The 72089-nt window shown below is 39.6% G+C and overlaps 1 long non-coding RNA gene across 2 annotated transcripts; it reads left to right on the top strand.

Annotated features, from left to right (window-relative positions):
- The first annotated feature begins 30047 nt into the window (after nt 1–30047).
- On the top strand, nt 30048–58400 carry LOC131424960 (uncharacterized). Of its 2 annotated transcripts, XR_009228664.1 has the most exons (4): nt 30048–30196; nt 31223–31318; nt 53816–54435; nt 56993–58400. It is a non-coding gene; the product is annotated as an uncharacterized LOC131424960 (long non-coding RNA). The 2 variants fall into 2 exon arrangements; XR_009228665.1 differs by having other exon boundaries at nt 53816–58400.
- The last annotated feature ends 13689 nt before the right edge of the window (nt 58401–72089 follow it).

Here is a 72089-nt window from a genome sequence, read left to right as displayed (position 1 = left end):
CTTTTTTGCAGTTTTCAAGGATCCAAATGTGTTATTAGCTATATCACAATACTTACTTACTTCAAAGTTACTTCTCTTGAGTAACTGGAATTGTGTCTTTTGACTGACATCTTAATCCCTTTTCCCACCCCAAGCCTTTGGCAACCACTATTCTACACTCTGTTTCTGTGAGTTCAATATTTTTAGATTCCACATATAAGTGACATTTGTGTGTCTGTACCAAGCTTATTTCCCTTAACAGAAGTCCCTCCAGGTCCACACATATTATCAAAAATAATAGAATTTTTTTTCTTACAGGCCGTATTCCATTGTGTGTTTGTGTGTGTGTGTGTGTGTGTGTGTGTGTGTTTCTTTATTCACTCATCTATTAATGGACAGTTTTAATTTTATAATTACTTTCAATGGACTGTTATTCTAATGGCAGCTAGCCTTAGCTTAGTCAGTCACTGTTCTTAGAGATCCATCCTCTGGAGGGCACTAAATAGCCCAAACCTCCTTATTCACAATTGTGTAGACCTGTGCTAGAAGCAGAGGAAGGCAGTGGATTAGTGGGCCAGCAACCAGTGGGATTCCTCCTTCAGGTTATTTCAACAAAGGAGCTCAGGAGTTTGATTGTCCATTGACCAGGGAGTCACCCAAAACCCATAAGGGGTTCTGGTGCACTGAAACAGAAAAGGTGATCTATGACAAAAAGAAAGTAGGTAAACAAAGAGAAGCAGACATGGAGGACATGTGACTCCAGAATAAAACAGATTTCTGATTTTTACTTTTCCAATTCCTTTTCTAGATTCTTTTGAGACCCGGATCAACTTTCTGCCTTTAGGATCTGCTCAATACTCTGGTGTCCTTAAAATGAGTTCCTCCTCTCTCTTTAACTAGTTTAAGAGGAGTTCTGTTTATGGTAAGCAAATAAGCTCAGACAAAGACAGCTATGAAGACCAGGCAGAGTTGTGGCTACCTTATCTTCACTCCAAATAGAATGGAATTCTTGCCATTTAGTTCTTATTAGGCATGGGTAAAGAACAATCTTAATGAAAACCAAGCTACTAATAAAATTATTTAGATTTTCAGAGAAAACACCTAACTTTTAAAGAAAAATGTGCCTTAATTATTAAATTATTTTGTGTTTTCCATGTAGAGCTAGATATCTTTAAAACTCTAAAAGAAAAATAGAATAGATACTTCTGTGAATGATATTGTGTTAATACTGGGAACACCTACAAGCTAATATTGGAATTTGTTTCATTGAACAATTTCTTCAAGAAAGATCTAAAAGACAAAGTACACAAATATCCAGTTGTGAAAATGTTACTACATTCTTTCATCTAATGAAATGAGAAACAGGTAGGATGATCATGCCTAGGAGAGTTGTTAGGTAACCAATATGTTAAGGATACAGAATGCAGGCTCAGCCACCTGCTGTTAGGGGAGGTTGGCAGGCTATGCCTTACAGTGGTTAAAACCTCAGGCTTTGGCAACAGATGGGGGTGGGGGGCACGTTGAATCCCAGTTCTACCTTGTATTGTGTCCTTAGGGGCCTTGACACCTGAGCAGGTCTCTAAACCTCAGTTTCCTCATCTGTAGATTAGATATATTAGGTTTAATATGTGGTGTCCATGAGCTAATAACACAAATTATTTAGCAAGTTACTTTGTACATGGTGAACTTTCCATGAATGTCAATTGTTATAAATGAAAGTTGTGATTATGAGTACTTCCTCATAACAAATGTCAATAGTTAAAGCCAGTCTGGTTAGTGTTTCCTCTGCCTGGAATAACCCATCTCAACTTCTCTTTTCCTGATTCCTACTTGCTCCTGAGTGTCAGTTTAGAAGTATCCCCATTAGCAAATGCCTGAATGCCTAGTATGTGTCACACACTTCCAGGAAGCAGCTCTCCCCGCAAGATAGAGAACGGACCTTTCAAATAATTAATTCTCACCTATTAGTTATAATCTAGAATAGAATATTTGAGTAACTGTAAAATTTGCTCTTAGAAACATATTTTGTTTGACCAAAAGCATAAACAACTAAACAGTATTAGGAAGGGCATGAGAAATGACAGTACATCCCATTCTATCTTTCTAAACAAAAGCACCATAGCATTCATGGAGTTAGAACTCAGATGACTACTTTCTGTTATTTTTTCCCATGGCTGTTAGTAATAAGTGCCAAAGGATGGGTGGTTCTCTATAGATTTTTTCCAGCCCTCCCCAACCCCAAGTCCAGCTCCCCACAGACACACCCAACACCCCAAGGTAACCAATATAAATAGCCCTGAATGAATCATCCCCCTTCCAGCTACTCATGTAACCCTACATGGATAGGCACACACATGAGATTTTTTTTTGCATCTTTTTTTTCTAGTTTCACAAAAAAATGGTATCCATTAAAACACCTTTTTCATCTGTCTAAATCCCTCTAAGTCACCTGTAGAACTTTCATTCATGTTCTTCAATGGTGTCTAGCACTCCTTAGCATTGGTGTTTCACACTCAACCCAGCCACTTCTCTATAATAAGCATCCTTTCTGCTTCTAGTTGTGCACCTCCCCCCAATCCAAACAGTATCACAGGAAATACCTTTGCATAGTTCCTTAAGTACTGCTGATTTTCTTTCTGTGGGCTAGATTCCCAAGAGTGGGATCATTGGGTTGAAAGGTATAAATATTTTAAAAATTTGAGATGCTGCTTGACAGTTTTACAACAACAACAAAAAGTTCTCACACTCCCACCAGAGATGTGAGAGTACCCTTTTCCTTTCCCCACATCCCAGCCAGCAATAAATGTTAGCTTTCTTCCCAGCCAATCTGGAAAGGATGAAGTGACAGCTCCCTACTCTTGTTATGTGAAGTTTCCCGACTACTTGTGCTTTAGAGTCTCTTTTCACGGGTTTGTTGTGTTTGGAACTATGATTTGTCTGTTCAAATCCTTTCTCTTTCTACATGGGAATATGCCTTTTTCTTGGAAAAACTTTTATATGGTTGCTATTAATATTACAGGGCTATTAACCCATCTGATATCATTCCTATATAAACCAGGATCATTTCCAATTCTGTATTCTTCCCACTGATCTTTGTCTATTCCCATGTCATAGCTTATTCACTTGATTACCACAATTGCAGAGTACCCTAACCACATGGTTGTTTGGTGGGTGGTTGTTGGGGGCTTTTTGTTGCTGTTGTTGTTGTTTGTTTTTTTCATGATTTTCTTAGATATTTTGGGGCATTCTTTCATTCATGTAAATTCTAAAGATGTTTTAGATAACTAAAGTAACCCATTTAGGGATTCCATTTGGAATTGAACTAAGTTTATGCATTGGTTTTGGAACAATTAACAATTTTATGATATTAACCCCTCTCAAACCAGAAAATATTATATTCAGTTCAGATCTTTTGTAAATATCTGTTCATAAGATAGTTTTGTTTTCCTATAGATCCTGTGAACTTTTTGTTAAATAAGTTCCTATTAATTATATATAGTGTGTCACTATTAGTATTTCTCCCATTTTCCTTTAGTAACTTACTGGTAGAGAAAAACTATCTATCTTTTAATATTTATTTTGTATACCAAATTCCTTAATGAAACTAGTATATTTTTTACTAGAGTCTCATGGATTTCTAGGTATGCAATTATACCATCAGCAAAAAAATGCGATTTTAATCTTTTCTAATGTCTACAGAAGTTTTAATAACTAGTTCCTAGTTTGAATAAAAATGGCTTAATGTGTTGTGTTTTCTAATTTAGAACAAGAGTTGTGGTTGATTTGGGGACTGTGTTTAGTAAATCAAAAAAGTTTCATTATTTGTTTTGAGTTTTTATTAGAATTGGTTGCTGAATTTTACCAAAGCACTTTTAAGATCTTTTGATAGAACTCTACAGATTTTAGCTTTTAGTTCGTTGATGTTGATTGTGTTGATGTTCCCTAAGGATTTTCTGATAACAAGTCACTCCCATATTCCTTAAATAAAACTTTTTATACTTCAGCACACCATTTACTGAGAACTTATTAATGTCCATTTGTTAATAATTCATTAAGAAGTTTTTGCATCTTAGTTCAAAGTGATACATATATATATATTTTCATTCCAACTTCTACTAGGTGTGGCATTAATGTTGTACTGGCTATGGAAAAATGAATTGGGGAGTTTTCTCTATTTCCCCCGTCCTAGACTAATTTGAGTAGCATTGAAATTTCAAGTAGCATTGAAAGGTTCCATTCTTTAAAAATAAGACAGCTATTTACGTAGGAACCCATTTGGTGTTGGTGCCTATTTAAATGATAGCCCTCTTACTCTTCTTTATGTTATAATTGGTTTATCCAACTTTACTATTTCTTTTTGGGTCAATTTTAGTCATTTATGTTTTGCCACAAAATCATTATTATCATGTAGATTTTAAATTTTATTGTAAAAGATTTGCCTTTAGAGAGATAAGCATTCTCTAGTGATTTAAAAATTTCTCCAACATCTTTTTCTCATTCTTTAGCTTGTCTCTTTGGCTTTATTTATTTATTTTCTTCTTTCTCATCAAGTTCCTGAGGGATGCTTTCTTCTATTATTAACCTTTTTTTAAAAAAAGATTTTACATTTACCTATCCTTACTTTTATTGTGTTTCTTGTCTTTCTTTTTTTACCTTTGTTAATTCTTTCCTTTGTCTGTATTTAAATCCATCTCTTTCCAATTTCTTTTAAAAAAATTCTTTATTTTTCCCTTCTGCATTTCCCCCAGGTAACTTGTTCTTTCTGCTTAGGAACTCATACTATTTCCCAACTACTCTTAGAATTTAGGAGTTTTACTGCAATAGGTCTTTGTGCTTATGATTTCTCTTCAATGGATCTGTCAGGTCTTTATCCTTAAGTAAAATGTCATTTGTTTGTTTAGTTTGTTTTTTTAAATTGCTTTCTCTAGTTTAGTTTCCCTCTTTCTTTTTTCTAATATATTTTTTATTTGTTGTTTTAGACATATATGCCAGTAGGGTATATTTTGTTATATTATACATACATGGGCTGCAATCCATTACAATTTTGATCCCATTCTGTGCTTGAACATGAGGTGGAGTTACAGTGGTCATTTATTCATACATAAGCTTAGGAAAGTTATGTCCCATTCATTCTACTGTCTTTCCTATTCCCATCCCTCACTCTTCCCTTTAATCTTTTGTCTAATCCAATGAGCTTCTATACTTTCCCTCCCTTGTTATGGGTTAGTATCCACATATCAGAAAGAATATTTGACCTTTGGTTTTGGAGGGATTGGCTTATTTCACTTAGCATGATAGTCTCCATGTCCATTCATTTACCTGAAAATGCTATAATTTCATTCTTCATTATGACTAACAGTCCATTGTGCATATATACTGCATTTTCTTTATCCATTCATCTGTTGAAGGGCACCAAGGCTGGTTCCAGAGCATGACTATTGTAAACTGAGCTGCTATAAATATTGATGTAGTGGCATCACTGTAGTATGCTGATTTTAAGTCCTTTGGGTATATACAGAGGAATAGAATAACTGGGTCAAATGGTGGTTCTATTCCAAGTTTTCTAAGGAATCTCCACACTTCTTTCTAGAGTGGTTATACCAGTTTACAGTCTCACCAGCAATGTGTAAGTGAACCTTTTTCTCCCACATCCTTACCAACATTTATTATTACTAGTAATCTTGAAAATTGCTATTCTGACAGGGATGGGATGGAATCTCAGTGTAATTTTGATTTGCATTTCTCTAATTGCTAGGGATGTTGAACATTTTTTATATATTTTTTGACTATTTGTATTTCTTCTTCTGTGAAGTACCTGTTCAATTTCTCTGCCCATTTATTGATTTCGTTATTTGTTTTATTGTTTGTTTGTTTTTAAGTGTTAAGTTTTTTGAGTTGTTTATATATCCTGGAAATTAATGCTCTATCTGAAGTGCAGATGGTAAAGATTTTCTCCCGTTCTGTAAGCTCTTGGTCCATGTTCTTGATTTTTTATTTTTTTCTGTGAAGAAGCTTTTTAATTTAAGGCCAACCATTTATTGATTCTTGATTTTAATTCTTGTGCTTTAGGAGTCTTATTGAACCAATTAGTTTTATTGAGCCAGTTCCTGGATCAATGTGATGGAGAGTTGGGCCTGCTTTTTATTCTAGTATGCACAAGGTCTCTGGTCTAATGCCAAGGCCCTTGAGTTGAGTTTTGTGCAGGGTGAGATATAGGGGTTCAATTTCAATCTACTACATATGGATTTCCTATTTTCCCAGCAACATTTTTAAAGAGGCTATCCTTTCTCCAATGTATGTTTATGATGCCTTTGTCTAGTATGACTTAACTGTATTTATATGGGTATGTCGCTGTGTCTTCTCTTTGGTTTCTTTGGTCTGCAGTTCTATTTTTGTGCTAATACTACGTTGTTTTTGTTACATTAGCTCTGTAGTATAATTTAAGTTCTGGTATTGTGATGTCTCCTGTTTCACTTGTCTCACTGAGAATTGCTTTGGCTATTCTGGGCCACTTATTTTTCCCAATGAATTTCATGACTGCGTTTTCTATTTCTGTGAAGAACATTATTGGAATTTTAAAGGGAATTGCATTAAATCTGTATAGTACTTTTGCTAGTGTGGCAATTTTGCCAATTTGCCTATCCAACACCATGGGAGGTCTTTCCATTTTCTAAAGTCTTCTTCATTTTCTTTCTTTAGTGTTCTGTAGTTTTCATCAAAAGCCTATTAACAAAGAAAAGACCAGGACCAGATGGATTCTCAGCTGAGTTCTATCAGACCTTCAAAGAAACTTATACCAATACTCTTCAAATTATTCCATGAAATAGAAAAGGAGAGAACCCTTCCGCATTCATTCTATGAGGTTAGTATCACCCTGATACCAAAACCAAAGACACATCAAGGAAAGAAAAGTTCAGACCAATATCCCTCATGAACACAGATGCAAAAATTCTTAATACAATCCTGGCAAATCATCTACAAAAACATATTAAAAAGATAGTGCACCATGATCAAGTGGGGTTCACTCCAGGGATGCAAGGTTGGTTCATGTGCAAATCAGTAAATGTAATTCACCACATCAATAGACTTAAAGATGACTTCACATGATTATCTCAATAGATGCAGAAAAAGCATTTGACAAAATTCAGTATCCATTCATGTTTACAATGCTAGAAAAATTAGGGGTAGTAGGAACATACCTCAACATTATAAAAGCTATATATGCTAAACCTAAGGCCAACATCATTCTAAATGGAGAAAAATTGGAAGCATTTCCTCTAAAATCTGGAACAAGACAGGGATGCCCTCTTTCACCATTTCTATTGAACGTAGTCCTTGAAACCCTAGACAGAGAAATCAGCCAAAAGAAAAAATTAAAGAGATATAAATAGGAAAAGAGGAGTCAAACTATCCCTATTTGCTGACAACATGATTCTATATTTAGAAAACCCAAAAAACTCCACCAAAACGCTTACTGAACTCATAAGTGAATTCAGCAAAGTAGCAAGATATAAAATTAACACCCATAAATCAATTGCATTCCTGTACGCCAATGAAAAATCAGCTGAAAGAGAAATCAGGAAAAATATTCCATTCACAAAACTAGCCTCAAAGAAAAAACATAATTGGGGGCTGGGGATATAGCTCAGTCGGTAAGTGCTTGCCTCTCATGCACAAGGCCCTGGGTTCATTCAATCCCCAACACCACACACACACACACACACAAAAAAAAAACATAATTGGGATCAATCTAACAAAAGAGGTGAAAACCCTTTACATGAAAACTAGTTTCCCTCTTCCTTGAACTGTTATTGCTTGTCTGTTAAATATCCTGAATAAATATCCTCCGAATTTTTTCTTTCACAATTTCCAACTCTTCATTTTGGCTTGATCATGTTCATGGTCTTCCAGACCATTCATTCAGATCTCAAGAGGTACCTACTCTTGTTTCCTCTGATAAGTGGATGCTGATGCATAGTGAGGCATAGGGATAGGGAAGACTGAAGGAACTTTAGTGTAGAGGGGAGCGAAGGGAGGAGTGGGGCTGTGAGGCTGGGAAGGACAGTAGAATGAGACAGACATTATTACCCTATTTACATGTATGATTACACTACTGGAGTAACTCAGCACCATGTACAGCCAGAGGAATGAGAAGTTGTGCTCTATTTGTGCACAATATGTCAAAATGCATTCTACTACTGTAAAATTTTTAAAAATGTGAAAAAATGTATCATGAATAGGTTGTATATAAGAAAGCTGGTTCAAGATGAATGGATAAGAAAAATGTGGTACATACAGACAATGGAATGTTACTCAGCCGTAAAGAAGAATGAAATTATGACATTCACCTATAAATGGGTGGAACTGGAGACTACCATGCTAAATGAAATAAGCCAATCCCCCAAAACCAAACGCCAAATGTTCTCTCTGATATGCAGTTGCTAACTCACAATAAGCGGGGAGGAGGAAAGAATAGAAGTTCATTAGAGTAAACAAAGGGGAATGTAGGAAAGGGAGGTGAGATGGGACTAAGAAAGACAGTAGAATGAATAAGACATAACTTTCCTATGTTCTTATATGAATATGTGACGAGTGTAACTCCATATCATGTACAAACGCAAAAATGGAAAGTTTTACCCCATGTATGTATAATATGTTAAAATATATCCTACTGTCATATATAACTAAAGGAGCAAATTTAAAAATTTAAAAAATACGTACCTATTCTCTCCTTTAATTCACCTTCCGAATTTTTATTGGGAAATATATATTTTTATTATTTTATTTTGAAATGTTAATTTATTATTATCATGATTATTATTTTACAAGTGAATTTGGGCTCTTTCAGTGCTTATATATTTTTTAAATGTACACATTTTTCTGCCTCCTCTAGCAGTTTTAATTCCTTAGGTACGTGTTCTAATTTTTCTCCATGTTTTTCTCTATCTGCCTGCTACCGTCAGATGGGTATTATTGTTGGCTGGTTGGAATAATATTCCATTGTCTGCATGTACCACAGTTTATTATCTGATCATCTGCCGAAGAACATCTTGGTTGTTTTCAAAGCCTGGCAATTATGAATAAAGCTGATATACATACCTATGTGCAGGTTTTTGTGTGGAGATTGGGTTTCATCTCCTTGGGAAATACCAAGGAGTGTGATTTTCAGATCTCATGGTAAGAGTATATTTAGTTTTATAAGAAACAATCCACAGTGGTTGTTTCTTTTTGTATTTATACCAGCAGTGAGTGAAAGTTCCTTTTGCTTCACATTCTCACCAGCATTTGGTATTGTCTTGCTCTAAATGTAAGGTATTCTAATAGATTCACAATGGTGTTTCAGTGTTTTTTAGTGTTCTGATAACATATGATGTGGAACATCTTTATATGCTTTTTTTTTTTTTTGGTACCAGGAATTGAACCACATCCCCAGCCCGTTTTTTAATATATATTTAGAGACAGGGTCTTGCTAAGTTGTTTAGGGCCTCACTGAATTGCTGAGGCTGGCTTTGAACTCTCAATCTTCCTGCCTCAGCCTCCTGAGCTGCTGGGATTACAAGAGTACACCAACATGCCTGGCCTCTTTGACCCGTTTTTAACTGGGGTTGTTTGTTTTCTCATTGGTGATTTTTAAGACATCTTCATATATTTTAGATAATAGTTTTTTGTCAGATAAGTCTTTTGCAAATATTTTATACCATCTGTTGGAATGGTGCTTTAGACTGAAAGTGTATTGTTGAAACCCAATCCACAGGATGATGGCATTTTGTGGTAGCGCCTTTAGGAGATAGTTGGGTCATAAGGGCAGAGCCCTCACAAGTAGGTTGAGTGCCCTTATCAAATTGCCCTGCCCCTCCTGCCATGGGAGGATCCCAAGTGAAGACAGCTGTCTATGAACCAGAAAGGGAACCCTCATCAGACACCAGATCTGCTAACACCTAGATCTTAGATTCCCAGCCTGCAGAACTCTGAGAAATATGTTTCTGTTATTTATCAGCCACCCAGTCTACGATATTTATTACAGAATTCCAAACAGACTCAGACAACCAGGGACATAGCATTAAGGTTCAACTTCATTAATCGTTAGGGAAATGCAAAGTACAACCACAATGAGATCCCTTAAGGCTCCCCAGGGTTGGCTGTAATCAAAAAGGCGGACAATAACAAGTGCTGGTGAGGATGCCGACATTGGAACTCTTTCACACTGTTGTTCAGAATGCTGTTACACTGAATATATGATGGCAGCAAATTAGCTTTTCCTGCCCTTTGATACTGAGAATCTATTTTCCTAAGAAAAAAATGAGGTATATGTCACAAAGTGACTCCTGACAACATAATGTTTAGATCAACCATAGGCATGAGCCAGCATGGCATTTTCTGGTTTTTGCTGTTCCCTAACTTGCCTGCTTCCATCTTTCTCTCTTCCCTTCCCTTTCAACATATAATAGCCTCTGCTCAGAAGTATTTAAAGAAGGTACAAAACTAGCTGCTGATCAAGGTCTGTACCATGTTGGTAGGCATTCATGGCAAAGAGAAGTAGAAAAATGCACTTCACCTTAAAACAGCAGGAGTTTTGTTAATATCAGTCTCAGTTCTGTGCCTTTAATGTAAACTGACTCATTCCCACATTTTAGGGTATTTTAGCCCTTTTCCTTGATTGTTCAGGATTCTAATTTTATTTCCAATCTGGAAGCCACTGTGTTCTAGTTCTATTTGTTTTCCAACCTATCGGCTTTGTCCCCTTCTCCTCTCCCTCCCCCTTCCTCTCCCCGGCTCCTTCCTCTTCTCCTTCTTCTTTTGGCACCATTTACCTCTTGGATTTGGTGTCTGAACTCAGTTTGCTGGTCTTGGTTGCCTAGGACACTCTAAAACTTGGCTCCCACTCACCTCTTGTCTTACCTACTTCAGATTCCTTCAGGTAAAATACTCACCTGTCTTTGGAGCCTGAGTCTGGTGCCTTACTGGGAGGGAGTAGATCAGTCATTGGGGTTCAAAAGGTACCATTTTGCCTTGTCTAAGCTCTCTAAGTCTTAGTAATGCCCTGTTCAAGTCCCAGTAGCTCCTCGGTTACCAACAACATTCAAAGACCTCTTTGATTTGAAGTGGTAATGTAAATGTTAGAGGTTAGAGAAATAAGCTAAAATCTAAATAGCCCTATAGGCAAATAAATAAATAAATAAATAAAAACTGAAGAGAGAGGGGGAAAAAAACAAAAAAACAAAAACGAAATCCTCTGCATGTCCTTTGTGTCCACCTAGCAGGGCAAACTGTGCACTGGGGAACTTGGAGGTACAGAGGTCAAAGACTAGGAAGTCATTTTTCTAGGTTCACCCCTGATTTTTGAGAAATGAATTTAAGCATTTTCTTTTTTGGCTTCTCTCTCAAACTAGAAGGCCAAATGAAAGAATTGAGAGCAGACAAACTGTGTGTGGAGGAGACTTTAAGTATCATGGACATATATGAATTGAAACTTGTGAGATAGTTTATAATCTTTGAAATACCAAAAAACACAAATAAACCAATTATGAATTGACCGGTTTTATTTTTATTTATCTTTTGGGGGTATAAGAGGACCTCACATACACAAAATTGAATTAACGATAATCAATTTTTAATTCACAAATTCTATTATCGTTTTATTTATTTATTTATCTGGGTTTTTAAAGTATAAAATAAAAACCTCTGAACCAGCCATACAATATCAGAGCTGCAGTTCTCCCAAAACTTAAATCCTATGTGTGCTGTCTTCCTCAACTTCACAACCAACCACCATGCTGAGTTTTGTGCTGATCATTTTTTTTATATACACTTAAACAATGAGGTGCTTAATTTTGCTTATTTTGCATCTCAGACTTGCAGTTCTCACTCCCTGTTGTGTTATAAGTCACCCAGGTCGTGGTGGGTAGAGCTATAGTTCATGTATTCTATTGAATAAATGTACCAGAGACTAATTTATCTCTTCAGCTGGGTGAGCATCCAGCCGAATGAATCTTAGGTGATGCAGAGGAAACACCTAGAAGCAGAATCACTGGGTCATGAGAGATGCAAATGTTCCACTTTACTAGATAATGCCAAAATGTGCCCCCCAATCCATGTGGTGATTCATATTCCTACTGGATGTACAAGTGATTTTGTTGATTTGCATTCTTTCTAGTATTTGATGTCAGATTTCTTTTTGCCAATTGAAAGAGTATAAATGGATGTCTCATTAAGGTCTTGATTTGCATTTCCGTGTTTGAGCATCTCCACAAATGTTTTTTTGGACATTTATATTACCTTTTTCTGTGAAATGCCTGTGTTTGTTTTTGCCAATTTTTCTATTAGGTTGTCTTTTTTCTTACTGACTTGAAGGTGTTCTTCATATATGCTAATAATATTATTGTCTATTACATGTGTTACAAATACTTTCTCTTGGTACATGGTGTGTCTCTTCACTTTTGAAAGGTCACTTGATGAGCACCAATTCTTTTTTTTTTTAACATACATTTATCAGTCTTTTATTTTATGGGCAGCACATTTGGATGGATGGTTTTAAAAATCCATGATTAGAATGACAGTCATTTATAGAGCTCTCAGGTTTTATGTTTGACATAAATGCTTAACCTACTTAGAACTAATTTTCAAGTTTGGTATGAGGTAGGGATCTGATTTCATTTATTGTTGTTGTTATAAAATAACAACAATAATTGTATCCAACTTCATTGCCTTCAGGTAGAAAGAAGGACAGTCTCAGAAAAAAAAAACTGTTAGTGTGTATTTTTCTCAGTAGAGTCAAAGGGGAGAGAAGACTACATCACCCATTTGTGAGAATACAGATCTAAAGTACTGCCCTGGGATTAATCATCAGATTGTAGGAAGAGCAAGAGCCTTCAGAGTTACAGAATTCATCACTCAGACACCAAAGAAGCTTCAACTAAATCACCCAGGACAAAAAAATATCTGACTCATTTTAAGATATCTCTGGGAAAAGATTTCTTATTCCAATCCTTGATTATTTGTCTTACAAAGTTTTCCCTCTGCCTAGTCATAGAGTCATGCTCATTTCCTTTACCCTGACCCTTATAGGAAAATAATTTTTATACTATAATAATAATTTGCATATGTATCACAAATGTCTCCCCAAACTATCAGCCCAAATTCGTTTAAATTAGCATTGCAGATAAAGATTTTGAAACTGACTCCATAAAAACTTTTAGTGGCCTATTAACATTTGCCTCTCTTTTGAAACATGTCATAGCACTGATGTGCAGACTGCAGGGCTCATTAATAGAGGAGAGAATACTGGTGGTGCTCTTTTTATTTTTCAATTGTAAAATATGGCATTCAGTTCAATATTATTTAAGCCTAACATGATTTACCTTTGCCCTGTTGAAGCTACAGGAAGGAATAAACAAATTGATAGAGTAATTATTTTAAACACTACCAACAGCAAGAACAATAAAAAACTAAATTGCAAACTGTGAATTTAAATGTTATTCTTGGATTTTTAGAAAACAAGAGAACAAAAGGCAAAAATATCCAAATGGGCTTTGGTTCCATTTTGGCCAATTACACACTGAAATAAAACAATAAGAAAACCCTTCTTCCAACTCAAATATGTATTAAGATAAAAATAAGACAGAAAACTTACCTAAGCCAGATAAATTTTTAAAAGATCATAAATTCTTTCATTCCTTCCTACTGTATTCTGATGTTCTTCCCTGGTAGAATGTTCTTGGACCTCTCAGTGTGCTTGTCTTTAATGTTCTTGCTGAAGATTCCCTGTCACAGGCTAGAGGATACTTTTTTAAAGAGCAGAGTGCAAGTTCCAGTCTTCTGCACCTCTTCAGTGGTCTCAGGTAATTATTCAAGAGGTAAGTCAAAAAAGATTCAGCAGGTAGCTGGATGCTGTCTATGATGGTTCTATTGCTTCTATGTACAATGGGACCTGGGAATATGCATTTAGGGGTAAGAGAGACAGATAATATGTAAGATTTAATTTCTGTTGTTAGCAAATCTACATTGCAATAACATTGCTAATAGTGACCTAAATTAAGGTTTAACTGAAGCTTAAAATTGCTGAAATAGACCTTAAAACTGAAGACTGCATTCTCTGAATATTAGTCAATGGACTAGAAGATGTATTTCTGTTTTCATTTGATGTCCAGAGATGTGTATTCACAACTTATTTCCTCCATAAAATTGGAAGCTAACCAAGCTCTTTGGGGTTCAGATTAAAGAGTTCTTAGACTCCTGTCTTGCCTATGCAATGAATGTGACGAGTTTTGAACAAATCATTCTATTTTTCATCTGTTTTGGTTAATATATTAAGTGGGGATTATCAACACATTTTACAAGAATTTGTTAGAAATAAAAATATTTCCATATGATTAAGTACTGTGTGCTACGTTTACTAGCACGATTCCTCATTTCCCCTTGAAGTAATTTATAAGGCATCTGGGCTCTGGTCTACCATCATTCTTTGTTTAGATTTAAAAAGAGTAATGCAAAGAATTACAGGGAAAAAAACACTCAGCAAATGAAAGTCTCAAAGCATATCTTACTACATGTTTTTAAGAGAGGAAATGGAAGGGGGAAAAGTATCTTATCTGTCTTCTTTCCAAGTTTCAACTTTATACTTCAAAAAGGCAAATTTCAAAGAATTACATTACAGATGATCATTGTGAAAGTGTAAAAACACATATGCCAGTGTGTTCCAAGAGGCAGGTGACAGAGGTAAGGAATTGCTTCTCTCTCCTCCCTCCTCTGTCCCACCTTTTATTATTATTATTATTTCTTTCTCAAGGTGCTGGGGATCAGACCCAGGGGAGGTAAGCACTCTGTCACTGAGCTACATCCCCAGCCCCTCTGTCCAACTTTGATGCATGAGCACCTCTGGTCCACAGAGGATTTGCAGACTCTCAGCTGGCCATGGCTACAGCAGTCTCTCCAGCAGGGCTGTCATGCCTGGTCCCCAGCAGGGATGGAGGAGCCTACTTCCCTCACTGAATCAGCTCAGGGGCAGTTCCCACCATTCAGTTTGGTTTGTGTTTGGTTCCCGGCAACTGTTCAGAAAACTCAGAAAGGCCGTGGGTAAAAAGAAAGGGGATAAAGAAGCAAATGGGTGGTGGAGAGTCACTAAGGACCATTTTTCTTGTCCTCTTTGGGGGCAAGTGATTGGTCATTGTTGGCTGCTCCTTTCATTGAACACTTTTATGTCCTGGGGCGGATGCTGTCCTTTAGATTTATTACCTGGAGCCCAATAGAACATATAGTCAGTGTCTTTTTCAGTGAATCTGTCCAATTTTTCAGTGAATCTAAGAAATGATGTTCTTACAGCTCCCAGAGTTCTTTCCAGTGGCTAGTTCTTTTGGTTTTTAAAGGTATATGGGGGTGGGGCTGACAGCATTTGTATGGATCATGTGAGAAAAAAAGAGTTTAAAAGGGGGTCGCAGTTGTCTTGGATATTGGGCAAAGTCAGAAGCAATATAAGCATGTAAACTACGGAAAACATAATGAAGTAAAATCATACAGTACTGAGATACTACAGCCAATAAATGCTTATATATTAAGCAGTATATCACCTAAAGGGAAAAATAAAACAGAAAGATAGTAGTATGAATTGCTGAGTGCCTCAAAATTTAATGATTTATTTTCTTTCTCTCCTCTTTTTTTTTCTCTCTCATCTCTTCAGGAAAAAACTACAAATATAATTTTACTTTCTTAGAAAGTTTTTATTAAGTTTCTATGTGTGCCAAAAATATGAGCTTTTAAGTTTTACTTTTAAGATCTAGGACATAAGGAAGCCTTAAGGGGTAGAAATGTTATTGCTTCATTTTTTTTTTAAAGGAAGAATGGACTTTGTGACAACAGAGGTTGGGTTGAAAACAGCATTATGCACTCTGTGTGCACAGAACACAATGACATCTGAAGGTGGCCGAGGAACAGAGCCTGGCAGAAATGCATGCTCTTCAGTATGTGTATGTGCAGGCCAGATGTTGGCTCAGCCCATCATCCTGTGCTACATTCCGTGCTCTGTCAGCCCCATCTCTCCTTCCTCTGCTGCAATCCACAGTTTATCTTGGTTCCTGGGCCACCACCCATGTGCCCTAAACAGCCCTCATTGTGTGTCTTCAGGTGTTAGACTACATTTGGGGTCGTGTTCCCTAGAAAAAGAACCCGGGACAGGACTTGCTTCGTGTGTGATGCTTGGAGATCTCAGGAAGCACTGCAGGGTAGTGAGGGCAGCAGGAGACTTAAGGGGAAGCAGGTGGCTTCCACCAGATGTCCTCAGTTCTGGAGCATAAATCATTCAGGGGAGTCTGTCCTGCTCAGAGACAAGAGGCAGAACTGTTCTAGCCTCCCTCAGGGACTCCTGATGCTGGAAGAAAGCATCTCAACTCTGGAGCAGGTGGCTTCCACTGCTCAAAGACACTCCTCTGGACACTGGTGCAAGGGTTAGCCTTCAGCCACAGCATCTGCAGAATGTGATGGGGGCTGGGGGAGCAGGGAAAGCCAACCAACCAATAGGTCAAAGGGATGCCAAGGGTTCTGGGTGGGGCATCAACATTTTCTGCCTCAGATTGGCATGAGAATTGGCCTCCAGAATGAACTGAAATACAAGAATACCTGGTATAGCCTGTGCTCTGGAGTGAGGGCCCACTTAGCATAAACCTGTCAAGGGTGGATGATGCAGGGATTACGCTGAGGAACAGAGTTTGCCAGCATGGGCTAATCAAGGAATAGGATAAGATAATAACACTAGGAATAACCACATAATTAAAATAACTAATAGTGTTTACTGTATGCCAGGCACTGTTTAAAAGTGCTTTACTTAAAGGAATGTATTTAATCTTCACAATAACCTGATGAGATAGATAGTTGTTCTTATTCCTACTTTACAGATGAGGAAATTAATGCACAGAAAAGTTACATAACTTCACTATGGTTGGACGCCAAGCAGGTGACTGAGCTGAATCCAGGTAGTCTCTGTTCTGGGTCCTTGTAGACAATGGCCTCCCTGAACCCCCATTGCCTCACTGCCAGTGGAGTGGGCGTGGAGTACATATGGTTTCCTATGGCTCCTGTAACTAAGTACCACAAACTTCAAGGCTTAAAACAATATAGATTTATCATCCTACAGTTCTGGAAATGAGAAGTCCTTAGTGGGCTTCACCAGGTTAAACTCAGGGCAGCATCTCTTCTAGAGCTCTATTTTCTTGCTTTTTCCAACTTCTAGAAGCGTCTAGAATTCTTTGGCTTATGGCCCTTTCCTCCTCCTTTAAGACCAGAAATGCAGCATCTTCAAATCTATTTATGTTTTCACATTTTATTCTTCTTTTCTCTTCCTCCATTTATGAGGCCATTTGTGATTTATGTTGGGGCCACCTGGATTATCTAGGATCATCATCCCATCTCAAAGTCTTTAACTATTGCATCTGCAAAGTCTATTTTGCCATGTGAGATAACATATTCACAGTTCTGGGAATTAGAATATGGATATCTTTGGGGAGTCAATCCTATGCCCACCATTGTATGACAAGGAATTGCCTTGGATTTAATTTTGGCTACATAATCCAGCAGAGAGAAGGTTCAAAATATGCGATAAATTCAATTATAGAAGAATAAAGATGCATTTCTTTCACATCTGAGCCGGTAACCTGAGATTCATATCTGACACTATGACTTGTCTATATGTCTTACACGCCACATTTATTAAGTTGATTATTCATTCATTTATTTAACAAATTTTTACTTGCCACATGACTATTATATGAGAGAGGAATTATCTTCTATTGTCTTTGAGCCATTTTACATCTTGGGGTCCACTTGCTACTGGGACTAAGCCACCCCAACCAATGAAACTAAGTTTGAGAATGTAATTTGCAATGTGAGCACCCAGAGGTCAGGTCCTCAAGTGTCAAGGTGTTTCCTGTCCAGAGGCTCCTTTTTTGTTGAGATCATGTGTCATTTTTAAAAATTGTGGTAAAACATACATAAAAGTTACCCTCTTCACCATTTTTAAGGGTACAGTTAAGTAGTGTTAAGTATACACATATCAGTGTGCGACCAATCTCCAGGATGTTTTCATCTGCAAAACTGAAATTCTATACCCCTTGAAAAACAACCTCCCACTTCCCCTTCCTTGTAGTCCCTGGAAACCATCCTTTTACTCTTTGCCTTTATGAATTTAACTACTCCAGCTACCTCATATAAATGGAATCATACAGTATATATATATATATATAATTTTATGACTGGCTTGTTTCGCTTAGCATAATGTCCTCCAGGTTTGTCCAGGCTGCAGGGTGTGTCAGAGTTTCCCTCCTTTGTAAGGCTGAACACTATTCCATATGCATATGCCACATTCTGTTTATGTAGCCATCCATATGAGGACCTTTGGTTTATTTATCTGTATTTCTTTCAGTGTCTTGAAGCCCTCTCTCCAAGAGGAGGGCCCAAAGGCATGGAGTCTTTATTTCTCCCCCTTTTATTGACTCTCCCCAGCAATTAAATTCTATTAGAAAATGATGAATCCAAATGCTTAGAAGATAGTAGAATCAAGGGATAAACAGATGCAAAGTAAGTTCTTAAAAAGCACTTGAGGATTCACGAGGGCATTTCCCCTATGTGTTAGTGTGCTGTGTAAAAAACTAAATCTACCAAAAAAAAATCCAACTGAAAATATGAGTAATGAAGGGCATTACTATAAGATATAAAGCCTGAAGTTGACATCAAAACACCCAAAATTATATTCATTAGTCTGAAAATTTTTATTTGCCTCATGCTGAAGAACAGAATAGAATTTTATAGCTGTGTTATGATTACACACAGCTTTCTGGTCTATTATCTCAGAGAAGCCCTATAATTTATACCTCCTATCTTTTTTATTAAAAAAAAGAGTTTTTTTCAGCTTTATGTTAGAACAGAAAAATGATGTTTCTAAAGCCAATTTAGCTCAGAAGTTAAGAGTTTGTTTTATCAACTTAGTAATTAAGAAAACTTGGATTTTTTTGAAAGAACTATAACACTTAACTTTTGATATCTATCCTACAGAAATGTTAGCAAATGTACATAAGGTTACATGAGCAAAGATGTTCACTGGATTATTGTTTGTATGAAGAAAATAGAAATTCTCTGAACACTTAACTGTAATGGTTATATAAATCATGGTATATTCATATTACAGGATAATGTATGACCATTTAAGAGAACATGGCACATCACCATATCCTCACCTGGAAATAGCTCCAAACATAATGTTATATTAAATAAATAAAAAGCAAGCCACAACTAACAGCATTCATTTGTTCAACCCACATTTGTTGAGAGAGAATTAACTAAAAGATAATGGTGAGGATTTACTGAGATATATAATTCACATGAAGCATACTTCAAATGCATCCTAGCACATATATTAAGTGCTCCAAAAAGATTAGTTATTTATTAGATGATGATCTTCTGCTTATCAAATAATAAAATAAGCAGAATAACATCCAAGAATAAGTGTGTCCAAGACCCATTCCTTTAAGCAGGGCCAGTGCTGGTGAAATCTTTGGCTTGGTCTCCATTATTCTCTTACGCAGTTTGAAGACAGTCTTCTAGGGTCCTGAGCTCAAGTGCCCCCATTCTTATCATGTCCCATCACTCCATCTACTCGGGATGCCTCATGTGGCCCTTGTATGGATCTACTATCTTTGGCAGAAGACAAAATATTTATTGGTCCTTTGTCCCATTCCTGTAAGATTCTGACTGAATTACTAGCTAATCTGAAAAAGTTAGTCTAACCAGATATACCAGTCTCTGCCGTGGATCCTGGTACATCTTCATAGAGATGTCGCCACTGAGCAGTATGTTTTGGAGACACCCTCCTCCTATGGTATCATTTCCAGAGTTCTACCAGGCCTTCTGCTTCCGAGTGCAGGGAGGATGGAGTGAGGTCCGGATTGTGCAATCATGTGACATGTCTTGGGAGCCCAAAGGTACCACTTGTTCTCAGCTGTGTGATCTAAGGAAGTTACTCATTTTTTCCAATTTCAATTTCTTCATTTGTAAATTGAGAATAATATGTACTGTGCTTTTTAGAGGCCATTGGAAAGATTATTATGATAATAGCTATAAAGCACTTAGCATAGTGTGGGTACATAAGGTACACTCACCAACTGGTAGAGGTGTGGCTGTTTAATTAATGAGTAGATATCTAGATAGTGAGGTTCATGTTCACTCTCATTAATGTGTGTGCTGGTCTTCTTTCCTCATTACAGCTGTGAGCTCCTAGAACTTGGCACTCTGCCTTCTACTTAAAAATTTTCCCCCATGGCTGAAGTGACTTGGTTCCAAGATTTCCCAGGATCTGTTAAGTTAATTGACAGAGGTGGTGGAGAGGAGGTAGAAGGGAATCAGTAAATTTACTGGATAAATTGAACAGGCATAGATGTGTTCTTACAGATCATGAGAGTGTATTTTGCCCAGGCCTGGGGAAAGCACTCTACTGCCTATTAGCATAGACTTTCTGACCCAGGGTGTTCAGGGCAAGTAGGGGGAATGTAACGTCATGATGCAGGAGGAAGTGTCCTGGAACTACCCGTGGCTATGCTCTGAGCCCCTGTGCTGCCCTTGGCTGCTTTCTCCAAGTCTGGGGCAGATCCTCATGCATTCATTCTTCTCTTAGAATGAACTGCCTCTCAGTCACTCTCTTTACTGTGGGTGGTTGGGCTCGTACAAAAACACATCTAAGCCTAGCATGGTCCATGTTCACAAACACTCAAAACCTTCTGTCAACTACTTCCTTTTTCAAGGGTTTGTGGATCTTCTGTGTTTACACACAATGGTGCTATATATTGAATTTCATGTGCAGAGAAGAAAGCACATGATTTGAGTCACAAAACTTAAACTTTCATCACAGCTTTGCTTTGGATGCCCCTAAACTTTCGGGGCCACGCTTCTCTCATCTGTAAAACGAGAGGTGATGACACTGGTCTTTCCTCCCTCCCAGATCCATTTGAGGATTAAAAGAAGGAAGCATATTCCAAAATAAAAATGCATTGCTTTCTTTTCTTAAAGAATAGAAAGATCAGTAAAAGAAGAGGTTCTTAATTTGTTGCTTGTCACTATATGTGTTTAGAACACACTGGAAACATCTTGCACAGATTGAGATGCTCTAAAATGTTCCATGGGGTTGCACCTAGAGTACTAGAGTGTACTGAAACACTTACCAGCTAGTGACAGACATTACAGAGGTCTCTTCTGTGCAATGATGTAGCATTTTATTACAAATGCTAAATGGGAACATCCATTAAAGAGATTCTGAATGTGGTATTTTAATAAAGCAGATGACAGCTGGTCTCTGCTAACCAGACAGGAGAACACAAATTGATGGTGACATTGGTTTTTGAAGAAACGTATAGATAGGGAGAAGAAAGGAGGAACTAGAAGGAGCAACAAGATTAAGGAAAGAAACATCAATTAACAGGAGCCATGGCAGAGCTGGATTCCAAGTCTATCTCCAGGGAAATGGGATCTAAACACCATCACAAACACCCTGAATTCTGTTATATTAACATTTAGTTCTTTATCATGGCAGAAAATGGCTATAAAACTTGTAACTCTATCAACCTTCTCATTTTTGAGAAGGAGAGGGATTCAAATTATTTAAATTTTGTAATATTATACTCAAAATCTTATCATGAGATAATATTTGCATTTGGGGAAATCAGAATAGTTAGACTCACATAGCTCTGGACATTAATTCTTCTGCAGCATTCACATCCAGGCCATTCTCTTGCAGACTGCTTTTCTCCAGTGACCATTAGGTGCAAGAGCCTGGTGATTCCTGCTCAATACAGGACTATTCTACTGGGAAGCTTGCTTGGAGTTTCCCCATAATCTCAGCTGAGCCATTCTCAGGGTTGCATCATATTCTTTTTTTCACTTTTTAATTTTAATTTGTTATTTATGACAGCAGAATGCATTACAATTCATATTACACATATACAGCACAATATTTTCATATCTCTGTACACAAAATAGTCACATCATCCATGTCTTCATACATTGTACTTAGGGTAATGATGTCCATCTCATTCCACCATCTTTCCAACACCCATACCTCTCCCTTCCCCTCCCTCCCCTTTTTCCCTTTGCCTTATCTAGAGTTCATCGAATCCTCCCATGCCCCACTTACCACATTATGAATCAGCATCCTTAAGTCATAGAAAACATTCAGCATTTGTTTTTTTGGGATTGGCTAACTTCACTTAGCATTATATTCTCTAACTCCATCCATTTACCTTCAAATGCCATGATTTTATTCACTTTTAATGCTGAATAATATTCCATTGTGTATGTATATACCACATTTTCTTTATCCATTCATCTATTGAATAGGCCAAAGAACTGAACAGATACTTCTCAGAAGAAGATATACAATCAATCAACAAATATATGAAAAAATGTTCAACATCTCTAGCAATTAGAGAAATGCAAATCAAAACTACTTTAAGATTCCATCTCACTCCAGTCAGAATGGCAGCTATTAAGAATACAAACAACAATAAGTGTTGGCGAGGATGTGGGGGAAAAGGCACACTCATACATTGCTGGTGGGACTGTAAATTGGTGCAGCCAATCTGGAAAGCAGTATGGAGGATCCGTGGAAAACTGGGAATGGAACCACCATTAGACCCAGCTATCCCACTCCTCAGTCTACACCCAAAGGACTTATAAACAGCATACTACAGGGACACAGCCATATCAATGTTAATAGCAGCACAATTCATAATAGCTGAACTGGTTATACCATATTCTAAGTCTCTGCTGAAGCCTTTTTCCTTCCCATTTCCTTTCACTGGTGTCAGACCAGCTTCACAATCTGGAGGCTTTCCCTACTTAGCTCAGTTCCCTCTCCCCTTTATCCTCTACAGTTATTTCCCCAATAAATCCATTATACTTCTAAATCCATCTGGAGACCTGCTTGCTGGTGGACCAGAACTGACATCCCTCAAAGACATATTTGGAAGATTAAGTGAGATCATTCATGTGAAGTGCTTGGAATGGTATTTGATTCATAGCAAAAGCTCTTGGAAAATTCGCTGAAAATTTGAGAAACAAGAATATATTTGGAGGGGCTGAGGTTGTGGCTCAGTAGTAGAGCACTTGCCTAGCATGTGTAAGGCACTGGGTTCGATTCTCAGCACCACATGTAAATTAATAAATAAATAAAGGTCCATCAACAACTAAAACAATTTTTTTTAAAAAAAGAATATATTTGGAGAAATCACACTACTTGATTCTAAGATTTGTTATTAAGCTACATTAATCAAGACAATGTGGGTATTGACAAAGGAATATATACCTAATCAACTAAACAATATGCAGAGTCCAGAAATAGGCCCACACAAATATAGTCAGTTGATTTTTGACAAAAGTACAAAATGAACTCAATGGAGAAAGAACGGTCTTATCAACAAGTGGTGTTAGAATAACTATACATCCGTAGGCAAAAGAAAAAAAAAAAAAACTTGACCTAACATTATACTTTATTCAAGTGACTACTATAAAACTTTTCAAAGGAAACACAGGAGAAAATATTTGCAACCTGATATTAAGTCTTAGACATGACACAAAACTGATTCATAAGAGAAGATAATCATAAATTTGACCTCTTCAAAACTTTTTGCCTGCGAAATACATTGTTAAGAGAATGAAAAGATAAACTAAAGACTGGGAGAAAATAATGGCCAATTAAATATTCCACAAATGACTTATATCCAGAATATCAAAGATTTCTCAAAAGTCAACAGTAAGAAAGCAAACCATCTAAAAATGGGCAAAAGATTTGAGCAGATACTTCACTGAAGAGCATATAACAATAGCAGATAAGCCCATGGAAAGATGTTCAATATCATTAACCATTAGGGAAATGCAAATTGAAATCACAGTGAGGTATCCCTATACATCTAGTAGAATGGTCAAAATGATAATTACTGATAATATGGGCTGCTGGTAAAGATGCAGAGCAACTATAACTCTCATACTTAGCTGATGGAAATAAAAACTACAGCCACTGTGGCACTTCAATATAAAGTTAAATATAGACTTGCCATATGACCTAGAAATCCCACTTCTGAGTATTTACCCAACAGAAATGTGTGTTTACACAAAAATCTGTACACAGATATTTGTAGCAGATCTCTTATCAATTGCCCAAACCTGAAAACTTCAATGGAGTGAATGTATAAACGGTGGTACCCGTAAGAGCAGGAGCCAGAGAGGTGCTGGGCAGTTAGAGCACTGACCTCCATTGCAACAATTCCAAGATTCTTATCCTGGCAGGCCCAACTTCACCTACAAAGTATCTGATGAGCCAGACAGCAGGTGATCAGCACTGTGATCAACATCCTGACTGCAAGGGGTTGGGGATGGGGGGATGAACACATGGTGGCTCATTTTAATTGGATGTAGAAATTCCACCCACCATCCCCAAAAGTCATCAGTAGCTCTAAAGATCACCTCCAGCAGCAATATCCCATAAACCCTAGATAGTAGCAACCAAGTGGCAACCTTCTCTTGGGATCCTTCCCCTTGTATGAGCTGTGCTTCCTTTCTGTCTCAAAAAATAAATTCTTGTTACTTTACTCTCACCCTCTTTTTTTGTCCCTTCTTATCTGCCCTACTATACCTTGTGGATTCTCACATGCATACCATGGAATACTACTGAGTAACAAAAAGGAGCAAAGGTACTTGCAACAACATGGATGAATCTCAAAGCCTTGATGAATGCTCAAAAGATTATGTACTATATGCTCCATTTATATGGCACTCTAAAATATAAAGCTAATGTGATAGAGAACTATGGCCAGGGATAAGATGAGGGGAGGGTATGAATACAAATGGGTAGAATGAAGGAGTGTTCTGGAGTGATGAAATCAATCTATATTCTGACTGGTGGTTGTTGGATGAATCCATATGTGTTAAATTCATAGCACTGTGCACAAAAAAGGTTGGTTTTACTCTATGATGATTTTAAAATAAAATTTAAAAAATTAGTCACTGATATCACTATCAATATTATTCTTAGTTATATAAATAATGGTTGTCAAGGATTATCTAATTATTTTATGTATTCCTAGTTTTCACTTCCCCTACCTTGTAAAGCCTCCCAACAAAACACAAAATGCTGTTGGCATGCTAAAATCTCATTCAATCCTATAGACAGTCTAGCAAGATTTTGTTCAGAAAATTGGTTCAGCAGAGGATAGCTATAAAGTGCTATGAAGATTGCAGCCAATTTACTTGAAGTTAGTAATGATGACAATGATGATGATGATGCCAATTATGATAACAGCATTCTGAAACTCTGAAGCATTTTCTCAATGGCTCATCTGTGTAGGATAAGCCTAACAGATATTAACAGTAATCCTCTCATTAGCATGAAAGTCAGCAAGTCATGGCTCAAAATGTGCTAAGGACTTCCTGGCGGATGCCCAGAGTGATGCACCAGTGTGACTTTAAAGGGCTGAAGGATTCTTTCTTGCCTCCTGGGAAGACTCTCAATGGGTTTGCATGGTAGAGTGGAGCCATAGAAATAACTGTGGGGCATGATTCATCTCCTTGGAGCTTGTCACTTTCTCATCAAGTCCTACTCTTCATAAGTGACTGACTCTGAAAACTAGGCAATCTTATCCACCAGATTCTGCTGGAAGGCAGGTGGCTTGCTCTGGTTGAGTGGTGGAACAGAAAGCTTGGCGTGGCGGTACCAAGGACACCAATTCTATGAGGCAGGTGTAGCCCACTGGCTGTCTTCCTTCCTACACCACCTAAGGATTGCTCTGAGTTTGGGGGTCCTACATCAGGCTAAGGATTGAATCTCTGGTGGAATGACAACGTCCACAAACCTCGTTCATGTGCTCAGTGGAAGTCCACCCACAGTCTTTAAGAAAATCACCAAGGATGAAAAGTATGAGTTTGTGGGTATAAAGAGGACATTGTGGGCCCCCCACTTAATGATTATGCGCTACAGCAGACGCCTGAAGTACCTTCTCACTTTTCTAAAGAGAAAGGTCCAACAACATTGGTATTAAGAATTAAATAACACCGAATTATTATCTTTTTTTAGTTGTTAAATTGACAAAGAAATGACTTTGCCCACATTCTTACTCTGCAAATTCACAGCTTAACGGGGACCCAGGTCTCCAGGGGCAGCCAGTGCCCTCTCCCTGAACACAGGGACTCATGTTTCATTTACTATTATTTATTTATGATTATTTAATAAAGTTTACTGCTTTTCTATTATAAAAGTCATTAGTGCTCCATACAGAAAATATATTAGATACCAAAAAAAAAAAAAAATGGAAGCAAGAAAAACTATTACCTGTAGTCTCAACATTCACAGCTGACTACTACTAAAAACTAAAAGGTGGACGATATTCCTCACAAAGTTTTTTTGTTCTATTTTTTTGAAGCAGCATTTGTTCCTGTTTTGAAATAGAATTAGAATGCTATGACACATGGCAACAACTTTGTTACACTTTTGCTTAGCATCTTACCATGCACACCTTCCTATCTGTTCATTTACTTTCTTGAAGCATCAAGGCACTCTTTTCAACTGTTCTTGTCCCAAATGACAGTTCCAATGCCCCATCATAAAAAAAAAAAAAAAAAAAAAAAAAATCACACCACTTGTGGCTGCCCAACTCCAGGTCAAAAATTCCCTACTCTGTTAGAACTTTAGTGCTCTCTCTGTCTTCTGCCACAGAGAACTCCAGGGAGAAAGGAAATCAATGTTTATGAGAGGTTTTGCACTTCTGGTTAAGAGCTAGATGGCTAACAAACCTCTCTCTCCCTTAAACGGCCTCTTGGGATCCAATTCTGTGTTTCTTGTGAGCCTAGGATGTGTCCATGCAACAGCCTGGCATCCTTCCAGCAGCTTCACCACCTAGAGAGGAGACACACAGCTGATTCTACTGTTACCATCCTGATTAATGCCTAAAATCTTCTCTGGAATAACACCACCTGCTGCAGCCCAGAGTGTTGTTTCTAAAGCCCTCTTCAATGTTTCCTGGAGTCCCCAAGAAAAACAAACACCCATTTGCCACAATCTTTCAAATCTGTTTCCTACAAAATAAGGACAACAGAGGATTCCAGTTGTTACACAGTCTGTGAAATGACATAAACATTTTGTATCTCATTTAGACCTGTGCTACAGAATTAGGAAGAAATAAAACCATAAAAATTTTGCTGCATACCCAAAAAAGAAAGAAGAAAAGCATCAAGCATCCTGACTGTACTTACAGGCTAGAGGATCTTTAAGACCCAAACCAAGCCTTTACCTTTAGGGAAGGCTTCCTGGAAGAGGGGTATCTGAGTCAAGGTACTAAGAATGAGTCGGAGCTACCTATGAGGGGTGAGGGCAAAGCATGGGACCATCTTGGTAGAGAATGAGATGAGCCATTCCACTGAAGCAAAAAGCAGGATGGTGAATCTGCTTGCTTTTTCTGCTAAAGTATGGAAGAGGCACAGAGGGAGAGCTGTGAGCAACTTGGCTGGAAAGCTGGGGAGGGAACAAATCTCTCCAAAAAACCCCAATCAGCCCAGGTTGCATGTAAAATGTTATATCCTGGTGGGGTTCACAGATGAGTAATTGTGCTTGCCACAGTTTTGTACAATATTAAAATTCCTATAGGTAAACAGAGATATGTAAGCAAATGCTTTTTTAGCAATTTTCACTCTTGAATCTTTCCTCATTTCATTTTCCTGGCCAATAAAAACGTATCTCCAAATAATTTCCATCCTTTCTTGCTTTTAATTTTTAATTTTATTTTGAATGCACAACACTTATTTGACACATAAAAATTCTGCCTATGTATGGGGTGCAGAATGATGTTTTGATACATGTATTCATTGTGTAATGATCAAATCAGGGTCATTAGCATATCTATCATCTCAAACATTTATCATTTTTTTTGTGGTGCAGACATTGAAAATTCCCTTATTGTTGTTTTGAAATATACATTATTTTTAATAATCCCCCTACTATGCAAGAAAACACCACAACGTACTCTTTGTAACACACTCTTTGTAACTTTGCATCCATTGACCATATCCATTTGTAAATTCAGATTATTAGCAAGCCTCATCCCAACAGTAGGAGATAAACTGTGTATGTTTGAATTGCTCTGTTTTTTCATAGGTGTGTATGTGCATGCTTGTGTGTGTACAAGTGTGTCTGTGTGTGTTACAATAAGCTTTATCCATCAGACTTCATTCCCTACATACCTTTTCATGGATCTGTGGCATGGTCCGTGCTTTTCATGATGTCAGGAATGACATTCCTCTTCTGCTTCCCCCACTTCAGTTCTTGCTGATCTTTCAAATCCAAGACCCTCTCCTTGAAGCCGTTTGCAATGACCCAAGCAGTGTTAATTGCTCCCTCTGTTCTCCCAGTGCATTTTCTTTCCATTTTGAGCTCATAAGATACTGCTTCTCAACCACAGCTATATATTAAAATCATTGGATTGCTTTGCAAATATACCTTGGCTTTGGCTTCACCCTTGAGCTCCCGATGCCATTGTTCTGGGGTGGTGTCTAGGAATCAGTATTTTAAAAAAATCTCTCCAGATGATTCTAATATGAATCAAGATGGAACACTAGTTATCCTAAGAAGGTATTTGTTGACGTGTCTTCCTCCCCTGTTAGACGTTGTGGTGTTCATTTTGTGTCAAATGTGACTAGGCCATAGTACCCAGATATTTGGTCAAATACTAGCCTAGAGTTTCTGTTAAGGTGATTTTTAGATGAGATTAAAGCTTAAATCAGTAGTCTTGGAGTAAAGCAGGTCACCTTCCATCATGTGGGTGGGTCTCTTCTTGTGCATTCAGGGAAGAGGGAATTCTGACTCCAGGTCACCTTCGGGCTCCAGCTACAACATCTACTCTTTCTTGGGTTTCCAGTTTTGAGTCCTAACCCTGAGGATTTTGGACTTGCCAACCTCCACATTTAGGTGGGCCAATTCCTTAAAATAGATCAATCTCTCTGTCTCTGACACATGTGTATTTAAATATACATAGGCACACATACAATGGCCCTGTTGGAGCCCTGACTTATACAAACTGTGAGCTGTTCCAGGAGCACAGTGGTGCCTTGTCCCCACCACTTCCCCAAGGGCCTGTACAATTATTGGGCATGTAGACAATATGGCATGTGGGTCAGCAAGGGCCCTCAGGCTTATGTGATGGAAACCAATCTGATTAGCTTGAGTAAGAGGGGAGAATGTTATAGGGATAGCATGATCAGAGGACAAGGCCATGCTCAGATCTTGTTGAAGGGCTAAATGTTCATTAGGACTCTGGTCCCATCTCCTGGCTTTGCTTCTCCTTGTTCATAAACTTTCTTTCTCTTACTCTGCTTTTGTAGCCTTTGCCCTTGTAGCTCTGTCTTCTAGTTGCTCAGGCTGAAAATCTTGGGTTTTTTTTTGTTGTTGTTGTTTGGTGCCAAGGATTGAACCCAAGGACACTAACTATGGAGTCACATCCCCAGCCCTTTTTATTTTTTATTTTGAGACAGGATCTCCCTAAGTTGCTTAGGGCCTTGCTAAGCTGCTGAGGCTGGCCTTGAACTTGTGATCCTCCTGCCTCAGCCTTCTGAGCTCCTGGGGTTACAGGCATGTGCCATCATGCCTGGCTTGGCATCCTGTTTGATTCTTCCCTTTCTCTCATTCACATTATCATTCAGCAAATGCTACCTTTACCGTATTTCCAGAGTCCAAAGACTTCTTATTACTAAAAAACTACCACCTTTTACACAGATTATTGTCATACCCCTTCTGGCCCCCACATGTGATCCTCAGAGCCTTCAGTGGAAGAATCATGCTGAGAGCCACGGCCGAGTCTGTATGGCCCCTGGCATTTTGCCAACAGTATTGATTGACAGGCAAGGCATTACTATCCGCCTCTGCCGCAACTTTTGAGTTCTCGCACTATTTTGGAGTTCTCATGGGGATTTCCGGGGATTCCCCGAGAGTTCCCATTGGTTGGGGACGTGCAGGAGGAGGGATTTCCAGGAGAGAATTTTCCGGCTGGGGGTTGCTGGACAGGCCTCGTGGCGCGTTGGGGAGGATTCCCCGGGAGCTGTGTGAAGTGTTTTCCTGCAGTTTAAAAATAAAGTTTGTTCCTGCTTCAGTGGCTCATGATTTGTGCCCAGCCAGACTGCGGCAGAATCAGATATCATTTCAATTTTTCAGGTAAGAAATATGAGAAGCAAAATAAGTGTCTAGCTTAAAATAATGCAGATTGCAGAAATTAAATTTGGGACTCAAACCTACTGGTTATAGGTTATATCAGGGTTTTTTTTTCCTCTTTACACCAGTGTATTTACAAACTAAATTTAAAATTAAGACACTGTTTCCAAATGACATTTTAATTTAACTCTAATATTAATTAGATATGGACAGTGTTATGCTGGTTGGAGGGCAGAATTGACCTCTAAGACATTGTGGCTCTGTGTGATAGAGTGACAACCAGTGCCCTGCATCACAATTAGGCATTGAAGGCCTGAGAAATGACCACAGAGAAAATAGTTCCCTCTCTCTGGAAGTGGAGCTCATCTGTCATGCAGTCACTACTTGAACAAATTCCATGCCGCTCAATCACAGCATTTCCTTTCACACCCTGAAGTTGAACCCATTTTTGCTGCTATTTTTACTCTAAAATAGGAAAGAGAGGAGGGTATCATGCACCTTGACAAGTTGCCACCTGACAGACTTCCAGACAGTCTTATTAATTTGTGAGATTGGTATCTGAATTTACCAAAGAACACAGGCAAGATGAATCTTGGGCAACGTTCAATGGCATCCTAAGTAGCTCCCTTTATAGAGTCATTCATTGCTTTGCTGAAAAGGGATACTTTAGCAAGGGGGCAAAGTCAAGGAGCAGAAAGGCCATGGGTGGGGGTCTCAAGCCAGTCAGTGATGTGGTCCCATGTCTTATCCCCAGTGACTTTTTCTTTAAGATTCTATTTTTTTAAGTTGTTGATAGACATTTATTTTATTTATATATATGCAGTGCTGAGCTCAAACCCAGTGTCTCACATATGCTAGGCAAGTGTTCTACCACTGAGATATAACCCCAGCCCCACCCAGTGACTTCTGAACAAGCCATGGTATCATGAAGTTAGCATGAGCTTGGTAGCTTCATGTCACATTACTTACAAACACAACAATGTTAAACATTTACAAAACATTTGTATTGCTATTATTTTTAATTTTCAGAGTTGGAACTAACCTCTACCAATTCCTGAAGAAGAAAGACCAAGCAGCCGCTAGTGCCCCAGCTCCTCCCCGATATACATCCTGGGGTGTAATCAGGTGACTGTGTATAAAACAGAGAAGTGTACACCTTAGGAGTAAACCCATTCCAGTCTGTTTTAGTTTTGACTATTATCAGTGACAGGGGCTAAACAACAGCTATTCCTGCATCAGACAGGAAGGCAAAGGCCTGATAGATATTCAGCCACATGGTACAAGGTCAAATCCTGGCTATTCAATTTTTGTCCAAATTTTAAAATTTTATCTTCTGTGTTCTTTTCTTTCAAGTTTTTGATCTCTGCTCAGTATTGCATTCTAAGTAATTTGATCATATCAATCTTCCAATTCTCTAATTCCTCCTTCAGGGACAACTGTGTCTAGTCTAGTCTTTTAAAGCATTTATTTTTTGGATTCTCCCCAAGTTAATAATGACTAGCTTCAATCTACTCCAAGAAAAACAAAGTGAAGTCTGTACTAAACATTTCTTTTTTATTTCAAAGCAAACAAAACAAAAAGTTGCAGGGTAACAACCTTACTAACAATCAAATGAAATAGAATTAAAATAACAATGTAATACTTTCTCTTTTTAAGGAAACCAGTCATTAGTAGTCAATGCTGGCAAGGATGTATGTAAAATATTTCTCTCGTATGCAGGTGTCCTTTATAAATTACTATAATTGAAAGGAAAGTGAGAAAGTGAGAGATGGGTGAGCAAGAAATGAAGGACAGAGACCAGGCAGAGAGCCACACGAAAGTTTGTCAAAGCTGAAAAATAAAGGTCACCCCTCTATAGAGTGGAGAGAGGCCCCCCGAGATGTTTGGGCCTTGAGCTTTTGTGGGGCAGGGGTTTGGAGGTGTGGCTCTGGTGCTGTGGGCCAGGCTCGGGGTGCTTGCATCAGATCAAGGTGGGTGGGAATAGCCTGGGATTGGAGTAGGTCCATGGCACCATGGGGCATTCCAGAGTCAAGGGGTCCTGTCCTTCTAGGATTGGCTTAGGGTTATGGTATCTTGGGGTAGGTCACTAACGGGGATGGGGTGAGTTCAAGAGGAAGTACAGGAAAGCGAAACTTATCTCATAAGATGGTGGCTAACATTTAAGATGGCTGCCCAGATGTTAAAAATCAAGACCCTATAATAAGAGAGTAAAAAGCAATTCTAAATATATATAAGAAGCTTTACCTGTAATTTGAGTTTAAGAAACAAATAATACAGCTAATACTTTGGAAATCACATTAAGTTAAATTATATATGGAGTAAAAGTTATTACTACTATTAACTATACTATTAGTAATAACTATTACTAATCTGTTAGAAAAATAGATACTAGTAATTACTATATAAATTATAGATGGAGTATAAGTTATTACCATAAAATAGAAAAAGATTTGAACAGTATACATATATGGGGTGTCGGATTGATAGGGTAATATTTTTCTTTTTTATAACTTTTCTTTTCTTTCTGTACTGGAGATTAAACCCAGGGTCTTGCACATGCTAAGCAAGTGTTCTACCACTGAGCTATCCCCCAGTTCTATAATTTTTCTTATACTACTATTTTTTATTGAGGAAAAATTCACATAAAATAGAATTATACATTTTTAATGTGCACAATTGAGGAGCATTAAGGATACTCACAATGTTGTGCAGCCATACCCTCTGTGTAGTTCAAAAATATTTGACTCCTGTACCCATTGATCAGTCTATCCACACTTCTGCCTCCTCTCCAATTCCTGACAACCACTAATCTACTTTCTGTCTCTACGTATTTACCTATTCTGGATATTTTGTATAAATGGAATCATAAAATATGTGACATTTTGTGTAGACCTTTTTTTACTTATATGAGGTTAAACCATGTTGTTTCATGTATTAATATATCATATCTTTTTTTTTGGCTGAATACTGTTCCATTGTATGGATATACCACGGTATATTAGTCTATTTTTTCATCCATGGACATTTAGGTTGTTTCTAACTTTTTGGCTGTAATAAATATGCTGCTATGAGCATTCATTTTACAAGGTTTTTTTTGGAGAAATACTTTCAATTCTTTGGGACCTATACCTAGGAGTGCTTTTATAAACATACAATTAATTGTTCAGTGAAGGCATATTTATTGATTTTTCTGTCTCAGTTTGTGTGCAGCCTCTTAGGAGAACCATATAGTAGAATTTTCCACTACGACTATCCTAAATGAAAGTCATGGTAAGTATGTGAGTTTCTGTTTCACGGTGGTCCTAAGGAGTGGGCGCTTAGATCAAGTGATGTTCAAAATTCAGGCCAGGAAGCATCCGGTGAACCATGTAGTAGCAACCAGAAAACAAGTCAGTGCTGTTTACTGCTGTTAATTTTGTAATAGACTCGTGGAGATATGAGAGTCCTTGCATAAGATTTAAGGGAAAAAGAGGACTTTTAGGTCTGTGTGGACCTGAAAGTAGACTTCCATGAACCTTGGATGGCAGCCTTAGACCTTGTCTGGAGGTGGGGAATGAGAGGGAGAGAGTGTACTGCCCACTATCCTGGAAGGCCTTCTCCTCACACATTGAAGACTCCAATCTGGCTTGGTGATTTGATGGTGACCTAGGCAACTGATGTTGTAGGGCTTTCATGGAAGGCTCCGCTGTGTGTGTGTGACAACTTAGGAATAGTGGACTTTGCAATGCTCTTGGGAAAAAAAAAATAGGTTCTCATCTGGAATTTGCTTCTGTTTTCATCAGAGAGTTGATCTTTTTAAAAATATTTATTTTTTAGTTTTAGGTGGACACTATATTTTTATTTTTATGTGGTGCTGAGAATTGAACACAGTACCTCATGCATGCTAGGCGAGCACACTACCCCAGTTCCCCTGAGAGTTGATCTTAAAGTTATAAATACGGCCTGAATACCCTCTGACTTTTATTTCCAGCAAGAAGAATAAAATCTCAGGGAAAAGATTACAAATGGAGGAAACAATTCCCTTGATAAAATGGATAGAAATTCATTTACATATGATTTTTGACTATCAGACATTGAAGCCCATGAGAACCCCTGGAAAGATATTGCAAAGATATTGCGGTCAGCCAAAAAAATACTTGCCTGAGAAATACTTGTTCCTCTTAATGGGAAATGAAGATTAATCCCAACTGGGCATCAAACATCAGCCAAGTGCTCAGTAAGTATTGAGACAGAAAATATTGCAGGTTTTTAATCAAAGTTCTTACTGGATCACAGTGATGTTCCAGGTTAGCTCAACTAACATAAAGGTTTCAATCCAAGGTGAAGAGCCTTTAACGTCTTTTCTACATTTAGCTTGCTTTAATTGAAGAGGAGAGCAAAGCCAACAGCTGGTGAGAATCTGTTCAGCTATTTTTTTTTTCAATGCAAAGTCAATTTTGAGCAGTTCTTATGTTTTTCAAAAGAAATGGATTTGGAGCTAGGCACAGTGGTGCACACCTGTAATCCCAGCAGTTTTGAAAGCTGAGGCAGGAGGATTGCAAGTTCAAAGACAGCCTCAGCAATTTAGAGAGGCTCTGAGCAACTTAGTGAGAACCTGTGTCAAGTGAAAAATTAACAAAAAGGTTGGGGTTGAGGATGTATCTCAGGAGTCAAGCACTCTGGGGTTTTTTTATTCTAATTAGTTATATATGACAGTAGAATGCATTTTGACACATTGCATACAAATGGAACATAGGTGCTGAGTCACACTGGTAGTATAATCATACATGTAAATGGGGTAATAGTGTCTATCTCATTCTACCGTCCTTCCCATCCCCACCACCCCACCCCTCCCCTCACTCCCCTCTGCACAATCCAAAGATCCTTCATTCTTTCCTATTCAGCCCCCAACTATGGATAAGCATCCACTATCAGAGAAAACACTTGTCCTTTGATTTTGGGGGATTGGCTTATTTCACTTCACATGATATTCTCTAGTTCTATCCATTTACCTGAAAATGCCATAATTTCTTTCTTTAAGGCTGAGTAATATTCAATTGTGCATATGTACCACAATTTTCTTTATCCAATCATCGTTGAAGGGCACCTAGGTTGGAACTTCCATAGTTTAGCTATTGTTAATTGAGCTGCTATAAACATTGATGTGGCTGTGTCAATAGAGTATGCCGATTTTAAGTCCTTTGGATATAAACCGGAGAGTGGGATAACTAGATCAAATGGTGGCTCCATTCTAAGTTTTCTGAGGAATCTCCACACTGCTTTGCAGAGTGATTGCACCAACTTGCAGTCCCACCAGCAATGTATGAGTGTGCCTTTTTCTCCACATCCTTGCCAACATTTATTATTGCTTGTATTCTCGATAATTGTCATTCTGACTGGAGTGAGATGAAATCTTGGAGTAGTTTTGATTTGCATTTCTCTAACTGCTAGAGATGATGAACATTTTTTCATATTTGTTGATCAATTGCATTTCTTCTTCTGTGAAGTGTCTGTTCAGTCCTTAGCCCATTTATTGATTGGGTTATTTGGGGGTTTTTTTGTGTTAATTTTTTTTTAGTTCTTTATATATGCTGGAGAATAGTGCTCCATCTGAGAGCATCTCTGAGTTTAATCCCCAGTACTGAGGTGGGGGGAGAGGGAGAAGGAGGAAGAGAGAGAGAGAGAAGAGGAGAGAAGAGGAGAGGAGAGGAAAGGGGAAATATATGGGGAGTAGTCAAGTGTTTAGTGGTAGCTAATAGTGAGATTTCAGCCCCAAAGAAAAGTCATCCTGCTCTGAACTCAGGTCCTGTTCTTTAAGTAAGCACCAACCTCAACATTTTAGACTCAAACGTTTCAGTCTCCCTAAGGCAACTGAGAACTGAGAAAAATTATCCTTCCTGAACCTTAGGCTCCGTGAGGTTCCTTCAGACCTCGGTGCCTCTTCCAGACCTTCTCTCGTTATTCCATTTGACAGTAGTTTCCCATTTGATCCACACTGATTCTGCAGTTCTGGGTTGAGGATTCTAAGGCCTCTTCAGGGCTCAGCAGCAAACCGCACCATATTTCTGCTGCAGACACGAACAGGAATTTCTTCCCTGCCCTTTCTGATTGGCTGGGAATCCTTGGTTGTTTCCCATCACTAGGGCAGGCTAGTCCCTTCCCATTCCCCAACCCTTGTGCCCAGGCCTGCCTAGTTCCTCAGTGGTGGGATGGAGTAGAAGGAACTTGGGTTCAAACTCATCTGAACTCAAACCTTAGCTCTGCTACTTAGCTGTGTGACTTTGATGAAAGAATGAGTTGAAATAACATTAAGCACAGGACTTAGGCTTAGTGGGTGCTCAATTAATTATACCCTTCTTTTACAGCTCAACTTCAGCTTATTTTGGGGAAGCTATTTCTGGTTCTCTTAGCTCCCATGGCCTCCTCCAAATCCCCTTTTCCTATGCTCTTTTCCAGCTTTACTGTGATCTCCGTTTTCCTCATCGTTCATCCCAAATACACTCAGCTATTTGTCTTCCTTATCTCTGTATCTCAAGCAGCTAACACTCTGTCTGGCACGTATTCATTGTTCCAGAATGGTGCTTGCTGATAAGTGCTTCTAAACTTCTGATCCCTACCCACCTGCCTTAACAAGTTAAGATAGTCCTACTTGAGTGATGGAAGCCATCCGTTCATAAGGCTTCTTCAACAGTGTCAAGGGCAATGTCAGCTCTAGCCGCCTCTGCTTTTCCCAAACTGAAGTGAGCTAGCAACACAGGATGTGAAGGGAGACTTCATGGTTTCCAGACCATGAAACTACAAAAGAACTCTTTCAAATCACCATATGGCTGGTGGAGCCCAATGCACCCAGTGATGAGCACCATGGTGACACCCGTGGTGATACACTGCACCAGGCGGCCTACTGAGTCATGGAGTCAGGAGATGATAAGACTTCCGGTGCTGCTGGGATGAGACTCCTAATGAGGTTTAGGGAATGATGTTTCCATCCAGCTGCTCTCAGGCAATGTGAATCCTGTGTTAAAGCCTTAACCCTCCTAAATTAGACCTCAAGGGCTTACACTTGGCATTAGGTGATCTTATAAAGAAAGCCACAGACCATTCTCTATGCCAAACCTCAGTATTGGGAATTAAGCAGGAAATTCCTTAATATATTTGCTGTAAGTTCCATGCTGTATCCACCCCCACCCCTATTGTCTTTCCCTGTTCTCCCTTTAGTGGAGAGGGTTTCTTTTAGCATATTAGACACCCAAATTTTTCTATGGGAAGTGGTTGGTTTCAGCCAGGAAGAGGCTGGTTTATGTGGCAGGTTACCTGACTTATGTGTCAGAGCTACCTGAAGCATTGCAAACAGGAACCCAGTGGAAAGGAATTGTGGGGAGCCCTGAAAGCTGGCACTTACTGGCTCTAGCCCACAACAATGACAGGCTGAAGGACCCTGGGGAAATGATCATGGAGAAGGTAGGAGGATCAGGGGCCAAAGAGAAGGGGCTTCTGTCTGCTCACATGGTATTGAGTTGGCATCTGCTGAGAAGCATCCCAAAAGGAAGATAAAGAAATATCTATACCAGTCTTTGAAGACCACATGAATTTCTGAGAAGCCATGAATAATATTGTATTCTTAGGGTTAAACTAAGAGCATCTACCCCTGTTTTAGTTAGCTTTTATTTTTGCTCTGACTAAAAGTACCCAACAGAACAACTGTAGAGGAGGAAAAGTTTATTTAAGGGCTCACAGTTTCAGAGGTCTCAATCCATAGATAGCAGATTCTATTCTTCAGGGTTCAAGGTGAGTCTGAACATTGTGCGAAAGAGTGTGGCAAAAGAAAGCAGCTCCCATTATGATCAGAAAACAGAGAGAGAGAAACTCCACTCTCCAGATACAAAATATATACCCCATAGCCATGCTCCCCATGCCCCACCTCCTCCAGCCACACCCCACCTGCCTCCTGTTCCCCCTTAGTTAACCCCATCAGGGATTAATTCACTGATTAGGTTAAGTGTGTAACCCAATCATTTCTCCTCCAAACTTTCTTGCATTGTCTCACCTGTGAGCTTTTGGGGGACACCACAGCTAAACCGTGACAACCCCATCTTTCTCCACTTAGAAAGAATTAGACAGGCATATCTAATTAAAATTTTTTAAAAAGGACAGAGGACTGGGCTGAACTGCATGGAGAGTCTTTTTCTTAACCTTGTCATAACAATAACTTTGACTACAAGCCAGGTGTTGGTCTGCATTTCATATTTTAACTCATTTAATTCTGTAAGTCTTATCATTTTATTCCAGTACAGCTGAGGAAACTGAGGCACCGAAGGATGAAGTGAGTGGACCAAGGTGGCATGAGTTCATGGTGGCAGAGCTGAGCCTGTGAAGGCAGGCTGTCAAGGGCAGGGCCTGTGCCCCTCACAGTGAGGGCACACTGCTTCTGCTCAGGCATCAAGGCCTCTTCCAAACACCTCCTAACCCTGACTGGGCTCAGGTGTATCTATTAATTATTTCTGGGATGGTCTATGAGACACTTAGGGCATGAACCTCTTTTCTTAATAAGTTTTGCATGCCCTGGTATCCAGTTTGACATAGAGACACAAAGCTAGTATTAGTAAGTGCTTAAAAAATGAAATTAATAAATGATTATATGCAGGGTTATGGGAGAAAACTGGGGCTGTATGGGGCATAATTGAATATTTGTAAAATAGTCATTAATATTTATTGATCACTTAGTATGTCCCCAGCAGTGTGCTGAGGCGTATTCATGAATTATCTATTAGGTCATTAGTACAAACTTGTGAGGTGGTTCTCATTTTATCCCACTATACACATGAGGAAAGTAAGACTTAGATTGACTTACTCAAGTTCACACTGTCATGCTGTTAGTAATCTGGAGAGTTAGGATCCCAACTGCCATTTGTCTAATGCCCAAATCTGTGATCTTCATCTTCACAGTCATTTTCTGTGTTCAAATCCTGGCCCAAAAGGTCTAACCTTGCACACTTGTCTTGGGAACATTGAAGAAGCTTTGAACTCAGTTTTAGGAAGTCTCCCTAAAACAGTGTTGCATAGGGTTGTATTGAAAAGGCTCTGCTTTCCTCTGGTGGTCACATTGCTAGCACTACCAGCTGAATTATAATGGCCTCTTGCCTCAAGGCTCTAGGTACCTTTCTGTCCACAGGAGGAAGGAATTTACTTAAATTTGTTTTTACAAATGAGGAAATTGAGCCGGGCGTAGTGGTGCACGCCTGTAATCTCAGCAGCTCAGGAGGCTGAGACAGGAGGATTGCGAGTTCAAAGGCAGCCTCAGCAATTTAGCAAGGCACTAAGCAACTCAGTGAGACTCTGTCTCTAAATAAAATACAAAATAGGGCTGTGGATGTGGCTCAGTGGTTGAGGGCCCCTGAGTTCAATTTTCAGTACCAAAAAAAAAACAAACAGATGAGGAAACTGAGGCCCAGAGAGGTTCGTTAACTTGCCTAGGAATCCACCCTTAGTAAGGGACAGACTGGTATTTAGTCCCATGCAGTCTGGTTCCAGTGCCTATGCTGTCAACCTCTGCTGCAAACCTGACTCACTGACTCTTGGTGTTGGGTCAGGCCACACCTCTGCCTAGAGTTTCCGAATTCTTTAATTAGCTTAGGTCTTCAAAGGCCAAGGCTATGGGCTTGATCTCTGATAGCAGCAGTCTGAACCTTAATCCTGGCCAGATGTCCTGCAAACAACCCACAGATCTAGGCCTGTGGTTACCAAGGAGACCAGGTGGGAGAGTGGGGATGGACCAGTGCCAGTCAGCAGTTCCACAGGGAAAACTGTGCTTCCAACAATAGGTCAGAACTCGCTTCTCCATGACATTAAAATACCCATGGAAACATGTTAGCTAAACAATCTGGCTCGCTTGCATCTCCCTATGCTAAGACTGTCCCCAACTGGCTTTGTATGAACAGAATGTTGGCTCCTACATCCGTGATTTGTTGAAAGGGTCAAATTCCACTCTGGCTGTTTCATCAAAAGAGTAAATACTATATGTTTAGATATTTGATGTGCTCAGATTGAGTTTGGGAGGTTTGTAGCAAGGCCTAGAGTCATGGGGAATGGTAGATCTGCCAGGGGCTTTAGGGAATCAAAGTCTAGCCCCCTCTCACTATACAGATAAGGGAAGCCAGATTGTCAGCGGGCATGCACATGGCTAATGGTGGCAGAACCAGGACAGGACCTCCCATCTGCCACTAACAGCCTGTCAGAGACAGTAAAATTACCTTTCCCCAAACTCTTTGGAAATTTATTTTGGCTTCATAGGCAATGCTTGGGCATCAAAAAGAGCTAGCTATTTCATTACTTGGGAAGGAAGGAGGTCATACTCTCAGGGTAGTAGCATGTCTAGAGCTAAACTGAGGTGAAAATTTGTTAAGCTTTCTGACCAGTTTGATCAAGGTAGCCAACAGGAACTTATTCTCTCAAATATCCAGGTCCTGTATTTGAATCAACTTTTTTTTTTTTTTTTTACATTTTAATTCTATGTAACTGCATATTTCTCTACTGTATTTGTATTTTACTGTTTCTTCTGGGAAAAAAATCATTGAAATGATTTTAAACGTAACTATTGGGAACAACATCACTAAATTATACGCCATTCATCTTTCATAAATCCTCATCCAAAAAACAAGACTGTCACTTTAAAAATAAATTTGTCATTTGGGATTTCCATCTGGGATGGTGTGAGAATTCTGTAACCAGATAGTCATAGTGGTTGTACAACATCATGAATGTATTTAATGACACCAAACGGTACACTTTTTAAATGGCTAAATGGTAAGTGTTGTGTTATGTGTATTTTTCATCAATAAAATAATGAAACTAATTGTTGAGTAGAGAAAAAACTCACTTCAGTGGCAAATAATATATTTCATTCGTTTATTCCATAAATATATATGGAGTGCCTGCCATGGGTCAGATAGGTATTTGAAAAATATTTGAAAGTACTCACTAACTGGAAATTGGCATGAAAATGCCAGATACACGTCTGTATCGCTGTTTATGGAGTGAGTAGGGATATCTTCTATTCACTCCTACACATCCACTCTTCACTCTGTCTTTGGGGGCTCCTGAATGGACTATAGTAAAAGATTCCCTTACCATCTGGCTTCCTGTTCGGTTTGGTCAACGGGGGATGCCAGAAGAAGAGAGGGAGGGAACAGTTTCAGATAGGGCATTTATTCCCTGAACTCCTTCCCTGCTGGGCCATGTAAATAGGTTGCATCTCTCTATTATAGAGGCCAAAGCTTCTCTTGCAGCTATTCTCTCAGATATTCAAGAAGTGCCCTCTCTCTGTTCCCATTCTGGCCTGGGGTGACAATGGCTGGAAACCACTGCTAGTGCCAGAGTGCTTCAGCAGTCCTTGTTAATTCCCTTTAGCCCCACTTACACAGCGGTCAACCATCCTTTTACTATATAGTCCTCAGCCAGTTGCAGTGAGTGACCTGCACCTGTAATCCCAGTGGTTCAGGAGGCTGAGGCAGGAGGAGCGAGAGTTCAAAGCCAGCCTCAGCAATATAGCAAGGCCCTAAGCAACTCAGTGAAACCCTACCTGTAAATAAAATATGAAAAAGAACTGGGCATGTGGCTCAGTGGTTAAGCGCCCCTGGGTTGAATCCTCACTGCCAAAATAAATAGTCCTCAATTACCCTAGTGAGTGTGCCATCTAATTTGCCTAGGAACTCTGACCAATCCAAGATATTATGCGGTGTTTTCACTTATAACAGTTAATCTGAATTCTCAACCTGATCGGATTAAGAGATACTAGAAGATGGGTTTACGGGCTGGTCAATGAGGGTGTGTCTAGGAATGATTGGCATGTGGGATAGCCAACTGAAATGGAGACCCTTTCTAAATGTGGGCAGCACTGTCCAATAGGATGATGGCTTGGATGGAATGAAAATTGGAAGAACAAGGAAGCAGCTGCAAATGCAAGCTTGATTCTTCTTGAAGGGGTTCTTGATTGCTCCTGCCATTCTCTGAGGATATCGGACTTTTGCTTCTTCACTTTTCTAAAGTGGATTCTCCAGAAACCTTGGGTCTCAGACTAGGGTAGCAATGTTGATCCCTCTTGTTCTGGGGCTTCAGCCTCTTGGACTGGGCAGCTACTGGTTCTAACAGTCTGCAGATGCCCATTGTGAACTATCCAGCTTCTGGTCACCTAAACCAACCTATAAAAAAGTCCCTCTTTTATAATTATACTTCCTGTTGATTCTGTTCCTGTAGAGGACCCTGACTAATGCACCTGTGTACCAAATTGCATAGCAAATGGTAGACGTTTTATCTGCCCCAACTCATGTTATCTATGGCAATGGCAAGAGCATAAAGTTTGCCATGTTTCAGAAATGCAGAAGTATTCAAAATAGAAAGAGCTAAATTCAAAGACTTTCTATTTAAGGCTTTGTTTCTAGGCTTTCTTTTTTTTTTTTATCACTTACAGTTCATGGTTTAAAAGGTGATTATATCTCCAAATGGGTTAACATTTATTTTTTTTAAAAACTCATTATTTTAGAAAAAAGTGGAGTACCAATTAGCAAGAGTTTTGAAGTGTTCAATATATTTTATTATAAAACAAGAAGGCACCATTTCATCTAGGGACTGCTGATTGCTTAAAACTATACTCTTTTGAATAAACCTATATTAGTTTAATGAAGTTTTCCTGTGATTAGTATAATTTACTGCAGTTGTATTCAAACCCCAAATTATGGGTATTATACAGATGAAATACGGCTCTGGTTTAGGGCAATTAGTTTAATCACTTTCCTGATGGGCAATGAAGCAGGGACTCCATGGAGCAGGACTGCCCACTAGTACATGAGTGAAGAGGAAAGCGCCTCTCGCTGGTCTGTGAAGGAAAGGTCCTTGCTCCCTCCTGCCTGCCACCACCCTTTCCTCCACCAGCACATGGCATTTCGCAACACAGCACCTCATATAGTGGCAGCTTGTTTCCATTAATTAATTTCCTCAAGCTGTGTAGCTCAGCCTTCTTCATCCCTCACCCTGACATACTGCCTGGTATCTTCAAGGGTGGTGTTCATTGCAGAGGGTGCCTGGGCCAAAAGGAAGCTGTGTGGGCTGCTTCTACCCACAAAAGGTGCCTTTCTCTAACTTGCTGAAATGTGCAACAGCAGCCCTTTGTCACCATCTCTTGGCTGGTCTCTCCTTCTCCGGCCTTACCCTCTTCTTACTCATCCTCCTGCTAGAACAAACTTCTAATGTGGTTTTGCCCATTGTGTTCCTGCTTAACCACTTCAATGGCTCCCCATTCTAGAAAGCAGTGCTTCTCAAACTTGTCCCTTCAGATGAATCACCTGGGGTGGGTGGGGGGTGGATCCTCTTGAAATGCAGATGCTCATTCAGAAGGTCTGGGGTGGGAGCTGAGACTCTGCATGTCTGAGCAACTCCCAGGTGAGACTGAGGCTGTGGATCTGCTAAACACTAAATAGCAAGGCTCTTGGCAGCGTTGTGTCCGTGGTGAGATGTTCTGCATCTGCACTGTCCAATATAACAGCCATTAGCCGTTCAAGTGCCTATTGAGCACTTGAAATGGGTCTAGTGAAACTGAGGAACCATATCTTACATTTTATTAAATTTAAATAAATATGGCTCGTGGCTACGCATTAGACAGCACAGCTGTGTCAGATGACATCCTTGCTTCTCACTGTGACTTACAAAGCCCCCGACCATCTTTGCCAACAAAGATGGCACAACATTACTAAACTTCTGGAATTTTCTTAACAGGCCAAGTGATTGTTATGCGATTTGGATGTGCATTCCCCACACCTGGAATTCCTTTCTTCAGTTTTGTGACCAATGATGTCTCACTCTCTTTCCTGGTCCAGTTGGAGCGCTGCCTCCTCTGTGAGTCTGTTCCCGACATACTCTGCTGACAGCAATTATTTACCAATGTTATCTAGGTAATGCATGGAATGCCCTTTGCCCACAGTATTCCTTTTTTTCCAGTATTTTTATTGATGCATTATAATTATACACAATAGTAGGATTTTTTGTTACATATTCACCCATCCACATGACATAACAATAGAATTTGATCAATATCATTTCCCAATATTTCTCCATTCCATCTCCTCCTTTCTCCTCCCAGGCCCCTTTCCTCTACTCTACTGGTCTTCTTTCTGTTTTCATGAGATAACCCCCAACACACAAACACACACACACACACACACACACACACACACACACCTATTTCCCTTTTTGCCTCTCTAGCTTCTACATATGAGAAAAAACATATGACTCTTGATTTTCTGAGTTTGGCTTATTTTGTTTGCCATAATGCTCTCAAGTTCCATCTATTTTCCTGAAAATGACATAATTTTATTTTCCTTTATGGCTGTATTTACCATTGTATGTATTTACCACATTTTCTTTATCCATTCATCCACTGATGGATACCAAGTCTGGTTCTGTAGTTTGGCTATTGAGAATTGTGCTGCTAGGTGGGCATGCAGGTATTGCTAGAATATGCTAACTTTGATTCTTCAGGATAAATACTGAGGAGTGGTGTACTTGGGTCATATGGTGGTGCCATTCCTATCTCTTGAGGAAACTCAACACTGATTTCCATAGTGGTTCGACAATGCCACCAACAGTGTAAAAGTGTTCCTTTTCCCCACATCTTCTCCAGCATTTATTATTGTTTGTATTCTTGATAATTGCCATTCTAACTGGAATGAGAAGAAATCTCAGTGTAGTTTTGACTTGCATTTCCCTAATTGCTACAAACGTTAAACATTTTTTTATATTTTTGTTGGCCATTTGTATTTCTTCTTTTGAGATGTGTCACTTAGTTCCTTTGCCCATTTGTTGATTGCATTATTTGGGAGGGACTTTTTATGTTAAGGTTTTTTGAGTTCTTTTCATATTACAGATATTAATCCCATGTCAGAAGAGTAGGTAGCAAGATTTTCTCCCATTCTGTAGGTGCACTTTTAATATTCTTAATATTTTCTTTTGCTGTGTATAGCCTTTTAATTAGATGATATCTCATTTGTTAATTCTTGGGATTATTTCCCAAGCTTTAGGAGTCCTTCTAAGGAGTCCTTCTAAGGAAACTGTGTCTATATATTGGAGTTTTGAGTATGTTTTCTTCAAGGAGTTGCAAAATTTCTGGTCTAATTCCTAGGTCTTTGATCCATTTTGAGTTGATTTTTGTGCAGGATGAGATAGGGTTCTTGTTTCATTCTTCTACATATGGATAACCAGTTTTCCCAACACCATTTGTTTTAAAAGGCTGTCTTTTTTCCCAATTAATGTATTTGGCATCTTTGCAAGTGTCAGATTATTGTATCTGTGTGAGTTTGAATCTGTGCCTTGTATTCTGTTCTATTGGTCTATGTGTCTATTCTTATGCCAGTACCATGCAGTTTTTGTTACCATAACTCTGTAGTATAATTTGAAGTCAGTATTGTGATACCTCCAGGATGGCTTTTTTTTTCTTAGAATTGCTTTGGGTATTCTGGGTTTTTCATTCTTCCAAATGAATTTTAGTTTTTCATTCTTCCAAATGAATTTTCTACTTCTGTGAAGAATGTCACTGGTATTTTGATGGGGATTGCATTGGATCCATATATTGTTTTTTGGTAATATGGTCATTTTAACAATATTAAGTCTGCCTATCCATGAACAAGTTTCACACTGTATTTCACTCAGTCTGCACATTAAGCTTGGTATATGGAAATGGAAGCTTCAAGTAGCTAGCCTTGGGTCACAGAAACAGAAAATAGAAAATCATATATTCAACCCAATATCTGTCTGATTCTGAAGTCTATTCCTCTCCCACCACAACTTGGTGTCTTCATCTTGCACAGGGGACTTGTACAACACATAACTATGTGGTAGGGAAAGGATCTGTCTATGGTCTCTCTTCTCCATGGGATTATAAATTCTGAGAGGTCACAGGCTGCATATCATTTATTTCTGTAACCCTTTATCATGAATGTTTGACAACTGCTGTGGAAATGTGCTTGTTTCTTCTTTACAACTCTTTGTAAAATGCTTGAGTGTGGTGACTGTGCTTTAGCTGACTGATGTGCTTGGTGCTCAACTTGTCCCTAATAAGATTTAGAAAGAATGAAGGAAAGGGGGAAGGGAGGAAGGATGGATTAGCCAAATGAGCACGTTGATCATGGACAGCATCAACAAGGACGTAGTCAGGAACCCAAGGGAAGGAATTCTTGCTCAATGACTTTTGAAACAGTCATTTCCCTTCTCTTCATAATTTAGAATCTTTCCTATGCTGGGTCACTTTCTATCTCCTGAATTACTTGGGATCACTTAATTTAATCTAACAAATATTTAACAAAACCACACACACACACACACACACACAGTGCTAGTCCTTAAGGGATATAGAAAACTATACATTGAATAAGTCATGTTTCTTACCCTCAAAGTAGCTAAGACTTTTATGAGACAGACAGATGAGTACCCAAATAATGCTAAGGAGAAAATAAGGGGAGAGAGTAGGGGAGTGTAAGAAGGGCTAAATATGGGAGAAAACTGGAATGACAAAGTTTTGACATATGCTTCTCTTTAGATCTACCTAATTAGTATGACCAATGTTCCCCTGAATTAATATCTTAAAAGGTAAACTTTATTGAGAAAATGGGAATACTGCCAGCAGGACCCAGGAATATAAATTGGCGTGACCTTTACAAGGGAAGTTTAGAATACTGTTCAAATTATTTAAAAACATGCATGCCCTTTGTTCCAGCAATTCTACCTGTTGGCATTTATCCTAAGATAATCATCAGGGCTATATACTGAGTCTTATCAGCAGAGTTGACTGTAACACTGTTTATAATTATTAAGATATGCAAAAAAGACAAATTTCCTAATCCATAAGCGATTAAGTAAATTTCTCCAAATCCATAGGATTGAACACTATTTAATTATCAAAAGTGATACAAAATTATATGCACTGATATTCAGAAGGACATCATTATATATTTTTAAATGAGAAAAGCAGGCTACAACATGGAATGTGCTGTATGATTTCCTAACCTGGGGAGAAATGTGTGAGGGGGTTTCCTATACAGATGAAGCAAAGACCCCAGGAAGTCCTCAGAGGTTCTTCCCATGCTCTCTGGGTGATGGGATTAAATTATTTTGGGCTTTATGCTTTGCTTCAGTATGTTCCATTTTTATGACCCCAAAAATACATTTTTAAAAAATAAAGATATCACTATGTTCAGTGGTTCCTTTTTAGGCTGACATCTAATTACCAAATATCCCCTTGAAGACCCAAGTTGCCTTACAGGAAATCTATAGGCGGCCAACTGCTTAGAAATGTCTCTGGCTTGCAGAAGTCACGCTCTCTCCCATCATCAATCAATGTCCTCATTCCTTGATTTCCAATAACCATTATTTTCCTGACTCTGATTTCAAACCCAGTCTTGGTGGGAGCCCTCTCACCTTTGCCAAGCTTCTCTTGATCAATGTCCTCTGTCCCAGGGTGGCCCATCTGCAACGAAAGTGAACCTCATGGTGCTCAAAGGCTGGGGACCCAGGTGTGAATATTCATCCCTGCCCAGTTCCCTCCATTTGCTGTACCTTTTAACATACAGTTCCTCAATCCCTTGTCATGCTGATCTCTTTGTCTTCCATTTTTGCAAGGCCACTGCTGTCTCTCCCTCCTCTGGGGAGGACGGGGTATCATACACCTGGCCCTTGTGGATCATTCCATTCACCAGGAGCCCTCCAGTCACACATGAAATGTGAAGAAGCAATTAAGCCTAATCCGGCACCTAGACATTATTTGATCTGTAAAACAGATCTTTAAAAGAGAGAAACAAACTAAAGAGTAGCTCCCCAGTTGTTCCAACAAGCACAAGATAGGTTTTAAAAGGATTACATAAAATCCTTCAAGGAAAGTTCATGTCATCATCCTAAAAAGATTTCAGATTGTGTAAGGAAAAAAATTTAATAACAAAATTAGAAAGTGATTCAGTCCATTGTTTTTTTTCGCCACATAAGGAATGTGGATTAAGCAATCCGTGTGTGTTTTTATAATATTTTTACAACAGATCCTGTCTCACTGATGTCATTCTGCATTACAGAGAGAGTGGCAAAGGGATTCTGGAGGCCACAGAACACCTTGGGCATGAGGAGAGGGCTGGACAGAGAAAGGACCTAAGAGAATACTGGGGGGTGGGGACCAGGGTCACCACAACCAAAATCCATGAGTACCTTGGCAGGGGAAGCAGCTACTAAGAACTAGAAGACTTGCCAGTTCGGAGAAGAGGCTAAGCTCAGCCTCAGGGCAAGTAGGCCGGAGGCCACGCCTCCACAGTGGAAACAAGCTGCTGACTGGTCATCCAGCAGCCACAGCTTGCCATCTCTTTGATCCCAGCTCTCCCCACACTCCTGCCACGCTCTACAGCCCAGCCAGCGCCTCCAGCACCACTACACTACCATGCCAGCCTCAGCCCAGGGCTGCCCGCAATGCTCTCTCCCTTCTTCTTTGCCAAGGGACGTACCAGTGCTCACCCTTTGAAGCTCAGGATATACCTATGTCTACATCTATGTCAATGTCTATCTTTATCTAGTTTTATAGGGAGTCAAGATGTAGTAGTTCTACACACACATTCACATTCTCACCACTCATACTATTTACTATATCCCAGGCACAGGCTTAGGAGCTTAAAATGGTCATTTCTTCAGGGCAGTCTCCTCTGATCACCATCCAGGCCAGGCAAAGTACCTTGCTGTAAAACCTATGGTACCATGTATCTCCCCGTTGTGTGTTAACTACAGTGTAAGTAGAAATATAAACTCCACAAGAGTAAAGGCTCACTGTCACCTCCTCAGCATTTAGAATAGAGTTTGGTACCATAACAGATGTTTAATAATTTTTGTGTGCTGATTGGATTCACATCTATCTCACAAGCTTGAAGTTAAGTTCTGGAAGCTTAGGTGGCCAGTTTCTATTCCCAGCACCGAGTGTAGTCCTGGAACACAGGTTGTATCCTGCCAATGTTTATCAAGTGCATTGCTGAACTCTCTACTAAGTGCCAGCCAAATGACTACAGCGATGAGCAAGGTCCCACCTGGCTCTGTGCATTTGCAGTTTAGTGTTAAAGATTACAAGCGGGCTCGCTAGACACTGGAGCACCATCTCATCCAGTGTGTGGATGGCACTGGAAGCCAAAAGGAGTTGGAGAAATAGAGGTAGAGACTCGAAGAGACAGAGAGACCTGGACCCAAAGGGCAGGCATCAAGCCTAGTATAGAGGTGTTGAAGTTAACCCTTGCTTAAATTAAATTATCTTATTATTTTGGAGAGGAGATTGGAAATATTGCACAGTGCTTGCAAAAATTAAATAAAAACACCCCATTGCACAAAATGTATATTATTTATGACATTGTTTCTTTACAAGAAAAAGAAGAGCCTGGTTGGAAGGTTTCCGTCCATAAGCAGGTGTGAGCCTGCATTTTCTAACTTCAGAAGGACCTCTTAAAATGTGTCCAGGATTTTTGTTTATGTGGATCCCAGCCTCAGTTTCATTTCTCATTAGACTAGGGAGGGATTCCGCTGCAGGGCTCTCTTTCCTGGTGCACTGTCTCGCAGTGAGTCGGGCCCGCTGGTTAATGACGAGCAGTGGAAAGAATGCCTTTATAATAGGATCAGCACTCACGGACTTTTCTGCCTCCTAAAAGCTAGCCCTGCTCTTGAAAAGCCCTGATCCTGTGTCCCTGTGGCTGATTAGAGAAGAGATGCCCTTCGTTTTGTACCACCTTCCCCACACCTTAGGCCATTCAGTGACCTATATTCTTTCCAAAGATGTTTGCTGTATGCCTCTTTGGGCTCCCTGCCTATTGGAGAGAGAGCCACAGTACTTAAGCTCCTGTGTTTGAGAACAGGCTTTGTTGTCTTCTGACAGAAAGGAAAAAACACAATCCTCAGCACTGAAGAGCTCAGAATTTAGTTGAGGATGTATAGTGTATGTACCTGGAGCAATGAGGGTATAGTATGAATTAATGTTCTTTTCTTTTGTTTATAAGCCAGCTCCACCTCTTAAGTAAGTGAAAAGAAAATATATTGGGTGGAGACGAAGCAATCACACAACATTGAAGAATTTAATGACCAGGTTGTAGAATGTAAAGAATTCAGGGCAACTGCAGGGATATTAACGGGAATATGGGGACCGTCTCTGTCGAGGTCGTCATCTAGGGGTTTACAATAGGGTAAATGAAGTGAGTGGTAGCATCAGGATTATGGAAAACTTGAAATTTTTTTTTTTTAAAGAGAGAGTGAGAGAGGGAGAGAGAGAGAGAAAGAATTTTAATATTTATTTTTTAGTTATCGGCGGACACAACATCTTTGTTTGTATGTGGTGCTGAGGATCGAACCCGGGCCGCACGCATGCCAGGCAAGCGCGCTACCGCTTGAGCCACATCCCAGCCCGAAAACTTGAAAATTTACAGAAGAAAATTAAAACCACCTAGAAGCAATTACTGATTCGCTTCTGCTCTACATCCCTCCAGTCTTTTAGTTCTTCAAGTGTGTGGGCCAGTGTGTGTCTTTCTCACAAAGGGGACATTGACTTTATGCTGTTTTATGGTTGCCTTTTTTCCTTTAATCTTCTATAGAAAAATTTTGAATTGTCCCTGAAAGTTTTGGGAAAATATGAATTTTAGTGGCTGAGTAGTTTTATCATGGGGCTTCACCATAATTTATTTACTTTGGCTGGTTATTTTAATCATTTTCCATTTTTTTCATTATTACCAACTGCACCCTGAAAAAAAAAAAGTGTTTCAGCACATTTTCTGAGTTATTGTCTGAATGTCTGATTAAGGAAAGGGCTTCCACCTAGTATTTAAGATAGAATCATCACCTGTGATTTGAACCGCCCAGGATAATCGGGAAGTGCTACCCAGCCAGAATGCTGCTCCACTGGCAGCCGTTTTATGGGGTGCTCGCTCCTTCCACCCCCGAACAAGATACCATTGGGTAACTCTCTGGCTTCTTAATGTTCTAAATGGAACAATTTGGTACTGGAAAGAAAGAATGGCCCTGAAGCCTGATCAATATCAGGCCAGTTTTTATTCTTGGTCCCTGGAGATGAATCTGTTTTGTGGAGGTTAGGGAGAGTCAACTGATTGCAAGCTGATTTTAGGAGATGGTTCCCTCTGGGTCATGAGATGAAGGAGGCAAGTAGGTTCTGGGAAGGAGACTAAAAACCTAGGAGTCCATCAGAGACCTCAGAGCTTCTTGTTTTTAATTTTTTTAAATATAACAAACAGCATGTGCCAGTCAGTGTTCTAAGGGTTTTGTAAATATTCAGTCACTTAATTCTCCTACCAATTCTTTGAGGCATTATTATTATTTCTTTCATTTTATGGCTAGGAAGCCAAGTCACAGAAGTCAGTGTAGAGGGAGAGCTGGCACTTGAACCCAGGAAGACCAGTTCTCTGCAACTCTGCCCTGTGTCCATGAATATATTATAGTTCATACTTGGAAATCAAAATGTTTGAAAAATGCTTGAACACTACCACCAAAGAGTGTCAAGCCATTAGCCAATATGCAGGGCTTTTTTTCTTTTATTGGACCTGCAACCTGTGGGTGGGGGTTAGGTCTTAAAGCTTTTGCTTTAATATTGGAAAACTGGCTCAAACCCTGGCTGGTCAGGGACATTGTGACATCTTTGCACATCTTCCCACCTCGCTTCTATGTGTGAAAGCCATGAATTTGAGTGCATGGACCCTAGGCCTGAAGGTATCAGCATAATGTACTTCTTTATCTCAGTGATGATTTCAGAGATTCGGAGAAACCAAGGTCTAAGCCCAACAGCACTTTGCATTCCCTGAACTACAGGGATTGGTTCATATAGGCTCAGTCTTGCAAAGTGCAGGGTTTTGTTTAATAGGTGGAGAAGAAAAGAGCTAAAGAGCTTTCTTTTGCCTCTTGCCTACCATGACCTTCTCGAACCATGAATCTCTATAGGGACTGAGTTCTTTTTTTCTTGAACTCACTTTGCTAAAGAAGTAACCAGGTAGAACATGTCACAGATGTTTACTGGAAGCTGAGACCAATGGAGGTGGTTACATACCATACAGAACTGCAGAAACACGACATGAAGTACGAGCTGTTCTTCCAAGGCTAGACCTGATCCCTGAAATCTGGCTTTCTCTTCCCCATCATCACCAGCCTCCACCATCATGCTCAGCTTCCTCTGTTCCCAACATCTTGAATCTTCTTTCTTTACCCCCATTTTCTTGGGCCCCTCTTATTCACCCTTGTAGCTGCATTACCAAACCAAGTATTCTCACACCCTTTGCAAGTTAGTTCGTCCTTCTTTGTCCCCTCCTCCTCCATGTTTTCTTTCCCACCCCAATGAATAAATCAAGATATCAAGATGTTTTCTAAACAAAAATTTCTTTGCTTCTTAAGCGGAGTTCTACTGTGGCTTCCAGTTTTTAGAATTGGCACATGCATGAAACCCTAGATACTGGGGAGGTAGAAGCAGGAGGACTGAAAATTCAAGGCCAGGCTCAGCAACACAGTAAGATTGTTTCAAAATAAAATAAATAAATAAATAAATAAAAAGGTCTGAGAAAAAAGGGGGTAGGAATGTAACTCAGTTGTAGAGTACCCCTGGATTCAATCTCCAGTACCAATTAAAAAAAGAAACAATGCTTTTTGTCTATATGATACTGTTAGACAAAATATGATCTGCTCTGTCACTCAAACAGTCTTCTTCCCTGATGTCCCATCCCATGTCCTATCAGCCATGACATCCTATTGGCTGCATGAGAGAATGCTCTCCGTCTCAGGCTTTCTCCCCGCCCCACCCCCACCTCAGTCTGCAGCTCCATTTCAGGTAATCATTGTTTTTCTCTTAGACTGGGGTATTTAATCCATAGACATTAGTGAAGTTTGTGCTAATCTTCAGGGGAAAATAAAAATAAAGACAACATAGTATATTTTTCCTTAAGTCTAAATGTTTTAAAAATAAAGAGCCCAAGACTAGATATCCACATATGAAAAATGAAGTTGGAATGTATCTTATGCCACATACCCTAGTTAATGCAGAATGGATCAAGGACCAAATATGAGAGCCAAAACTAAAACTCTTGAAAAAAAAAAAGTATTGGGAAAAGTTTCATGATGTTGAATTTGAATATGACACCAAAAGCATAGACAACAAAGGAAAAAAATAAATTTCACGTACTTCATTCAAATTAAAAACTTTTATACATCAAAGGATGCTATCAACAGAATGAAAAGGAAACCCACAGCATGGGAGAAAATATCTGCAAATCGTATGTCTGATAAAAGACATTTAAAGAACTTTGTTAAATTTAACAACAAGAAAACACACAACTTGGGTTTTTAAAAAGGTGCAAAAGATTTGAATAGACATATCTCCAAAGATATACAAATGGTCAATAAGTACATGAAAATCGTGCAACATCACTAATCAATAGGCAAATGTAAATCAAAACCACAGTGAGATACCACTTCAAATCCATTCAGAATTACAGAAATTATGAAAAAGAAAACCCAGAAAATATCAAGTGTTAGTGAGGATTTGGGAAAATAGGGACCCTTATGCAGTACATGGTCACACACTGTTACTTGTCTTTTTCTCTCTGTTAGACATGAGCTACCACATCCAGCCTGCACTCAACAGCAGGGGATTGTGCAAGAGAGAACTCCAACCAGCCGGGGTCACTGGGGCCATATTGGAGACTGGCTACCAAGTACCTCCTGTGGGCATTTGACATTTGTCTACTCCTCACGGTATTCTTGCCAGCTATGAATTATTTTTGCTATTTAAAAAATTGAAAAATGAAAAACTAAATACCATTGTGGCAGCCATGAAAATGTTCTGTTCAGATCTCCTTCAGGAGAACCTTCTGGGAGGTGGGGTATAGTTGACTCACAGCCACTGCCACTTCTCTGGAATCATCTCTGACTTTGCACCGAGGCCTTGCTCCTAGTTAGGGACTGAACACAGCCAGGGTACCAGAGATGGCCCATTCTTGTTGGAGTCAGGACTCATCTAATTGGCAATGTTCACGCACGGATTCCACATCAGCCTGACTGACCCTCTCTGGAGGTCTAGGTCTCCTCCTCTACAACCCTCCTTTCTTACCACTCAACTTTGACACAGATGCCAGACCTGACTTGAAGTGCATGCACGGTTTTGAAGAGGAAGTATCATCTGAGACCTACTGCACGAGCTCAGATTAATTCAGTATTACTGGGCTATAAATGTAAGTGACACAGCCTTTTCCTCACCATTTGGGAAGACCATTTCTGAAGGAGTGCCTTGCACAGATGACTTGGAAGTGGATCTGGTTACAGTTGATTTAAGGGATAGTGCCAACAATTTGTGCTCAAAGGTTTTCTTCAGTCTCTTCTGTTTATACCCAACATTTAACTCATACTGGCTGCTTCCATTTGAAATAATGCAAAAAAAAATGTTAAAATATAAAACTTCCCAAATTTTACACTATAATCAATGACTATTATGATACCTCAATAGTCCTGTTAAAAAAATATAAAGTCCTAGGGCAGGCAGCAGAGGAGGTGAGGGAGAGGGGAAATAATAGGGAATGATACTGACCAAATTATATTTTTATATTGTGTGTATGGATGAATGTTTAGCAACAGATCTCACTATTATGTATAATTATAATGCATCAATAAAAATGGGAAAAATATAAAGCCCCCACCCACCCCTGCCAAAAAAACAAAACAAAACAAAACATGGAGTACGTACTATGTCTCATCCTGGGGTGGGAGACCTAGTGCCCACTTCCAACACTTCTTCTGCACCTATCACATAATTCACTCCTAGTAGCTATGTTGGTTGAGATTTTTTTATGTGTGCAGCTATTTCATATGAAATATTTTTTAATCTTCCAGACAGGGGGTAGGGGAGAAATTGAAATCATTGCTCTATTTTCCAAATAAGTAAATTTGGGCTAAGTGTTGAAATAATTTGCTGAAAGTCATTCAGCTAAGAAGAATCAGAGCTCAGATATGACTCCAAAGACCTTGCTTGGGCCGTTAAAATGTATAGTGCTTGTACCTCCTCCCACTGTGTGTCATTTATGAATGAAAAACTTACTCTAGTGTCTGGTACACAGCAGGCACTCAACAAATATTAGTGTTCTTCCTAGATAACCCTCCAACTGGAAATCTGTCAGGTATAATTTTATAGTGTTCAGTACCAGTTACTTAGAAATAACTGAAGCCTTGCTTCAACATCCTCATGTATTATTCTATTAACTAATTCACTTTTAAAACACCTAACATGTGTCAGGCATTGTGCTAGCACTAAAGATAGAGGACTAGTTTTCTGTAGCTGTTATAACAAATTACCATAAACTAGTGGCTTAAAAGAATAGAAATTCATTCTTTCATAGATCTGGAAGCCAGAAGTATGAGCTCAGGGTGATATCAGCAGGGCCCACCTCTCTCAGAAGGATATAGGGAATTATCCTTCCTTTTATTTTATTTGTTTTATGTTTGTATGTGTCTTCTTGTTGTTGTTGTTGTTCTAATCAGTTATACCGGACAGCAGAGTGCTCTTTGATTCATTGACATACTCCACTTTTGATGGGACACGGAATGGCTCTATTTGGAGCCAGCTGAGTTCCCACAGGGACTTGCTGAAAAATTGTCCTTTCACCCCCACAAACACATACACACTTCCAACTCCCACCATCTCCTCCAGGTGGACTGGGAGTACAGAGAGGGAGGTCTCTGTGCAGGAAGCCCACATCTCTGTAGGGGGTATGAAACTTACTCCGTAAGTGGGAGGAACTGAAATAAGCCTCTGCTTATAATAATTTGGGGACTACCAGAATCTGTCATAGAAAATTGCCTCTGGCTCCACCATACAGGATTTGGAGCTTCTAGATGCACAAGAGGTAAGGAACCTGGGATAAGGCATTCTCCTTCCCAGTCTTGGGGTGTCAGGGGTACCTGAGGTTCCTGGGAGTCAGTAAGACCCTGCAGAAGGTGCTGTGGTTGTTTTAGCCAGCTTTTTCACTACTATGACAAAAAGGACCCAACCAGAATAACTGTAGAGGTGGGAAAGTTTATTTGGGGGCTCATGGTTTTAGAGATCTCAATCCATAGACAGCAGACTCCATTCCTCAGGGCTCAAGATGAGGCTGAACATTATGACAGAAGAGTGTGACACAGGCAAGCAGTTCACATGATGATCAGAAAGCAGAGAGAGAGAGACTCCACTTGCCAGCTCCACAAGCCACAACCCTCATGCCCCACCTCCTCCAGCCACACCCCACCTGCCTCCAGTTACCACTCAGTTAATCCCATCAGGTGATTAATTCACTGGTTGGATTAAGGCTCTCAGAACCCAATTATTTCTTCTTTGAACCTTCTTGCATTGTCTCACAAGTGAGCTTTTGGGGGACACCTCACATCCAAACCATAACAGTGGTTTATGCTATCTTGCCAGTCTCCACCCACCTGCCCTACAAGGCTGCCAGTGGGGGAGGGAGCCCTCAGCCACAGGTGTCAGAGGTGGGGATTACCGGCAGACAGTTGATGTTCAGAAGCAAAATGAACCCTGATCTCCCATACCAGGGGGAAAGTGAGACCCTCACAGGGCCCTGCAGCGACTCAACAAATGGGCTTCCCAGGAGAGCCCATATTTGGATGCCTGCCATCCACAGGGAACAAATGGCCTGTCAGTGTCAAATGGAGGAGCTGTGGTGACCAACGGAGAGGATTATAGGCTTACAACAAGCAGTCAAGTAAGATGATACTCCCTCCCCTTTCTCCTCCTGTCCCCAGTACCAAAGCAGAGCATGCTAGGAACCAGAGGAAGCCAGACCACCCTCTCAGACCCGGGCAACAGTCTCAACCTTGGCTGCACATTGGAGTCACCCTGGGAAGTGAAGAGTCTTGATGTGCCCAGATACTGGTCTGGAGTAGAATCTCAGCATTGAAGTTTTTAATGAGAATCCAGGACTGAGAACCGCTTCTCTAAAGCCAAACTAGTCGCCTGTGCTTGGCAGAATAGGGTGGCCAGATATAGCAGATAAAAATAAAAGTATTCTATGAGACACACATAGAGTCAAAATTATTGTTTATCTAAAATCGACAGTTTACCGACGTTCTGTGTTTTATCTGGCAATCCTAAGCGGGGAAGAAAATATTTGAAATGGATAGAAGATGGAAATTGGAAAATGAAGAGGTTGGAGTGTTAAAGATCAAAAATAACTGTTTAATAATAGAAGGTGACTGAAACAGTGTGGGATTGGGCTAATGTGTCACCAAAGGAGCTGCTACCCAAGGGAGAAATTGGGGAGGATTTGACATAAGCATACTTCAGTAAAATGAAACCATTCCATGTTTAGGCCTCTGGTATGTTGAGACTCCCAGTAAACCAGTTATATCATTATGACCAATAAACTTGTTTGAGAGATGAGCAATGGAAGTCTGGAGAACTGATGTCATTTGTGTAGGCTCACACAGCTGGAAAGTGACAGGGCCAGGATTAGAACCCCAGTCAATTTGAGTTTATGAAAAGAAAAAAAAAAAAAAAGAAAAAGTTCTTTCTATGGTACCATAACCTCCTTTAGAATTTTTTCTTGATACTAGTAATAGTGGACTGATTCCCTATAACAGAGCTAACCTGTCCAAATGACCACCTTTCTGAAGCCAAAGTAGTAGCCTGTCCTTCGGGGACAGTATCGGGTGGCCAGATTTAGCAGATAAAAATAAAAGTGTTACATGAGACCTGCTTAGAGTCAAACATTATTTGTTCATCTCAAATTCTAATTTTGCTGGGCATTCTTGTATTTTATCTGGCAACCCCAGGAGGGGAAGAAAAAGTATTTGAATGGCTAACATCATAAAAGGGCAGAGTGTGGAGAAGCCAGGGCTGGGGTTGTGAGTTTTGGACCCGGCAGACGGGCCCCATGGCTGGCCTTGCTGCCATCTGTAGGTGACAGGGTGAGGGCTGAGCAGGAAACACTTCTGCCTCCTTGTCCTCTCAGTTACTGAGCAGCCAAATGGCGGTGGCTGCCTGAATGTTTATTTGGCGGCAATCTCTGCCGCTCCATCATGATATCTACTGCTTATATTTCTGTATTTTAATTAAATGTCATCTCAACTGTGCCTGTACTTGTTGTGCTTGGAACCCCAAGACTGTTTTACTAAAGGGTACAATTTTGTAAATCAAATGGAGAAAAATAAACAAAACCACCTGTTCTGTGAGACTGTGCACTGCCAAGCAGCTCTCCTGTCCCTTCCTGCTGCCTCCCCCAGAGTGCACACAGCCAGGGCTGGAGCAGACTCAGGCATGCTGAGGACCCAGAGGTCCTTTGCCCCTATTCAGAAGTATATGGATCCCAGCCACAGAGCCTTCATTTCTTGGGGGACGAGACAGTCATCGTGACAGGCGGGGACAATGACTTGGAGTGTGGGGGAGGACAGGCAGCCGAAGGCAGTCAGTCCAAAAATTACCTTCGGCTCACACGTGTGGCAGGGACAAAGCTTCCTAGTGAGTAATGCCAGCCTTCGCTTCGCCCATTCCCACCACCTGTTAAAGAAAAACGTGTCCTTCCCCCTCTGCTCCCTCTTTCTTGCCCATATGGAGCCCTGTTTACCAGTCTGTCTGCTGGGATTTTGAGATGTGGGATAAGGTGATCAGGTACAGAGGCGGAACAAGAAGCAGGAGGAGGAGAGACTTGCAAAACCGACTGGGCTTGAAGGTTGGGCTTTAGGAGTATTTTGTGAAGAGTTGAGAGTAAAAAGCATTTTGAGGCAGGGAGAAAAAGGATTTTCCCTTTACATAATTTATTAAGGTAAAGCTCACATATATAAAATTAACTTTTTTTTTCTTTCTTTCTTTTTTTTTTTTTTTTTTTTTTGGTACTAGGGATTGAACCCAAGGCACATCCCCAGCCTTTTTTTTTTTCCCCATTTTGAGACAGGGTCACACTAAGTTGTATAGGGCATCATTAAGTTGCTGAGGTGGACTTTGAACCTTCGATCCTCCTGCCTCAGCCTCCTGAGCTGCTGGGATTACAGATATATGCCACCACACCTGGCTTAAAACGAACCATTTTAAAGTGAGTAGTTCAGTGGCATGTAGTACTCTCAACAGTGTTGTCAAACCAACCTCCATCTCATTCCAGAACATTCCCATCACTTTATATTAAACCTGAGAAGGGGCATTTTCAGATGTATTGATGCGGATTATGAATTAGATCCCTTAATGCTCTTTGAGAGATACACGTGAAGATTGGAGTCTATTCTGCCTGACTTTTGGGAGTCCACTTTTGTGGACTTTGGAAGGACTTAGACTTTCCAAAACTGGGTCACATAGGCCCTAGGGGTTATTTGACTCTGTTCCCAGAAGTCCCATGATTACATAAGGCTGCTGGAGCAAGAGAATTCAGAAGTGCCTCCCCCCACCACACCACCCAGCCCTGTGCAACCTAGTCCTTCAGTGACCTTGGTGTTCACAATGATCTGATGTCATCAGGTTGGATCCTGGGAGAAAGGGGAGGCACCAGCATCCTCTAAGGAGAGCCTGGCCATATTATCCCTGCAGAGACGGCCCACAATGGAAACCTTGGGTGTGAACTTGGGGTTACCCAGAACGCTGGAAATGCTCCTGAGCAAGTGAGCAACGCCCCCTCCTGCAAACGCTCCCTGAAACTTGCCACATTTTCCCTCACAGATGCTTTTTGCAGCTCTGGATCCCACTCTCCTGTCTCAGATAACTGAAAGGTTTTTGTGAGATACCCAATTATTCACACAGTCCAACACAGATATACAAGTTGAGCATCCCTAAACCCACAAATCCTAAATCCAAATTCAGAGCTGAGTGCTGTCATGATATCACACTTGACATCAAGTGAGGAATCACAGTCAAAACACAGGCACACTAAAATTATTGTATAATGTGATCCTATATATAAGGTATATATAGAAAATAAATGGATTTCATGTTTAGACCTGGGTTCCATCATAAGATATCTTATTGTGTATATGCAATATTGCAAACTCCAAAACAATTTAAAATGCAAAATGCTTCTGGTCCCAAGCATTTTAGATAAGGGATAGTCAACCTGTGTGTGTGTATGTGTGTGTGTGTGTGTGTATATCTCCACATATTTAGGTGTTTTTTTTTCCCCCAAGGTTTGGTTTTTGGTTTAGAAAAATTAAATCATGCATTCTCTACATCCTCAATTTTTCACTCAAAAATTCCTCATGGAAATTCCTTTCAGTTCCCTGTGGTGACTCTAATTCATTATTTATAGTGGCTACATAATAATCCATGAAAAGATTCTTTCAGAATTTATCTGACTCTTTCTCTCCTGGTGAGCATTTCTTTTGTTTTAAGTTTCTGTCCCTACAATGGCACAATAAATATACATATATCCTACACACTGATGCATTTACTTCTACCAAATGGATTCCAGGGTTGAAAGGCAAGTGCAGTTTAGAATTAATGATGTATCCAGATTGTTTTCAAAAAAGTCTGAAACATATTTTCAGCAGCAAAATATGGAGATTACTCTTTGCCCACACCCCTGGTAGCAACAGTTGCTATCTCTCTTGTTTTAATTTTTTCTACTTTGATACCATAAAGTCATATCTCAGTGGAAAATTAACTTGAAGTTTGCTTGGTGACTGGTGAACTTGAGCATCATTTTAATTCTTTGTAGGGCATTGAGATTTGCTTTTCTGTGAATTACCCAATCATATTCTTTGCCCATTTTTTCATTCTATTTTTCTAGTCAATTTGTAGGAGGAAATATAACTCCCCACTTCCATCCACCATTTGCCTGTTGTCTTTTGCAAAGCCTTTTTGACTTAAATAGGTCAAAAACATTCTAGATTTCCTGCACTGATAAGGAGGTCTCCACTACCCATGTTGTTATCTAGATTTTCTTCTAAGCTATTTATTGTTTGATTTTATATAAATGTTAAAAGTTCTTAATGTGTGCAGAATTTCTTTTGGTACATATGGGATTATATATATTATAATATAATAGTGCATATTATATATAAATATATGGCATTATATATTATAATAATATTTTATGATATAATATAATATTGTGTAGTATTATATATAATATATACACGTATATGTTACATATAATTCCTTTTTGAATAAAATAAGATTCAATTTGTTCTTCTAGAGATTGATAAATTGAGTTGGCATCATTTGTTAAATCATCCACTTCTTCCTTACTGAATGTCAGCTTTGCCATTCACAAAATGCCCACATCCTTGTACTGGGATCAATGTTTATACCCTCTTCTGTCCTGCTTATGGTGAATTTGTTTCTGCACACAATGACTCAAATGCATTGGCTTTTAGGAGGACTAAGATATCTGATAAGGTTAGGCCTCCCCCACTGTCTTTCTTTTTTCCCATTTTCCTCTTTCTCTTCAGAATATTTATTCCAAGTTTTAAGCAGTTTGTCTAATTAAAAAGAAAAACAATGTGAATCACAATAAATCCATGGTGTTAAAAGTCAAGAGAGAAGGACCCCAGGGTGAGAACAGACAGAAGGCCTGGGGGACTTCCACATGCTGGCTAAGTTCTATTTCTTTATGGGGCTGTCAGTTACATGGGCACACAATGATTTGTGCATTTTCTGTGTGTCTAGCATACTTCAATGTAATTTTACTTACAATCAAAAAGCCCACTTGGATTATAATTGGGATTTTATTTTGTTTGTATCTTTTGTAAGAATGAATTTTATGATTAATTCCTTTCAACAAACAAATTATGTGGTGTTAAATATTATTCAGATTTCATGTTTCTAATCAGATTTTTAAACATATTCTTACATTTCTTTTTTATGTTTACTCCTCAATATTTTATAATTTTGTCACTGAAATTGACTATTTTTCTCATTTCCATTTCTAGATGGACATGCTATAGTAGAGAGAAATGATTTTTTTGGAGGTGGGTGGGTACCAGGGATTGAACTCAGGGGTTACTTGACCACGGAGCCACATCCCCAGCCCTATTTCTTTTTGTATTTTGTTTAGAGACAGGGTCTCACTGAGTTGCTTAGTGCCTCACTGTTGCTGAGGCTGGCTTTGAACTCATGATCCTCCTGCTTTAGCCTCTTGAGCTGCTGGGATTACAGGAATGTGCCACCACACTTGGTGAGAAATGATTAATTTTTGTATGCACTTTTCTTTTTGTAAATCTTGTCACCAAAGTCTTAATCAATTTGAAATTTAAAAAAAAAAAACAGCAAACTAGTTTCCTAAATTTTCTTGGAATGTAATTGTGTCATTAGTGAAAGAAAATATTATCAAATGTTTATGTCATTCAATTTTTACTTTTGTTGTATTTTCCAAAAAGCTACAAGGCAATATGAACCAGAATTGTAATAGCAGGCTTAACTCTGAAAAAGAGAATTAGGAGCAAAAATAAATTTTGCAATTTTTGTCTCTTTTTTCAAATGTTTATACTAATCATTTTATTTTTTCACATTATTGCATTTGCTTGAATCTCTAAATTTTTAAGAAAATGCTGAATTAAAATGGCAACACTGGGCATTCTTGTCTGGTTCTTGACTTTAAATGCTTTTGGTGTTTTGTTGATTAGAAAGGTATTGGTTATGGTTTTGTTTTGAATTGTTTTTTAGATGATGATGAACCTTTATTTTATTCATTTATTTATATGTGTTGCTGAGAATCAAACCCAGTGCCTCACACAAGCTAGGCAATTGCTCTACCACTTAGCCACGACCCCAGCCCCCAATATTGGTTTTTGATAGAGTTTGGTATACACAGCAACACTTTTTCTGTTCTTATTTTCCTTAAATCTTTAACAGGAATGAGTGCTGAACTTTACCATGACCCTTTTGGAAACTTTTGATAGAATAGTATGGTTCTCCATCTTTAACTTACTGATGAAAATATTTATGATGATAGATTTCTGGGTGCTGAACTTAGGAACTTAACAATAAAGTCAATGTAGTTATAGTGTCCCCACTGTCAGACCTATTTAATATTTTATTTAGAATCTTTGCATTTATAGCTATCCGTTAACTTGGTCCATAGGTTCCTTTTTGTGAACTATCTTTGTCAGTATTAAAATTATGCTTGTTTCATAAAATAAATTGAGAAGCTTTTATTTTTTTCCCTTGGCTTAGAATAAATTAATTAATACTGATATTATCTATTTGAAGATTAGAAAATTAAGTAGTGAACCATCCGTCCTAATACCCTTTCAATGGTAGAGCCTTAATAATCTTTCTTTTCTCCCCTATTATAATTAGTCATTCAGGTTTTCATTTCTTGAATTAATTTTGACAATTTTCTCTACCTATTCAACTATTATCATGGAGTTAGCATGTAATAAAATCTTATAATTATTTAAATTTCTTCTATACCTGTGACTATGACTCTTTTTTTTCTCTCCTATTTCTAGTCTTATCTTCATTTTTGCCCACTCCCTCCCTCCACCCCCACCCTCCTTTAATTAGACTCCATAGGGGTTTATTAGTTTAGTTGAACTTTTTAAGAGCAAGCCTTTGGATTTGTTCATATCTCCTGTTTTTCTGGGGTTTTTTTTTTGTTTGTTTGTTTTTGTTTTTTGTCTTTGCTTTTTCGATTCAGTTCTCAGCTTCCATGAGTCTGAATTCTCCTTTGGAATACTTCTTCCTCACTCTCCCCTCCATCCAGACACAAGATAACAAGTGCTCTTGCTTTATGACATCTTCCCCCAACCCCCTTCTAGGTTTTACTAAGAAACAGAACTTTAAATTTGAGATCATTATTAGGATTTCCTGGGAGCATTCCCTGCCTATTTCAGAAATCCTTATTTAGACCTTACACATTCTCAGTCCACCATTTTGGTTTTCGCTATTACAAATATTTATATAAATGGCAAGTTTTAAAGTGCTTTACAATTTCCTATCTTATTCTTCTTTGATCTCGAGTTTTCTCCACTCTGATTTATTTATTATTGTTGGGGATCCTTACTACTTACTATTTTCTTTCGGGAGGGAATGGGAGCAATATATTGTGTAGCCCAGTTATTTTCCTTCTGACTGATCATTGAAGGGTATCTGGGCTAGCATAAGAAGCTCAGCTGGCTTTGCTCTTTTTTTGTTGAAAGTTCATAAAGGTTATGCTCCTAGTTTCTGATATAGCAGAGTAGAGTGTCAATCTGATAATCTTTTCAAGTTATTTTTATCAAGTAACCGAAAAGATTGATGGCTTTTCTGTTGGAATCCAGATATTTCACAAAGTCACCTGGGTGTGTATCTTTCCCCTTTGGTCTAGCCTCCGCTTTGGCACAACATTTCAAGGTATTTACTGACCCCTTTCTATCTTCAGGAAATGTCCTTGCATTATTGTTGAACTGTTCCCTCATCTCCTCCTCCACTATCCTTCTGGAAAACTCGAATTACTGTTTCCCCTTGTGGTAGCTATTTCTTTGTATTGGCTCTGAGGTATCTTTCTCCTACCTGACTCTCCAGTCCCTGAACTAAGTCAACACTGACTATCCTACTCGTCATTAAATTCAATTTGTTTTAATTTAAAAATCATATTTATTTGTTTGAATTGCAACTCCTTTTTTCAGGACTTTTCCTAAAACTCCTCAGCTTCTCTTGTTATTTTTTGGGTAGGTGTTGACTATTTCCTCTAGTATCTCTAATTCTTTATGAGCCTTGATTCTTTATGTTCGGATCATTTGTTACTTTTTCTCTCTCTCTATTTACTTTCCTCCTCTGATATATTATTATTCTGTTTTCATTCCTTGGGGCTCATGGGGAGCTGCTAAGAACCCCCATGTGTGGTACTACTTCCAAGTGCAGCCTATAGCGGAGTCATTTCTGCCCCAAGGACTTGGAACAAACAGTGGGCTGATAAACACCTGTGAGGGCCACAGAAAGGGAGCTATAGCTATAAAATATCCTATCTTTTCATGGCCTCCAAACCTCAATGATGAAATGGCCTTGACCTACCTTTTCAGCCTTGGAGATGGGATTTATTATCCCAGCTGATGTAGACCCTTCCCAGGTGTGGGTGATCCCCCAGGGCTGTCTCTCCAGGATAGTCTTATCTGGTCCCCACCTGAATCCTTTAGACACTAGCATCAGGCTCTCCTAGGGTCCAGAGAGGAGAAAGTTGCTTAACCCCAGGTTCCGCTGACAGTCCCTATTGTCTGTCTGCACTAGGTAATAGAAAGGTTGGGATTGTGTTGAAGGGGAAAGAGTTAGCACTTGTGAAGTCACCAGGATCCTGTATTCCAGCTCCAAATCCTTCCTGACCTTCTTCTCTCAGTGGTTCTCAACTTTGGCTGCTCTTTGCAATCTCCCCAGGAACTTGATAAAATGCTGACTACCAGGTCTGCTCTGATGTAACTGGTCTGGAGCACAGCCTGGGCTTTGGGACTTCTTAAGCCTGCCCTCTCCTGCCACACCCCCTCACACAAGTGAAGCCAAGGAGCACCAGGGTTGAGTGTCTCTGACGTAACCTGGTGTGATCACTCTTTCCCCATCTTCATGGCCTTTAGTCTTCTTCATATCACACCTGTTGAGTGCTTATTATATCCTCCTATGGTATACATCTTGAGCCCATGTTCACTTATTCACATAGTTATTCAGTCATTCACTTCATTCATTCATTCAACAAACATTTAATAGCTATCATGCTCCAGGAAGCAGACCTTAGAAGATATGAAGATAAATAAAAGTGCCTGTGTAAATATATTTTGGGGTACAGTTCTATGATAGAGCATGTGCTTAGCATGTGTGAGGCCCAGAGTTTGTTCTGCAGAAACAATATATATTTTTTTCAATTTTCCCTAAAATAAATCAGAAAAAAATATGCCATAGACTTCTCACCACGTTGCTCTGAAAAGTGCTTGTATGCAAACAAGTGTTACTACAAATTCCATTTTTAAATTCAGATGAATAAAGGCTGCAGTGTCAAATGTTGGCAGAGACAAAGGGGAAAAGCCAGAGAGATCTGTGAATAAGAAAGCCTCAAAAGTCACATAGCATGTAGACTTGGGCTGCCAGCATCAGCCTCTCACTAACTTAAAATCTAAATGCCCCAAAGAAATGAACAGCAAAGTTCCCGCTTCTTGCCACAGACTTCTCTCTCCTTTCTTTTTTCTAGACTGAGTGTATTCATAGTTACTATATTAAAATTGTTTGCTCTGAGTCACGAAAATGAAAACCCATGTCTAATGCTAAGCTTTCCCTGCAGCCTAATGTTTTCAGATCGCTGCCATGCACTGGTTGGGAGGCAGGGACGTGGGGGAAGTCCTGGCTCCTCAGCCACCCCCTGATGGCTACTTGCATGGGTCATGTGTGCCCCTCACACACTACTGGCAGTCCAAGCCACCTCTTTCCATCCTGAGGGGACATGGATGTGGATAGACTTTTCAAAACGTGCAATAGAATGCCAGAGAAGGGGGGGTTCTGCAAAGAGGTCGTCCTGAAGGCTGTGTTCCATAAATTCCAGGAGGAGCAAGGAACATGAATTTCCAAGTTAGAACCACAAATACCACCAAATTAGAGCAATTTCTCTACCCTCTTAGCTTACTGCATTTGGAGCCACATCTCACCAGTCTGGAGTTTGGCTGAGACCAGGAAAGAAACCAGAAATGGCCCTCATCATAGCTGGAGGTGGTAGTAGTTCTACACATGGTCAGTAGTGCACTTCACATCTAGGAGGACTCAGGCCTCATCTAACATCATTCCCCTCTTGTAATGACACTCGGTGTTAGAGGGTCTGAGTAGTATCTGGTTTCTAATCCTCCAACAGATGGTTAATAACCAATGGGAAGGCATATAAAAGATGATTCAAGCACCATATCATACCGGCAGGCATAAGAAACAAACAGGAGACAGAAAAAGGGAACTATGCACACAGCATTTCTTTCTCTCTCTCTCTCTCTCTCATTAGCCCATTCCAGTTTCAATAAATAAGAGTGTTTCATCTCTTTCTGGCCCTACTTGTCCCAGGTTGGGTTGGGAAGCAGATTTCTGAGTATACTAGGGTGCGTATTTATCCAGAAGGCCCTGGGATCAATGCTGTGGAGGGAGAGGAGGGAAGCGGGAGTGGGCAGAGAGAAAAGTCAGGCCACAGAGCAGCACAACTGTAGCTTTGGCCAAGTTCATGGAAGCTCGAGAGCCATAATGGCCCTTTGGAGTTACCCTCAGCTGGACCATGAGGGGCAGGTCATTTTATGGTGATCCACATAAGAGGTCATTGCAGTGGGCTGCCTGGCTTCTCCATCCAGCAAGGAGGGTCTGAGCAGCTGAGGCAGACCCCAAGAGGCTGACAGATGAAGGCTCTCTGCCAGCAGCTTCCCCTGAAGCTATGGCTATAAGTCCTTCATTGAAGGGGACCGAAGTGACACACCACAGTATCCACAGCAATTCTTGACTCATATTCTAGAGGACTAGCATATTTTCACCTTCTCCAATGATGACAAAGACTGCTAATTATCCACTGAATGACCATTCCAGATTTTGGTATGAGGGTAGCATGACATCCAGATAGAATGTTTTATTTCCCTGCCTTTCTTTTTCAGTTGATGTGGCCATGTGTTTTGGCCAAGGAGATATAAACAATAGTGTCGTGTGGGAGTTCTGGGAAGCCTTTTAAAAAGTTTACTCAGTTTTCTCCCCTTCTCACTCCCTTCCACCTTTCTTCTACCTGAAATGGGAACAGGCAGAGCTCTGGCAGCCATCTTGGACCATGAGCTAACTTTGAGGATGGAAGGAGTATCCGGAGCAGGGCAGAGCCTGAGTCTCTGATAATCCCAGAGCTGACATGCCCTATTGGAACTTCTATTTCTGAACTTCTTTTTTTTTTTAATAAAAGACAAATAAATGTTTATCCTGTTTAAGTCACTGTTCTTTTGAAGTTTCTGTTTTGCAGCTAAGTGTGACCCTAACATAACCAGGGCTCAAGCTCTACTGGGGATTCGTGACTAAAATAGTGATTTTTTTTCTTCCTTAATAATTCTGGAATTCATCTCTCCATCACCACTGTGTCTTAACAGATGTCCTTATTGTTTCTCCTTCCGCTCGTCACTACCTAGACGGCTGCCAGAGGGATCTTCCTGACAATAAATTTGAACCTGTCACTCCACTGTTAAAAGCTCTCAAGGAACTCTTAAACCTCAAATTGTTTGTGATTGAATAGTTTGTCTTATGAATTGAATATTAGGACATGTCTTACTTCATATTTGCGTTTGCTCTGCTCTTCAGTTTTCATTGTACATTTATAGGTATCCAAGGAACACTTGCTACAAACAACACTGACAGTTCTTCAGACCAGGAAGACACTGGCTGGCATAGCATCCCATAATAGATGATGAAGGAACATTCATCAGTGAGCTGAGAGGCGGGCAAGGCTTTACCTTCTTCAGAACCACAGTTTAGCAGCCACTCTCTTCCCCAATCCCACAGCTTCACTCTCTAAGAGTCTCATGACCATTTGAGCCAGTCCATTTTTCCTTTATGTATCAGTGCCCTGAGCATATCCAGCTTTTCTGCAATGAAACACTGGTTATTACAGAACATCATGACCCCAGTCACATCCACATTCCATGTTATGACCTGGATAGAAGTGGTCTCCCAAGGGCCCATGTTCTGAAGGCTTGGTCCTCAATACAGCAGTGCTCAGAGGTGGGGCATTTGGAAAGTGAAACCAGAGTTTTGAGATGAAACTCCGTTCATTGTTTCTGCTGGTGGGTGAGACTGGAGCTTCTCAGCTTCTGCTGGCAGGTGGGGTCTGCAGAAGGTTGCAGGACTCTGCAGCTGAGAAGTGTTGCAGCTCTTAATGGTGGGCCATGCCCTCCAGTGTTGCAGGAGACCTCAGTAATGTGCTATCAATTTCGTCTTCTTTCTGGATTCTTTTTTCATGAATTTGAAGAATGAAATCCACAGACCAGAATAAGTGAGTATTAAGAGTAGGATTTATTGAAGAATAGAAAGAGGAACAGAATTCTCACAGTGTAAGAAGGGACTCCATAGCAGATTTTCTCTGTTGGAGTGTGCTAATCTAGGGATTTATATAGCACTTGGGTCACTGCTATTGGGCCAAACTTATGCTTATTAGGGTTTGGAAAAGTAATAACACTCTTTGTTAGCCTCGAATCCCATTGTTTGCTCTACTTCCATTTTCTGGAAGCTTTGGGAAACAGGAAGTTGAAATCATTGAATTGCACATATTCAGTTGGGTGTCTAGAGCTGCAGTGCTTCATGGAATGTGCTTCTGCAGCACACATTCCCACTGAGGGCAGCCCAGGCTGCCACAGGTGACAGATGGGCTCACCCTGGTTCACCTCCATGCTGAGGATCAGGACCACCAGGACCCTCAAGTCCATGTGCTATGGCGGGCCCACTCAGCAGCGGGGGCTCTTGATTCCTGTGCTTCAGCCCATCCAGCTGCCATTCTACCACTTCACCACTCCCCTGTTTCTTCTCAGCAGGGACCAGTGGACTGGCTGCATGGCTTGGTGGTTGGGGAGCCATGTCAATTGGATCATGAAAACTCTGACCTCATAAATGGACTAGTCTAGTGATGGGTTCAGAATTGAATTACAGTTGGAAAGTAGTGGAAACTCTAGAAGATAGAACCTAACTATAGAGAGTAGGTCCTTGGGAGCATGTTCTTGGGGACTATATCTTGTCCCTGGCCTCTTCTTTTCTTGCTCTGCTTCCTGGCTACCATGAGCTGAGCAACTTTCCTCTGCCATGTCATTTTGCCACAATGTTCTGCCTCACTTTGGGTCCAAAGGAATGAAGCCAGCTGACCATAGACTGAAAGTGCTGAAACCATGAGTCAAAATAAATCTTTTCTCCTATAAATTGTTTTTCTCAGGTATGTTGTCACAGTGAGAAAAAAAGCTGATTAACACACTCCACAAGACAAGTGGCTTTCTTTAGTTTTTAAAAGCTCCCAGTAGGTTTCACTGTATTACATTACAGCACCGGTGCTTTTCCTTTTGATGCAAACCGCTCTGACTTCATTTGTTTGTGCATACAGTTCACAGTAACAGCACCTTTGAGGTGATTAGGGATCCATCTGCAGTTACAAGAAAAAAATAATACCTTCCACTTAGTTGCCCTCTCTAGTAACATTTTGTTTAACTATAGTACAATATAACAACCAAGAAAGTCACAATGATACAATTCAATTAATTTTTAAAATTTTATTTTTTTTTCTTTTATCATTATTCATGTGAGAGGCAATTAACACTTGTACTGTGAAATTGCAATAGAAGATGCATAATATATCCATAGGTAGGTGTGGTGTGGTGTGTTGGGATGCTTCTCGTGACAAAAATAAACTTTATTAAATAATGAAAACTTTTCAAGGGCTCTTTTTTTATTCTTGCTATAAGATATGGAATTCTTTACGAGGTTTTCAAATCCCTCCAGGTACTGACTCTAACTTTCAGGTTTAACTATCAAAATTCTCACCTGGCCTCAAAGACCCAGTCTTTGGATTTACTCTGCTGCCTAGAAAATCCTCCTGTAACTGGTTGTAGAAAATTACTATCCCTCTTGCAGGTTAAGAGAAGTCTATAACTCCTTCTAGGAGCATTAACTCAGGGCTGGGGATATAGCTCAGTTGGTACAGTGTTTACCTTACATGCATAAGGCCCTGGGATCGATCCCCAGCACCAAAAAAAAAAAAAAAAAAAAAAGCAAAAGCATTAACTCCTCTTTCTCACTCAGTCTATGTGAGATGCCTTTGTATTTTGATATTTTTACTTCCTTATTTGTCTGATACACAGTGAATGTCCCCAAAATATTTTCTGAATTAATGAATATATGAATGAATAACTTCTATTGAGATAAACCATCCATTTCTCTTTTAATGACCTAATTCTAGGTTCCATTGTTGGGAGGAATCCTGTTTGATTGTCTTTCTGTAGATAGCACCCCACCCAAGGGTTTGCTTATATTAAGTGCTCAATACGTGCTGGTAGATAGCTGGAAAAGAAGTGGGAATTCAGATCAGAAGAGTAGTGCAGACGTGGAGATAGTGCATTCCAGGACAGTGAGTAGACCATTTGGCTCAGAAAAAATCATTTTATGGCCCATTTAATCCATTTCAGCAGTGAGTCTGGTATTTCAGTAATAGGCATTCACTGAGTCCACCCCACTCCTGCACTGCTCAAAACAGTGTAAGAGAATCCGCAGCTTCTGCATGGGCTCAGTTAGCACCTATACTCCTTAGTAGCTATGTATAGAAATTCCTTGAATCCAAAATGGAAGGGAGTTAGTATGTTAGACTTGCTCCCATTCACCTAGGGAAAGATAAGATTTGCCTGAATTCTTGTAGCACAAAGTGATCTCCTGAATAACTGCGCTATTATTGGTCACTTAAAAGGAGATTCTTACTGTCTCAGCACAACATTTTATTTTACAGCAACATAGAGTCCACACATCAGTTTTGTAGGTGGTGGCTTCCACTGCCCACCTGCAGCAATGGCACCCACTCCTGCCTGTGAGACACTTCTCCAGGGGGTCAGACACAGGGTCGTTGGGGCCAGACCTCCCCCATTTTTAATAATGGCTCTGCTACTCTCTTAACATGGATTTAGCTCCTTCTGTCTCCACAAATCTGCAAAATAAGAAAGAAATGATGATCCTGTCTCATAGGATAGTTGTGAGGATTCTGTGGGGTGATAATATAAGAACTCAGAATGGCAGGTGCTCAATAAATGGTAGTTCTGATCATCCTTGTTATAAAAGAACCATAATAAATGATGGAGTCGGGCAGCCCAGGAACAGAACAGGAGGGAATGTTCTTCCAGGCTTCTTGTTTTCATTGTGCTGGGTCACTGGTGCATGCTTACAATAAATAATGGTTTTACTACTTATGGTAAGCTAAACAATGGTCCTTCCCCACCAAAG

This window comes from Marmota monax, unplaced genomic scaffold (genome assembly GCF_021218885.2).
Source record: "Marmota monax isolate L192 unplaced genomic scaffold, Marmota_monax_Labrador192_F-V1.1 WCK01_AAM20220418_F8-fsc00003, whole genome shotgun sequence".
Lineage (NCBI taxonomy): Eukaryota > Metazoa > Chordata > Mammalia > Rodentia > Sciuridae > Marmota > Marmota monax.
Note: the sequence above shows the minus strand (reverse complement) of the source record. Positions and strands in the feature narration are given on the sequence as shown.